At 43.4% G+C, this 72,089-nt stretch overlaps 2 protein-coding genes across 3 annotated transcripts in view; one reads left to right on the top strand and one right to left on the bottom strand.

Moving 5' to 3' along the window:
• The window catches only part of AGT (angiotensinogen), a 17,724-nt gene extending 14,446 nt beyond the window's left edge, over positions 1-3,278 (bottom strand). The window contains exon 1 of one of the 2 annotated variants that reach the window (XM_084623008.1): positions 3,188-3,278. The gene's annotated coding sequence lies outside the window, so the exon portion shown is untranslated. Of the gene's footprint in view, positions 1-1,794; positions 1,981-3,187 lie in introns of those variants that run through there. The other variant, XM_084623007.1, reaches the window with a different exon arrangement.
• A 15,353-nt stretch (positions 3,279-18,631) lies between these two features.
• Positions 18,632-67,589, top strand: CAPN9 (calpain 9). Its single transcript, XM_084625152.1, has 20 exons — positions 18,632-18,927; positions 31,558-31,627; positions 34,009-34,127; positions 36,259-36,392; positions 37,203-37,371; positions 38,564-38,647; positions 39,642-39,727; positions 41,698-41,775; positions 46,267-46,427; positions 47,168-47,325; positions 47,812-48,020; positions 49,052-49,088; positions 50,859-50,939; positions 52,173-52,230; positions 56,623-56,687; positions 59,331-59,399; positions 62,386-62,464; positions 62,819-62,935; positions 65,106-65,164; positions 66,297-67,589. Exons 1-20 carry the CDS (start codon positions 18,715-18,717, stop codon positions 66,321-66,323), a joined length of 2,073 nt encoding a protein of 690 aa, XP_084481278.1. The 5' UTR covers positions 18,632-18,714; the 3' UTR covers positions 66,324-67,589.
• The last annotated feature ends 4,500 nt before the right edge of the window (positions 67,590-72,089 follow it).

Below are 72,089 nucleotides of genomic sequence, written 5' to 3'. Positions count from 1 at the left end.
TTTCCTTCCTTCTTTCCTTCAGCATCAGCTTTTGGCTTAAATCAGTTGATGGTGCTCAAAGCAAACTTCCCATCCCAGAGTTTCAAACAAGACACAGCTAAATCTCTAGGGCATCAAATTTATGGGATTATTTAGTAAATTGTAGCAGACTGCTTGCAACTGAACTGAACAACTGCTTTCCTGCTTCTCTTTTCATAAAAGGCATAGCTACTTCTCCAGCTGTGCTGAATGTATTTCCAGACAGATCATCTCCTTAGCATTTCCCAGGTGATCAGTAGGCAATTGCAACAGAAAGGCCAAGAATTAAAGGGCACTGCCATTCCATCTCTAGACCTTACTTCTAATAGGACTTTGGCCCGTTAGAAACCAAGTTTTAAGAATCCTTTCCCATGGTGAAAACAATTTTGTCCCATCTACACCAGCAGTGAAACTGTCTTCTGCCTTGGGGCATGTGATTACCAGGCTAGCTGTACTGTGTCCCTTCTCCTCGTCTTTCCAGGTGCACCCCCGCACCCCCCACCCACACACACAGCAGGCTACTCCCGGACTGGAATTCTGCAATTCATCCACTGTCAGAACAGGGCCTGAGTTATAGGCCCTGGTACTAATCATGTCTAATTCTAGGTCCAGCTGTCCTTGGACTCTGAGATCAGTGGGAGCCTGTGCCAGCATGTGCTTACAGTGAGATAGAAAACACTTCTTCAAAACAAAGCCTGATTTATTTTGCCCCAAAAGTACACAGCTCTTAAAGAAGTACGCTTAAACCAACATAGAGTCCTGACGTATATGTCCTTACCTAAGTTGAACCTCTCTCTCTACCTGTAGCTTAGGTGGCTCTGACTTAGAAGAAGCAGCCTATGCTGCTTACAGCCTTCCTTTTGTCTCTCTGTCAGCCTGTGAGCCTTTTCACTGGCACTTCCTGGCCAGCCAGCCAGCCCCTCTCACTCATCCAAACCCCCTCCCTTTTCTAATCCCTTTCAGGGTTTCTTTGGTCTCCTTTTATCCAGGCTTAGCCTTGGGGAAGATACCCCAATTTACCCTGAATGGAGCCAGCTATTGTTACCTTAAATCCTTTGAGGCTGCATACTTGAGGGTATGTCTACACTGGAATAAAAGCCCCTGAGCAAAGCCACATCTGGCCCGAGTCAGCTGACTCAGGTTATGGGGCTCAGGGGCTGTAAAATTCTTGTGTACACGTTCGGGCTCAAGCTGGAGCTGGGGCTCTGGGACCCCGCAAGGGGGGGGGATCCCAGGGGCTGGGCTCCAGCCTCATCCTGGATGTCTACACAGCAGTTTTACAGCCCTGCGACCCAAACCCAAGGCAGCTGACCCAGGCCAGCCATGAGTGTTCACTTACTGAGTAGACATACCCTGAGGGGATGTCTTCTCTGAGGGGTTGTTTCACATATCCTGGGTTTCTTAACCACCCCCCTTTACAGCCTTCTTTGATTTAACTCTGCATTCAGGCAGGTAACTATACCAAATTGAACAGGGAGATGGTCACACTCAATATTCATTAAAAAACAGTACAGACATTCTCCGAGTTTGTCACAGATCCATTGCTGGCCACCCTTGTTACCAGTAAGACCATTTCCTAGTGCAGCCAAATCCATAGCATTATTTCCTCCAGATGAGCACTGGGGCTGTGCCTGTATCTGAAAGAGAAGATTTCACTCTCTGGGGATGCCAGTCCAGAAACTTTCACCAGCGCTAAAGAGTCATTTAAAAATTAACATTCAAAGCAAAACCATCTATTCAATCAACAGGTTTGCTAGTCTTTGTCCTTCGTCTCACCTTGCTCTCTTATGGTATCTTCCGCAAACCCGGCTCCTCTCAGCACCTGCTGTATCTGAAGCACTCTACCATGACTGCTGGCACATTTATGCCTTTTTGAAAGGGAAGACCCTTTCCAGTGCTGTTCCACAGAGCTACATTGCATCACCAAGTGGAGCGGTGAGTGGAGACTAGATCAGACCAGATGGGACCAGATGAAACATGAGCATGGCTGAACACTAGACCCATTGGTGGGTTTACAGATCAATACACAACCTTTAACCAAGCATAGCATGGTCTTCTGTTACACATTCACTGGCCTGGACTGTGACTTTCTGTTATGCATATGGGCCCATAGTAATGCCAGATAAAAAACCAGCTCATGTTCTTGTAACCTTTCACCCCTTTCCCTTCCCTGCTTACTACAGATACACTGCTACATTTAAGAGCAAATTTTTTCCTGGAAAAAGAAAAGGAGTACTTGTGGCACCTTAGAGACTAACCAATTTATTTGAGCATGAGCTTTCGTGAGCTACAGCTCACTTCATCGGATGCATACCGTGGAAACTGCAGAAGACATTATATACACACAGAGACCATGAAACAATACCTCCTCCCACCCCACTCTCCTGCTGGTAATAGCTTATCTAAAGTGATCATCAAGTTGGGCCATTTCCAGCACAAATCCAGGTTTTCTCACCCTCCGCCCCCCCCCACACAAACTCACTCTCCTGCTGGTAATAGCCCATCCAAAGTGACCACTCTCCCTACAATGTGCATGATAATCAAGGTGGGCCATTTCCAGCACAAATCCAGGTTTTCTCACCCCCACCCCCATACACACACAAACTCACTCTCCTGCTGGTAATAGCTTATCTAAAGTGATCATCAAGTTGGGCCATTTCCAGCACAAATCCAGGTTTTCTCACCCTCCGCCCCCCCCCCCCCCCACACACACACAAACTCACTCTCCTGCTGGTAATAGCCCATCCAAAGTGACCACTCTCCTCACTTTTAAACCATTTTTAAAGCTAGCCTGTAAAGGCATTCTTCTAATAATTAGGTGTGGGCCCTTTGTCAGGTTTTATCTGCAGTAGAGTAGGGTTGCCATGGTTTTGGAAACTAATACAGGCCTAGCGATAGAACTTGAGCTTTCAGAAGAAAAGAATCTCTTTCCGATCTTTCGTTTTAGGCTATCCAGCAATATAGACTCCAGAGATAGAGGTAGCAGAAGTTTACCTCAGGCAGACTTTTGACTGCCACCTGTGCAGCCATTAGGAACTCTAGGAAGTTGTTTGTTTGCTTTTTCCTCCCTAAGACACTGGTTGTACACGCAAAGACAAAGGGATAGGCATGTTTCCCAATTAATCCCACCTGGCTAAAGCCACTTGAAGGGTACACAGAAAGCACACACCTCTCAAACCTGCTCACAAGTCCGTGCAGAGGATCCCAGTCTGGTTTCCCATGCTTTGTGTCTGATTTCAAAATGATGATTTGCTTCCTATATTATTCCCACCATTGCCTAATCTGGGTTACACATTAGCTTTCCCCTCTTATCTGATTTCTGTTCAAAATGTTCTGGGATATGTTGCTATGTTTTTCCATGTTATTAATCCTCATTGCCTCCTTCAGTGAAGAAGAGCAAATAGTGGCTGAAGAGCTGATTTCATCAGCATCATAGCCATTATTTCCACTGTGTCCTACTTTCTCATCTCTTTGGCAATATTGAAATTAAATCAGTCCTTGCCAGGTATTCTTACTGCCCTGCCGTGCCAACATGGAATCGTTGCTGTCAGATGAACCAATTTCAGTGTGCAAACGTTATCAAATACTCTTCATAAATGTTAACCCTAACAGAGAGATATTGAACAGACAGCTAGCTAAAGAGTAAATATTAGATACAGAGAATGCAAAGACATTTTAGTTCAGGCACTTGTATCTGCTGATCAGACCGAGGTTTTAGGCTACTCCTTCGCTATGGACAGTCTGCGCTCTGAATAAGTGTCTGGAATGATGAGGAAAGTTCTAGGTAGGGCTGAGGGAAATTCAAGCACTTTCCCTTTACACAGAAATAAATGTAAATTATGTATTCGGTTTTGTTCAATTTGGCTTCCCACCCTCCCTAATTTTGCATTGAGACTTTTCTGAGTTAGAGACTAATGGATCCATGTATGATACTATGGATCCTACTGAGACTATGGATCCATGTATAGTTAACCCAGATGTAGTGACACTCTCTTTATAATGAAGCAGAGTGACTGTGTTAAATTTTTTTTCAGTGCGTAGCAATATGCAAATAACAAGTCTGAGTGTAGTGAACCTCTGCTTTGTTCTGTGAATAAGAAGCTTCGTTATAAGAGGTTCCACTGTACAGGTTTTAATTAATACATGCCTAAAGATAGACCTTTTGGCTTCAAAAGAAAATAATCTCTTTACTTTCTTTCATTTAAGATATCCAACAATACAGACTCCAGAGAGAGAGGTGATAGAATTCTACTGGATTTGGGGGTTTGTCTTCGTCGTCTTTCTCTTTCTCTCTCTCCCCTTTTCTTTTCTTTTTAAAGAATAGGATACACCTTGAATAGAGCTGTGCAAATGCTGCACTGAATTACTGACAAAAATTAATTTGCTTTCATATTTGTGAGCCTTTTTGTTTCCCAGGAATGCTTGTAACCATTCATGTCTCGTTTGCTTTGTTTGCAGAAAGGAAAGTGATGTCTAGGAGCGCATGTGCAGGGAGAATCAAGGGGAAAGGAGAAGCGTGTACGGGGGGAAAGGAAGGGGCAGAAGAAAAGAAAGCATGTGCAAGGATAGAGGAGGAAAAGTTGACATAGTTACAGTGAAGGATGTACAGGAGGATCAGGAGAGAGAAAGGATGGTCATGGGGAAAAGAAATGAAAGGGGACAGTGTCATTACCTTTTTTTCCAAAAAGGACAAAACACTTATTGTGTTAAAGACAGTTAAAAATACCTAGATGCTTTCCTACTTCCCTTTCCATGGAAGCAGCAGCTGTAGTTGTCACAAGGAGGCCAGGCAGTGGTATGGGAACCAGTCCATGAGACACTTAGGGTAATATTTTCAAAAACTCCTAAGTGACATAGGAGTCCACATCCTATTTTCAAAAGTGATTCAGGCACTTAGGTGTCAGTCTCATTGGGAAACACCTAAGTGCCTAAATCACTTTAAAAATTAGATGTGGTCTCCTACATCTCTTAGGTGCTTTTGAAAATTTCCCCCTTTCTCTCTTAAGAAGTCTGCACTATGAATAATTTTGAGAACCCTGCTCCCTGTTATATATGTTGTATTGGGGCCTGAATTTAATTTCTGCATACCCTACAAAACCTATGTTCTCTAGGCTCACTTTGCTGCACATGAGTGACCTATTTTAAAGTAAACAGAGTGAGGAGCGCAAGTTTTGTTTAAAAAATAGATTTATGTACAGAAGTAAAAAACCAATTTCCCCTTACCCTCTGAGAACTGTTGCAATACTGTCCCTGGTTTGAGCCTAATTTATTTATTTTTGTGATCTGTGATGGCAAAAGACTATACAAAGTGATTTTGTTAACTATTATAATGAAAACTTGATAAGAAATAGTTTGGTAAATGTTTTTTTCCTGTTTTTTCTGTATTTATAGACAATGATGACTTCTGCCCTCAATCTCTGAAAATGCTATTCCCTGAAGGCAGCTGGTGAGCATGGAGCTGTTCGAAGGGCTTGCCCAATTTTCGCATAAAAAAACATCGAATCACAGCATTCAAAGTACATATGATGAAACAGGGATGTTATGGAATACCTCAGCATTTGCTACAAGTTCTCACGGTGAAGAACAGTGGAAAAATTTGTGACTAATTGGAGACAATAAGCAAGAAGGAAAGTCTAATAGCTCCGAGGTTTAAAGTTGAAGGAGATTTTTCAGTCACTGTCACCTTGTGTTCAGTAATATAGGGCCCAATCCTCAGCTGGGTATCATTCAGTTCTTACTCAGGATGCCTACTGAAGCCAAGGAAAAGCCGAGTAAGGGCTTCCAGGAGTTTGTCTTGGATAACTGCCCAGAAGAGGGCCAGATCTTCACAAATCCTGTGACTCACCTATCATGGCTATCTCCAAAGAAACAGAAGTTCACTGCTTCCTACAAGAGCTAAAAAAGCACTATTTTAAGAGAATTTATTGTGTGTGAGAAAACCGAACTGGGTGTGAGAAAACAGGGGGCAGGGAAAGAGAAAACAAGAGAAGAGCAAAAACATTATTATCTGTTTTAGTTTGTATTAAGGTAGCACCTACAGGCCCGAGCAGCAAAAGGGCCCCACTGTGCGAGGGGATGTATAGTAGCATATCAAGAGACAGTCCCTGCCCTCAAGGGCTTACCATCTAAATCAGGGGTCGGCAACCTTTGAGAAGTGGTGTGCCAAATCTTCATTAATTTAAGGTTTTGCGTGCCAGTAATAAATTGTACATTTACAGGGGCCGGCAGACTGAACCCCAGGCCAGCAGACTGAACCCCAGACCAGCAGCACGGGCAGCAGACTGAACCCCAGACCGGCAGCAGGCTGAGCCGCTCAGCCCACTGCCAACCTGGGGTTCTGTCCATCCAGGCTGGCAGTGGGATGTGTGGGGCCAGCAGCTGGGACCCCAGCTGGCAGCAGAGTGCCACTAAAAATCAGCTCGCATGCTGTGCTGCAGGTTGTTGACCCCTGGTCTAAATAGACAAGACAGGCAAATGGTGGGAGAAAAGGAGAGAACCCACAAGCAGAAAATTGGGAACTGAGTAAGAGAGTAAGTGACTTGCCGCAGGTCACCCAGAAGTCTGTGGCAGAGCTGGGAATCTCCTGATTCCTAACTTCTTTTGAAAAACAAAAATAGAAACTAAGCAACAGAAAGCGAAAAAGAGGAGAGAGGGAAACTGGAGAACAGGAGAGCAAATGTACAGGAAAAAAGATGAGACAAGGTACCTGTATCAGAGCACACAGCATGGAAGGACGTTGACAAGGGGGCATCTAAGCCCCAGTCCATCACAAGTGAGAAGTCCAATGAAAAAAGGATACAAGCCCCTGGGATGTAGAGTGCTATCACTTTGTAGGGAAAATGCCTGAGCTGAAGCTGCTCATGCATTGAACAGCTTCATTGCTGATGTGCCAGGTATGTTAAGCAAAATTCATAGTTGTGGTCCAGCAGTGATTCTGCAGCGCAGATTCTGGATGGGGCTAGCCACAAAGAGGCTAATGCACAATTCCTGATTGAGGATAAATAGAGTAGAATGTAGAGGAGGAGACAACTGTTTGCCAGCATGGCTCTGCATAGACTTTGCCACTGCAGCTATTTCAGGCAATGATCCTTCAAAAGGCTTCATGGTTTTCTGGGGGGGTTTTGTGCTACTTAGTTTAAAAAGGTAGAGCACTAGTGATCTGGGACTCTCTGCATCATAAAAGCTTTGTCCCTTAGATAAGAACACTAGAACAGCCATACTGAGTCAGACCAATGGTCCATCTAGCCCAATGTCTGGTCTTCTGACAGTGGCTAGTGCTGGATGCTTCAGAGGGAATGAACAGAACAGGGTATTTTATTGAGTGATCCATCCCCTGTCATCCAGTCCCAGCTTCTAGCAGTCAGAGGTTTAAGGACATCCGGAGCATGGGATTGCATCCCTGACCATATTGGCTAATAGCCATGGATGAAGCTATCCTCCATGAACTTGTCTAATTCTTTTTTGAACCTTGTTATATTTTTGGCCTTTGCAACATCTCCTAGCAACGAGTTCCACAGGTTGACTGTGAAGTACTTTCCTTGTGTTTGTTTTAAACCTGCTGCCTATTCATTTAATTGGGTGACCCCTGGTTTGTGTATTATGTGAAGGGGTAAATCACGCTTCCTTCCTTACTTTCTCCACACCAGTCATGATTTTTCAGACCTCTAACATATCTCCCCTCAGTCATCTCTTTTCCAACCCGAACAGTCTGAGTCTTTTTAATCTCTCCTCCTATGGAAGCTGTTCCATACCCCCAATCATCTTTGTTTTCCTTATCTGTACTTTTCCCAATTTTAATGTCTCTTTTTTGACATGGTGGCATTTTTTGGTCCTCTTACTATTTTTTATTTAGTATTATTTATTTGTTTTTATTTTTATTATTGTTATTTGGGGTATACATTTAGTTTGAGCCTCTATTATGGTGTGTTTTAAGTTTCCGTGCAGCTTGCAGGAATTTCACTCTTCCTTTTTATTTCTATTTAACTACGCTCCTCATTTTTGTGTAGTTCCCATTTTAGAAGTTAAATGCTACTATGATGGGTTTCTTTGGTATTTTCTCTCCTACAAGAGAGGAATGTTAAATGTAATTATGTTACGATCGCTCTTACTGAGCAGTTCAGCTATTTCACTTCTCGGACCACATCTTGTGCGCCACTTAGGATTAAATCAAGAATTGCCGCTTCCTTTGTGGCTTCCAGGACTAGCTGCTCCAAGAAGCAGTCATTGATTATGTATAGAAAATTTATCTCTGCATCCCATCCTGAGGTGACATGTGTCCAGTCAGGATTGGGATAGTTGAAATTCCCCATTGTTGTTGAGTTTTTTGTTTTACTGCCTCTCTAATCTCCCTGAGCATTTCACAATCACCATCCTAGTCAGGTGGTTGGTAATATATTCCTACTGCTATATTCTTATGATTCAAGCATGGAATTTCTATCTATAGGGATGCTATTGTACTGTTTGATTCATTTAAGATTTTTGCTATGTTTGACTCTATGCTTTCTTTCACATCTAATGCCACTCTCCCACCTGCATGACTATCCTGTCATTCCTATATATTTTGTACCCTGGTATTACCGTAAGTATCTGATGTCCAATTGCTATGCCTGCTGCTCCTGAATAATCCCACTCTTTAATATAATTTAATGATATACCAAACTCTGGCAGTTATTCCCAGTTTATCCACCAATGAGTCATTCAAATTCCTCTAGAAGGAAACAGCCAAATAAGCCTCCCATAAGTCTATTAGGCTCCCCCAATCACCCAGTCATGAGCAAAGTAAACAGTTGCTTTGTAGATTACCATGCTGAGCAATTTGTTCAGATGTACCTTCGTGCTCTTGAACACAGTTATTCTTTGCTTAACTTAATTAACTCAGTCCTCCTCAAAATATCATCATGGCTACTGGTACACGGAGCGTAGAAAGCTTCCAAAGGAATATTGCCCTTGAGGAAGATCTGCACTGCATTGATATTCTATCTGTGGTGCTCATCTAATGATTTATTACCTACAAATGAGTTTATATTAACACTAGCTCACTTTGTTCCATCTTATAATTACGTTTGGTTTGATAAGACTTCTGTTTGCAGGTCCAGGGTACAGAGGTTTCTCTGCATTTGTATAAATTTCTCTCTTTTCCCACCCTCCACTCCCCATGGAAGATGCAATGTTTTTAACAGCATTTTTTAAATGATTCCTATATAAGGATAACTAATATTCCTCTGTGCGTGTGCACAGTTTTTCATCCTAAAGTATCTCTCAGTACTTTACAGATGATTGTTATCACTACAGTAACACACAGAGGCCTATCTTGACATTGTGCTAGATACAGTACACATACATCATAAGAGAGTCCCTGCCCCAAAGGTCTAACAATGTAAATAGACAAGACAGACAAAGGATAGGAGGGGAAACACAGACACAATGTGGAAGTGATTTGCCCAAGGTCACACAGCAAGTCTGTAGCAGTTCTGGAAATAGAGTCAAGATCTCCTGATTCCCAGCCCAATGCCTTATCTACTAGACCCTGGGGCTTCTCTGTCAGCGTTGCTCAAGGGAAGGAAAGGAAATACACCGCTTGAGTGGCAGTGCTTGAAGAGTGTTCTACCTGGGGAGAGCCCAGAGGAGAACACTATACAGTGAGACTTGCTGAATGTTGCTACACTGGCATTGCCTGGTGCAAGGGAGGCAGTGCAACCCCACCCCAATGCTTTCCATCTGAGGAAACCAGCAGTATAAGCTCAGTCAATTTATTTAATTATTGCATCACAGACAAGTGTGGGGGAAGAGGCTTGGCTATTGCTGTCAGGGACGTAATGTTGTATGCCTTGGGATTTAAATTCCTACAGTCCCAGGAAGCAAATATCCGAATCTCTTTAACTTTCCAAGGTGAAAAATTAAGTTCCATACAAATTTACTGTGTGAGAGAGATCTTTAATCTGGTCTGCTTTGCAGGGATGTTTAAAAAAAAAATCATTGCATTTTTATTTTTGTTTTTCGCTCTAAAACAAAATGTTCCCTCTCATCACTGGGCAGTATTCTGGGCACTGGCTGGCTGCTACCTTCCATCCCAGAAGTGGCTGCAATTTAGCAGTGCTATAGGTGTATAGTTTGTAAAATGCATTAGGGTCAAAAGTGCTAGATATATGTACAGTGTTTGTACTTAAGTTTCCCACATTTACCAATTTGAGAGAGGTTCCCCATTCTTAAAGTGGGGAATACTGGGAGAACTGGAAGTATTACTCAAACTGGCAGAAACATTTTAAGAGATAAGGATTTGGAGAAGGGAGCTGTGTAGGTGGTTTTCAGATCCATGGTAGTTTTAAAGTAGGGCTTGGGTTCACATTCAATAGCCCTGAAATCTTTTGAACAGTTCTTGTGAGATTTCAGTCTCAAATGGCAAAAACCTCATTAGGGCCCTGATCCGGTGCCCAATGAATCAGTGGGAAGATTCCTTTGGGCTTTGGCTCAGGCCCTTACTCAGCTGCTCGCACAAGATTTTGGTCACTCTGAACCAGAACTGACTGACTAGGTCTCTTCCAGTTTGAGATGCTCTCCAGAACCAAACTGGGTTTGGATCTACAGATGGGAATCTGAACTTCTCTGAAATGTCAAGCAATTTGATTCAAAATCCCAGTCTTGGCTTCACTCTGATAGATATGTAGAGAGAGTGAGCTATTACCATTAATAATGTGTACATATATTTCAAAATTAAGGAATAGAAGGAATATTGTGAAGCTGGACTTAGGTACATTTGGTAAACAGTAGGTGAGGGCTGTGCATAGACTATTTATGACATAGCATGCCATTTTTATTTTACTGGGACAATATATCTTAGTGGCCTGTCAGTTTTTCTGGTTCTTTATCAGGTCTTTTATGAACATACTGGTAGAGCTCTGTGTCTAGCTGCCTCCACTGTGATCTTATTCTGTAAGATGGTAGCTCTGCCTCAGAAGATTAGGGACCTTCTGTAGGCAGAAGACAACATGTCTGCCAATGACTTGCTAGCTACAATCCTGTCAGCATAGGCTCACAGTGAACGCTGCTCTGCATAGGAGTAGAAATGCCTGTGTGTAACTATTTTCTGGTCTAAGCTTTGAAGTAATTGAAAATTCACACCACAGAAAAGGGTGTTAACAAGTCCTCTTAGAACTACAGTGCCTAGTTTCTTAGCCGATTCTGCCCCCTTGTGAAGCTATACCTCTAGATCCCTATCATCTGTAATGCATAATATATGTGTGTTGTGTGTACTACACTATACAATGTTCGTAGGTGTGGCTATCAAATAGTCACTGGGGACAGTGTTATTCCTTTACCTTATTAAGCCTATAATTTTTTAAACAAAAGCAGACCAAGCTTTAGATATTTGCTATATCTACTATTGTTTTACAGGAAGTAAAACTATAACTTGTCAATTTTCTGTATTTCAGAGTTAAATAGCATAACAGTCGTTCTGAAAATCAGAATTTCATGGTCTTCCATTTTTTACTAGATACTTTAACAAATATTTATTGTGCTGCAGTTTGGGATCCATTTTCATTCTGTTTTGATTTTTTTTTTAATGTAAAGAATCAAAGACCTGAAATAAAATGTTATCTTAGTTCTTTCCTTGGTTCAGTAGTTAGGTTTCTAATAAAGTGAGTGACATCAGGATTGTTGTATAGTGGAAAATTTTATCCAAGGCATAAAGATAGGGAAGAATACATTTGGCCTAAAGTATTCTTAGTGGAAAAGGTATTAAGAAATTCCCAGAGTCCTCTCTGTTCCCTGTCAGGACTTTGAAGGACCCAATAATGAAAGTCCAAGAAAACTATTGTACTAAATTTCTGCATGAAATTTATTGTACTTATTGGGACTGATAACTGCTTTTAAGGAGAATAAACTCTGTTCAGGAGAATAAACTCTGTTCAAACTGACAATATACAGCTTTTTAAATTAAGGATTTTTGGTGACAATATAAATCACTAAAGCACAAAACAGATCTAGACTGTTCTCAGTGGTAGCTGATGACAGAACAAGGACTAATGGTCTCAAGTTGCAGTGGGGGAGGTTTAGGTTGGATATTAGGAAAAACTTTTTCACTAGGAGGGTGGTGAAACACTGGAATGCGTTACCTAGGGAGGTGATGGAATCTCCTTCCTTCGAAGTTTTTAAGGTCAGGCTTGACAAAGCCCTGGCTGGGATGATTTAGTTGGGGATTGGTCCTGCTTTGAGCAGGGGGTTGGACTAGATGACCTCCTGAGGTCCCTTCCAACCCTGATATTCTATGATTCTATGAAAAGCGGTTTGTATGTAAATATTACATATAAAACTACATTAGACAGATGTTGTTTATGTTGCAAATTCAAGCACTTGCAAGTTATGGAATGCCTGAGTTACAGTTGTGCAACCTTAATTCTGTCTCCTTATGCATCCTTCCTGTGCTGAGGCAAGGGTCCTGTCAAAAATAAGTATGTTCCCTTGTAAATAAAGACTGTTGTATAATGCTTACGCACAAGAGGATAGAAGTAATGTTCATGGTTAGTTATTTTGTCAGGCTACTAATGTTTTCCTGAGCAATGCAAACAAGAAGAAAATGGTGATTTTCAAGTGCTTGTATCTCAGCAAAACCTACATGAATTTCATAGAAACACACTCCCCCACACACACGCACCCCGGAATGATTTTCAAACGCCTGCTGCAAACAGTGAAGGTGGAAAAGTATCTCAAACAAGGTCTCAAGTCTCTTTTATAAGGGGAAGTGTGAAGCAAGGCAACCTAATATAGAGGACAGTACCAGCTCCCCCTGCAATGAAGTACTTAAACCACAGGCTTTGTCTTCAGTGACAAACAAGGTGTGTTTTTTACCACAGGATAACTAACGCGTGTTAGCTATCTCGATGTAAAATCCTAGTGGAGACAAAGCACTGTAGTTTTGCTGTGAGGTCAGCTAAGTGAGATTAACAGCAGGCAAGGGGCATTGTGTTGACCTCTCCTAGCTACATCGTGGTAAAAACAACACACTTGTCTTCACTAGGGTTTTGCAGCAAGAGAGCTAATGTGCATCAGTTATCCCACAGAACAAACCCAAAGTTTTGGCTATGAAGATGGACACAGAGAGTTGGAGTAAAGATTATTATTATTTATTATTTGTGTTACCATAGTGCTTAGGGGCCCTAGTCATGGACCAGGGACCCATTATGCGAGGTGCTGTGCAGACCAAGACCAATTGTGTACTGTACTCTGCAGATACTGACAAAACATTTTAGACTGAAACTTCTTTTATTTGATGATTGGACAGTGCCTGCCACCATGGGCCCCAACATGGCTACAACCATTTGTCACTACCCCAATATAACTGTTTAATAATAACAATGAGCATTAATTGGACTAGAATTTTTGGTATCTATTGTTTTTAATGCATTTTTTATTGGCTTGAGGGATTTTCACCCTTGATCTTCAAAATCTTTTTTCCCTCTGTTCTTCAGACAGAATAGTAAATCTGAAACATTCTGAGCACATTTGGCTAATGTATAGCAAGTGACATCTAGACAGACAGGGTGGTCCAGTGGATAGGGCACAGGAGAGCCAACCCAGCCATGGACTCATTGTGTGCACTTGATCACTTAACCTGTCTGAGCATCGGTGTTCACCCCTCTGTAAACGCTTACCCATCTATCCAGACTACTTTGTGATCAACAGAAAAAGTGTACTAAGTGTTATATTATGACTCCACACCAAACAAAACTTTCTCCACAAAAACTCCATGCTGGAAATGATTTCAGCTGGCTTGAACGGTCGTTAAACCACAAAACATGACCCTGATTCGTGAAAGGTTTGCTGCAGCTTGTGATCCTTTCAGTGAACTTGACCCAAGGTATGAGTGAGATTGGCTGGAGTTTCACACAGCGTTGGGCCCAGTTGAGCAACTTTGAGCCAAGAAGAAACTTTGTGATTTAATGACTGTGATTGGAGCATTTGAACTTAAACCTCAATGTGAAACTCAGAGGTAATCTACCAATATAAACTGAGACTAGTGTTTAAATATCATACCAGGAAGGAAAGAAACAGATATTGAGCTTCATCAGCATATGGGTGGTATTTAAAGCCTTGTAATTTATTTAAATGTTTAATTGTATCCTTACAGATCCAAGGGAAATGATAAAATACTCTAGACAAAACCCAGCAGTGACCCTCAAAACACTGTCTACTTGCAGTGTTAGTGGGATGAGGATAAATTCATATAACCTGAAACAATCTTTTAGAGTAGGATGAATCAAGTCGAGTTCAGCTTATGTGGAGGATAACCAATGAACAAGAGTCCTACAAAATCAGGCAGGTCAAAGGCTGTGGCTAAATCCAGCAAAATTAAAAATGACGACAGACCAAGAGATTTAACAACAGAAAGGTTATTAAAGACCATAATCAGGTCTGTTTCATTGGAGTGACCCGCTTTAAACCCAGAATGGTAAGAGTCAGTCAGGTCTGGATAGCAGAGAAATAATAGAAATATGACTAAGAAAAACACACTCAACAAGTTTACTGACCAAGGAGGAGATTGTGTGCTGTGCCTAGACAGAGCGCAGAACTCTCAGGCATAGGCACCGGGTCATATGGGCCTGCAGGCCCTGCGCCCCACCAATGTTTGATCCAGGGACACAAGGAGAATTTTGTTAAGGAGGTGGCCCAGGTTACCTGCCCCACCACCCCAAATTTGAGTGGTGTTGCAAGCTGGCACATGGGGCTCCTCCCCTCTGTCATGCCATGCCTACCTGTGGTGCCTCACCCCTCCCAGATCCACAAGTATAGGTGGATCTGGCTCCTACGCCCCCTGTGACGGCTTCAACCCTGAGCCCCACCAAAAATTTTACTCGTAGGCCATTGGGAGATGGGGGCTAAAATGGCTTTAAGCTCTACCTCCTGATTCTGGGCTGCTCCGGAGTCCAACACAAACCTCGGTATAATTTAGTAGCTTGTTTCCACTTCCTTATGGGCAGCATGACTGTCCAGAATCTCAGCAGTGGTCCATGCTGCAGCCCTGCCTCTGGCACACCCCTATGCCAGGGCTCGGGATGGCGTCCTCCGTTCCTGTATTTGGGGGAATTCTCCACTGGTCAGACCCAAGGCTTTCAAGGTCCTTTATGGTGCCGTGACCCTTTTACCAGCTATACTGAGGCTGAAGGAGGGGGTGAGAATCTCACCCAAAGGAAGGCAGAGAAAAGGCATAAGATTTACAGGTCTGAGCCAGGGTCTTTATGCATTGGGCTTACTTATAGCAGTCTTTTAAAAAAAACCCAACAAACCTCCAAGCAAATAGAGCTGGTAGTGTTTGCCAATATGACACGCAATGACAGAAATGAGCAGTGGAGGGAAACTTCACAAGGAGACATGTAGCAAACTTGATTTTATTAAAGGCACGAAATAGCCACTGAAATAAATTGCAGTGGGAGTTAGGGACCTAAATACCTTTTAAAATCTGGGCTTAGTTGTTCAGATACAATGGGGACACTGATGCTCAGTTACTGCCGCGATGGGTGTGTTATAAGACCATAGCTAGATGGATTAGAGAGATACAAAACGAGAACACTGAATTATCATCAGAGAGCGCAAGGGAAGAAGGCATAGAGAAGAGCACCTAGCGTGGTTTAGTAGTTCCCAGACTGTGGTGAGCAGAGCACTTGCTGATGGATTATGGAGAGCTGGCTGGGCACATAGTGCTGACGCTCCTCCTTGTGGCCACCTGTTAAATTGTTTTAACAGAAAAAAAAAATACAGTGCTATCCTGATATTACCCTTCATATGGGTGTTGTATGATCCCCAACGGGCCTGGAGGCGGGTCTGTGCAGTCGCCAGCCAGAGTGGGGACAGATTTGTGCCATCACCAGTGAAAGGTCAGCCATGTCCATGTGATCACCAAGGGGAGGGGAGCTGGATCCGTGTGATCACCAGCTTCTAGGAGACAATCTCTATTAGCCTGTGGCCCACACTATGAGAAAGCATAAGAACCTTGGCTGTAGGAAATATAAAACTGTTTGCAAGGTATCTTGTGAAGAGATGTTTAATGGTGCCTGGAGGAAAAGAAGAACAAGAATTCAGCCCTAGCATGAATTGCCAGCCTTTACATCCCTCATGTCGCCATGCTGTGCCCTTGAAGAGTACGTCTGGACATGTCACTCCTATTAAGATATTTACACCCCACAGAAATGAATTACAAAATCAAAGGTTTTTCAGTGGCCTGCAGGAAGTGAGTTTATCTCAATCCATCCACATCACAGCTGACCGCAGCTTAGCTCCCTTCCTGGCAGGCGAAGCGGAGACCAAGGACTGAATTGTCTTCTCACCCCTGGAGCGGTCAGTTCGGATCTTGAGGTTTTAAATGAGACACTGTGGAGGAGTGTGCACTGCTGCTACCCATGTTGTACCTGTTCTGTGGATGAACAGAAAGGACTTTGGTATTCCCAGCTATCCCAAGCACTACATTTACTTCCCTTTAAATGTCACCATCTGTCCATTCACATGGTCACATTTAGCTATGAACAGACTGACATCACACTGCCTCTTGCAACATGTGTTTGCTCTGAGAGTTCGAAGGGAGGACACAATGCTAAAAACCAGTGTTCTATTGCTCAAGAGAGGAATAATAAGACACAAGGCCTTTCGCTTCTAGCTCACCAGTTCAAATCCAGCCCAGCAGCATCCAAAAGCTGTGAGCAAGTTACGTGAAATGGGTTGTTACTCTGTCCAGATGTGAGTATCACAATAATCAACACTGTAATCTGCATCCTGGTTGTTAGTTTCACCAGAAATTGAATGGATTTAATTGTCCACTTAGCCATACAGGTGATGGTTCCTTCAGATCAGGAATCTTCAGCATTATCAATCTTGCGCCCATCATGAGCATGAAGATCACAAAATCATTTCATTATTTTCTTGCACTCCACTAACCTGATGTGTAAGCTTGGGCAATTCATTTCCCCTCTCTATGGCTCTGTTCCCCTGACCTCTTGTGTCTGTCCTGTCTGGTTAGACTGTAAGCTCTTTAGAACAAGGGTTCTCTCTTACAATGTGCTTATGCAGAGCTGAGCACAGTGGGGCCCTGAGCTCAGTTGGGGTATCTAGGCAGTCATAGCAATAATACAATTCTGGGAGGTAAATAAGGAAATACTCACTCTGAAAGTGAAGGGTTTCCTTCCCACATTGTTATGGAAAAGAACAGAACAGAAAGGAATGCATTCTGATTCACCTAACTGATTTCCATAAATCGTATCTTAGCAGCAAGATTGACTGAGCTGGCAGAGTACCAATTAAAATGGAAGAAAAGCTAGCAGTGTTTGCATGACAAGGCAGTGTTTTGTAATACATTAGCTATATTTTTTGTCAAGTAGTCTGCATCTTCAACCTTTACAGGCCTGGAAGAATGTCCATTCCAACTTTGGCTTTGAAATAGTATTTTTTACTTTTATTTCTTCACAGCACTCGTACTGTGCTAGGCACTTTGCAGATCAGATAGATGGACACACTCTCTAGCATGAAGATTTTACAATCTAATGGACATGCTGTGAAAGCTACAAACAAAAGTTCATGAAATAGAAGGATGGATAGACATGGGCCACAAAAATAGGTTTGCTTAGTTAGGTAGCTGTTATATACACATCTTGCTCCAAAACATGGTCTACAATGTATACAAATCTCCCTCCCCACAACCCACTAAAATCCCCTTTCAGGGAAAAGTGCCCCCTTCCCTCACCATTCAAACCCCACACACATACCTTCCTGCACCACCCAGCCATGCTGTGTCTGCACTCCACATAACATCCTGGGCAATTCATCCTGTGAGCATTCCACCCACACCCCTCATCATCCCTCCCTCCTTCAACATAACTTTCCCTCATTTTGATATCCTACTCAATGCTGAAGATTCCTGGACCTATGGGCAGTTCCCATCCTTGTCCTGTCCCATGGAGTACATAGCAGGAAGGAGACTCCCTTGTGCCACTTAGTCTGTGAAGAAGCTCTGGAGTTCCTTCTGGTTCTGCTGTTATATGAAGGAGGATTGGGGCATTGGCGGCCTCCTTGCAGAGGTTATCTCACGTGACCTTTGATCAGGGATAGGGAGTGGTGAAAGGAACCTAACTGGTGAGAGCCCATAATTAGGTAACTTTCTATCAGGAGTTGTGAGAGATTTTCATGCACAGTGGCGTTTCTCAAAGTTATTCAGCCAGCAAAGAAAATAGTTCCACACCCTGGCCATATCATTAGAGTAAGAAAGGGTTGGTTTGAGGGTGTTCACATGCTTGCTGTCTCTTCCTGGGTGCAGCAGGTTCACGTCACATGAACGAAATAGAGTTCTCTCTTAACTCCTGTTTGTGGTTCCTGAGATAGTATACCAGAGGGCGCATGCCAAGCAGCTGGAACTCCTAAAAAGGCCAAACAGGGTTTTTCTGTTTGCTCTCAGGGCGTTCCTTTCTATTGTTGTTTCAGGTGGACAGGGAGGTCTCCCTGTCATTCAAACAGGTGCAAAAGAGGAGGTGCTTGGGCACATTTTTCACTTCCCCGCAGCACACAGGCTCTTTTTATTCTTTCTTGTAGAGAGCATCTTGTTTCTTTTCTCTTCTGTTTGCTTGCTGGCATTTTTCTCTCCCCCCTTCCCTTGATCCTCCACCTCCCGTTTATCTCTGTGATCACTGGAGCTTTTGCTACTGCCCGTGGAGCAGAACAATGCCTTACACATACCGGGACGCGAGACTGCGGTCTCCCCCTCTACCTCAGAGTGCTCATGCCACACACTCCTCTGGCCAGACATATGAGGAGCTGAAGTGCCACTGCCAGCAGAAGGGGACCCTATTTGAGGACTGCGACTTCCCAGCCAATATCTCCTCTCTCTTCTACAGTGAGAAGCCCCCCATCCCCTTTGTATGGAAAAGGCCTGGGGTGAGTATGAGGTTGTTCTCACGTTTGCTATGCGTCATATCTCCAACTCTCCTGCCAAGAGTCAGATGACACTGGACTTCTTAATGATAAATCAAAACAAAAAGGAACATAAGAGGGGCAGAGCGCCATACGTGTATATGGAGCTTTATAGACACAAGGGGTGAAATCCTGGCCCTGTCGAAGGCAATGGGAGTTCTGCCTTTTCTCTCAGTGGGGCCATAGTCTCATAGATTTCACCCATAGTCTCTGCCCCAAAGAATTTCAGTATGAATCAGGATCTGCTCATGTGGAATAAGAGAGAATTTTGACATGGTCTGTGTGTGGAGAGAGATAGAAGTACACGTATAGATGGATAGATAAATACAGGTGTAAATCAGATCTCTTGTAGCTTTACATATAAGCAATATACATGTGCATGCTGTATGTCTTACTTATTTTTGGTCTGACCCTCCTCTGGTGGTTTTTACAGCAGTGTAACTCCATTGTATTCAATAGAATTATTCCTGGTTTGTGCCTGTGTAATCCAGAGTGAACTGAGTCCATGATTTTTAGTCAATTTGTAAGGGCCATATTTTCCATCCTCAGTAAGGGCTGTGGTAGTTCGTATCCACAGCAGATTGAATGTTGTTGAATTCAGCGGTGCTACTCACATGTTTAAAGTTAAGCACCTGCCTTAATCTTTGCAGAATCGGGCCTAATGTAAGACCAGCTGCATAAATGTGTAGCCAACGATTGAAGGGGCAGAAGAAAAATGATGGAAACCGTAATCAGATCATACCAGGCACAAACAATGTGTACAATGTGGTGGTTTTGAAACATTTTTTTTAAATGACATTTAAAAATTCCATATCAAACCATAACTCCTGTAACCCCTTCTCATCTCCTCTACCCTGTCAGAAAACCTGACTTATTCACTTTAGAATTTTGCATTTAGTTAGTTTTGTTCTTTGGTGCCCCTTTCTGTAGTCTGTATAGTAGCATGCTGAGTAGTAGTCCATATAGACTACCTCCAACAAGCCTGCTGCCTAGCATTATTCCTAGACAAACGCTATGTTAAGACAGAGCTAAGGTTGAGAGTACATATGAATCATTTAGAGTAAAAGACATTCCGGGTACATTATAATGATCCCAAAACCTACTGTTATAAACTAGGTTTCAGAGTAGCAGCCGTGTTAGTCTGTATCTGCAAAAAGAAAAGGTGCCTAAGGTGCCACAAGTCCTCCTTTTCTTTCTGTTATAAAACTAGGAAATCCACAGTTAAGGTTAAATTTAAAAGAAATTCAAACATATTAAGGTCTGGAAATGCAGATGGGCCACTCAGGCAACCTTAGCTGTGCCCTGTCTGCCATACACTTTTCAGTCAGTAAAAACTGGCTGAAATCTGGTGCACAGGTTACATTTGAAATATTTGTTAAGGATTAATGCTCATCTTTTCCTGCCATACTTCACAACTGAAAGTTTCTCCTTCAACAGGAACTTTAACTCAGCCCAGTAATGACACCTTGAAGGGGGAAGAGAATGGAAAAATAAAAACAAACTTGTCTTTAAAAATTGATTTTAATCCAAGCTGCGGCCACAGACCATAAAATGCCTTGATCCTAATCATACAGGTGTGGCATGGCGTCACTGCAGTGCAGAGTTAAGACTTCTGTCTTTCAGCTAGGAAGAAAAATGGAGGGAAATTATCACTGATAAAAAAAATAGTCAAGTGTAGCCTTTGCACAAGATTTTAGTGAGCTTTAATTAAAGAGCCTGTGTTACTCTGTTACTGAGATTTTAAGGGCAAAGCAAGGGTCTGCCAGCGGGTGCTATATTTCTCAAAAGATCCATTCTTAGTTAATTATAGTTCCTAAACTAATTAACAGATTTACTGGTAAAGTCTCAGAAAATTCATTTTGTATCCAAAGTGTATGTGCTGTAATTATGGGAAGGATGCTCTCTAGTTTTCATACAAAACAAAGAGGCTGAATCCCCGCTTTAAGGGAAAAATTCAAATTTAACTATGGAATTGCTACAGACACTTCTCACATCAGGTCCTACTCCCCAGGCTGCCTAACCCACATGGGACTGAGGTCGCCCAGGTGCTGTCTCTACTGCTGTCCCAGGGACAGGGTGGCTTCCTGCAGGTGCTAGGTGTGAGATGGCATAAAGTCCATTGACTACATCCAATTGTGGAACATATATTCTGAAGATAAGCTATAAATTTGAAGGTGTGGTCATAGTGAAATGATGTGGTTGTGTGATTCTTACATACTGTATCTGGTACCAACTGCAAATATTTGCAAAAGTCCTGTTTACCTTTCCCTCTGAAACACACAGTGACTATCAAGTAGTCAATAATGTTTTTTTTCTACCAGGGGTCCATTAGTATCATAATTGTTCCAAGTCATTATTTGGAGCAATGGAGAGTGGTCTGTCTTCAGCGTCTCTTCCAGATCCAGCTGTCACTAGTTTTTGCAAGCTGAATTTGGAAGAATTTCAAGCCAAATAAGTGACTTGACATGGGATGTGCCTTTAGGCTGTGATTTCTGCTGTGTGTGCGTGTGAGCAGTGTAGCAAGAAAAGCAGCTAACAGGAGGAGATAAGAAGGTATAAGTTACAGCAGCCCATACCCTACTTTGAGTTTCACCTTCTTCTGGCTCTTCAGCATGTAAATCAAGCCAGTTTAGTCTCCCTTTCATATCAGTAAGTGGGAATAACGGAGGCTAAGTGTCACGGAGTTTTGTGTATGCAGTGTAATTGTAGCTGTGTTGGTCCCAGGATATTAGAGAGACAAGGTGGGTGAGGTAATAATATATTTTATTGGACCAACGTAAAAGTTGGTCCAATAAAAGATATTCCCACACCCATCTTGTCTCTCTCTGTTTGTGTAAGGGAGACTGACTAATGCTGTCTCTCTCATCTGCCAAATTGACCTGGCATTTTTAAAACTTGAAGAAATAATCATCTGTGGAATTTAAAAAAACCTCAAATATTATTAGAAGTCAGATAATAAACCCTCTATATAGTAGTTTGTGTAAAGAATATTAAAATAAATGGAGTAACTGCATTGCCAGCTCTCAGATTTGCACCCAAAAATAGCTTTATCTCCTTTATTCAGTATAAGAAGGACTTTCTAATTTGTCAAAGGTGTGTGTGTGTGTGTACACAGTATAGGCCAGCTGGTGTACATTCGCATAACCTCACTGAAGTCAATAGAGCCCTGCTGATTTACAAAGGCTGAGGATATGGACCTATATGCCAAATCCCAACTGCTGTAAAATAATAAAAGCTATTTAGCAATACTGTCCTGCTTTCTCTTTCTTATTGGAAAAGAAAACCTTTAAAACTGTATCTTCCAACAGATACTTTTTTATTAATGTTGGAGAACATGTGACCCCTTCCTCATTATTTTCCTCTTGGCATGATCCACCTCTCTTTTCTCTATACCCTGATGTATTATTTAGATTGTTAGTGGCTAGCCCAGCATAAATATCACATGTTCTGTAATAGTCAGTGCCTAGGAATGTCACAGGCATTTAAATTACGGAATGAAAAAAACTAAAGAATTTTTTCCCCATCGCTTGCCAATGCAAATGAATTTGCGGTCTAGAAATGGACTTGAATCAAAACTCTCCTGATCTGAACAACCCCCACCAACCTCCAGAACTGGAGCTGAATGTTGCAGTCAGTTTGGGGGCAGAGGTGAAATGTAAGATCATGAAAGTGAGATTTCTTTACACCAGTTCAGACTCTCTCACACCGGCTTACACACACACTCTCAATATGGAAGGGAGACCAAGTTATTGTAATTTACCCTCTCTTGAGCCAGAAGAAACTATAAATTAAAGTAGTGTTTGGACTACTGTGAGTATCACCTTCTTTCATCTCTTTGGTATGTAAGTTACATCTACTTAGGGAATGTCTACATGGGGAAAAGTGACCTGAATAGTTATTGCAGAACAATCCATTCCACAACAGCTATTCCAGTCAGTTTCCCCAGGTATGTATCATATTCTGTAGTGTAATATAATGTCAATTCCCAGATTTTGGAGGAGTGTTGGTGTTGGAATGAAATCATATTATACATAGTAAGGCATTGCCATGCACCTGTATCTGCATTCCATTAGTAAGAAACATGAAGGTGTGTCTTGAAAGTGCATTCCATGTTTAGTTTGTAAATAGCCTTTTGTTCAATAATTATTGAATATGCAGTCAGGCACATAGCCAAATCAGCAAATTTGCCATGGAGAGCTGTAACATTCTCCTTCCTGTATCATGGAATACTATTGCACCCAACAGTGGAATTCCCCTCTGTGGAGGACAGGGGGGGTTGCGCAAACTCTGCTGATGGGAATCTCTGAAAGTCATTCCATCAGTGGATTGCCTGCCTGCCCTGGTCATTGTCCCTGTTTCACCCAATACCTCCCACTTTGGGGGTTGAGTTGGGCTCCTTATGACCTCCCATCTCCCCTTTGTAAATGCAGCTGCCACTACTTTGAACCACTGCAACTCGCCTCTCACCTAGCCCTTGCACCACCATTCATACTGGATTAAAATGACAGGGATCAGGGCCTTCCTTCAAGGTGACTCCTGGATACTGCGTAGTAACAACACACTCACAATTCTAACAATGTAATATGGTAGGGCTGTATATAAGCAGAACAAGAGCACCTGTAAAGTCACATTCCCAAAGTGTGGAGACTGCTATGCAAAATCACAAGGAGAAGTGATTTTAAAATTTAGTGCTCCTGAAAGGTGTAGGCTTGGTAGCCCTGGAAACTGAAATCTGTTAAAGCAGACAAGGGCCGCCCATGGTTCAGATTTCATGCCCATTCATTCCTTGGGACCTGATTCTCCTCTGGGTTACATTGTCATAAGGGACATTCAGGAACATTACCCCCGATTTACACTGTGGTAAGCAAAAGGAGAATTGAGGTCTACGTCTCTCACGAGAATGGCCACAAGGGTGCTAATTATGATACAGAGATAGTTCTCTAGGAGCTGCCCTGTGACCACTAGCTCATTTTACAGAGGCTACCAAACAATTATCAGACAGTAATATGGTTTGGTTACTATTAATCTAAGACAGATTCCCACTAGTGGCCTGGACTTGAAAGGCTCCTTATCTCATTACTACGACAAGTCATTTAGTCTGGTGGGAAGGGTATTTTATACAAGTAGGATATGAACTATCATTTGTAAAAATGAGCTGGGATACCTCAATACCATGCTATCATCCAGAGCTAGATGGTGTTGGTTACCAATGTCCTGGCCTCGGGAGGTTGTGCACAGAAAGAGTACGGTGGTAGATCTGTGCACCCGATACATAGGGAGTAAAGGTTATTGAGGGAGGTACACAAAGTTTTAGGGCGTTTGGGGACAGATTGAGTTAATCATCTCTCTCTTAAAATGTGAGTTTCTTAATCGCTTCAGACTTAAGCAGCATACTTAAGTTCCCTTTAAGCAGCAATTCTAATACAATGCCTATTATTAAAATAAAAATCCCCCTCACTTTTTCCTCCACGGTAATGTTGTTAGGACTATGAATGTTTTGTTTTTTTTTAAATCATTTAGTTACAGGTCGCATGTCAGGGTGTATTTAACAAGCAGGTGGGTCAGGTCATGACAAGTTCTGGTTTGACTTGCCAGTGTTTTCTGTAACTGTGACACATCAAACTCACTACTGCTTCTTGATGAAAGGCATGTGGCTTGAAGGAATGTGGGCAGGTCACTTGCCCTCTGCCACTTCCTTTGAATCCAGGAAACACTCTAAAGGTGCCATCCTCATCCCTACATGAGCATAAATTATGCTGATTTAATGTGTGACTTACAGCTCGGGCTAATGACTTTAATCGCCCGTGGACGTTTCTCATTTTTACCTGCTGTGCAGATGTTAATGTCTTTCTTCTCCTCCTCTGTAAGACTGTGCTCTTTTGGCATGTTTGTGTTTACTTCAATAGGAGCAGGATTGAGCCTTTTCGTTACAAAGATGCAGTATTATGCTCCATAAAGGCTGAAAAGTGTTGAATGCTTTCCAAGTGAGACTAAGCTCCCTCAGTTTTCAGTGATATCTAAAGGACCAGATCGCTGCTCTGCTCACTGCAGAAACAGGGCCTGGGGGGAAGGTGGCTTTAAACCACCTTTGTGCCTCACTGTATTCTTACCTGGGCACCCTGTGTAAATTAGAGCAGTCTCATGGTTGCTCTAGCTTGTACTCAGCCAGTATCAAGTCTCTTGGGGCTATTCCTCAGATGAAAATAGCTGCAGAACAGGGATAATCTGAACCCTTCCCCCAGCCATAACCCCAGCACACTCTATCACGGTGCTGCAAGGGGGATCTGGCACAGAGCCATTTTCTCTGGCTTTATGCCACTCAGCAAAACCCTTATTCTTGAGGCCAATTCTACCCTCCCTTTGCCACCAAACTAGCATAAAGAGACCAGGATGGAACAGAGAACTGGCTGCAATATGCTCAGCACATTGCAGGTGGGGCACTCAACATGGGTTGGGACATGCAGTCTGATCATTGAGAGGGTGGGTCGCTTTTTTAATCACTTGGCTGCTGCCTCCTGAATTGGGAACTTTGGTCAAAATGCACCTCCAGGGCTACCCCGTTTGCCAGGTCCACTACTAGGTCTTTAACAAGTCAGCATTCAAATGGATTCACAGGGATGCTGCTGTATGCAGCGGGGATTATCTGCAAAGGGGGTAACTCCAGAACTTGGCAATATTTCATGGCAGCAGGTCTGGGCGTAGCAAACTGGCTCATGTAGATAGCAAAGTGAAGGGCTTGCCACGTTATAGGGTTTTATGTGATGTTGACTACCCACTTTGACAAATACCCACTTTTTAAAATCATGAGTTGCTATAAAGCTTGTTCAATAGGCATGAGAAAACCAAACGGTGCTGCTGACCTTTATTTTCCTGTGGAGATTGTCCGTGTTTTATCCTGTGTGGAGTCAGGTACACTACATATGATCTTTACATATAGCTGCTGCTATAAATTGCTCTGAACATGCACCCTTATGTGTTGGTGTATTTTTAAACTTATTTAGATGTGTAGATATTTTTTAAAGCATCTCTCCCACTTCCTAGGTGCCTAGAACCAAAAATGTACACAGTATAATACATATACAACTTCAGCAATTTATCCCTATTCCCCACCCCAACATAACAAAATAATCACACACTGTAAATAATACCCCACCCTTGCTGAGCGTATTAATCCCCAGCCATCTGCCCCATGTACAAAAGCCTGGCAAAACAGATTCACTTTATAGTGTGCCCTGAAAGTCTAAAACTGCAGGCTGTTTAACTTACTAATTTTGGGATATTGCCAGATTTCATTGCCCGGACCTGGACCTGGACTTGGGCCTTGGTTAGCTATGAAGGAATCAGAATCTTTCAACACTACAGAATTATGACTATTAAATACACTAAAACAAATACAAACCAACTCATTTTCCTTCTAGGGAACTGCTGTGTTTGAAGGATTGCATTTGTTCCCCTGTTATTGTTTTTCTATTGAACTTCATCCTTCTGCAAAGGCATCAATAAAGCGGCTTCTTGCTCAACTGCTTAACTGAAATAGTGTGGCCCCACTTGTGACAGATATTGCAATTGTATGCAATATCTTTAGGGACCATACCGTATTCAGTTTATGGATCACTATTGGCCAGGGATCCTATGCAACTCCAGGGGGCAGGCTAATCACAGCTCCTCCAAGAACCAAAAACAGTTGAGGGGCGATTAAGGAACCATATAGGTTGTAAACACCTCCAGAGATATACTACTCCCAATGTGGGGGTGGAGGGGTTGCAGATACTGGTTGAAACTGGGTTTTCCAGAGACCACCAAATAAAAAAAGGGCTTTTGCTATAACGAGGCTGGGTTTCAACTGACTGAGGGCCTGCTTTCTGATCCAGCAAATGGACAGGACCTTCTGTCCAAGGGGACTCCTGGGTTGGAAGGACTTTGGCCTACCAGGGCCCCTAAGACTGATGGGTGGATCTCTGGTTAGCTTTTAGCATGTCTTGGTTCTTTTGTTGTTCATTATGTTTTCTCTGGAATCTTTTCAATTATTGTGCTTGCTTAGAAAGGGCAGTGCAGTAGCTTGTTACTGCTGGCAATACACTGTTCATAGCCCTCGGAAAGAAAGAAAAAAGCACAAGCACTGGCCATTAGGCAGATTGGGTGGCTGGGGACATCGCATGGCAAGGCAAGAGGCTGAGCAGTCTTAAAACCTCCAGTCACATGGCATGGGACAAGGGTCCCTGCCCAGAGATAGGTGACAGCTAGAGACCTGAGACCTAACTGGGCACTCCTAGTATGTGCCACAGAGGAGGGAGCCTTGAAACTGTTCTATCACTTATACAACCAGTTCAGCAACAGGATTTTAGGACAGATTGACTAACTGGATGCACAGGACTTAAACCATTTTGTTCAGTTGAATTCCATGAGACTTTATTGGCGTGACAAGCTATACAAATGTTGCCAAAACGTAAGATAAAGCAGACAACTTAGGTATGTGTCAAAGGCATGTACAACATCCCCAGGGTAGGGTTATGTACAGTGCTTAGGGTCTGATCCCCTGTGTCCATTTGCCTCAGGAAAGGTTTCATCAGGCAACAAGCAACCGAATTCTGGTACAACGTGAACCAGAATTCACTGAGCAAGGATCACTCTTGCTGGTGCAACCAGGGGGATATTTAATCAGAGGTGGCTGCCTCTTTTCCATTGGACTGTCCTTTGGGTGGAAGCAGCTTAAAATTCTTCCAGAGATCCACAGAAGCTGCTCCACTACCAACTACTGCTGTGACGTGCTGAATCAATGCACTTGGACCCTGTCTCCTCCTGAACCAGCACCAGCCACTTTTTGGACTGTGCTAGTCTCCTCCTTCCCCTGGTGGAAGGAAATTACGGACGGCTACTGTGTATCACCATATCATCACTTGGTGGATTTTCCATCTCAGGGACCCTGTGTCTGAGTGGAAGCTGGCACAGTCATAGGATGAATTTATCCCATAGTGTTCAGCCTGGAATAGAAACAGGACAGTTGGGTGATATTTATTGGCCACAGTAGGTGTAAATCATGCAGAAGCTGCGTTCCCCAGTGCTTCAGAATTATTTTCTTTCCCTAAGAACAGAGGAATTGCCATACTGCCTCAGACAAGGTCCATCTAGTCCAATATCCTGTGTCTGATGGTGACCAGTGCCATATGCTTCAGAGGAAAGTATAACACCCCTGCACTAGGCGCATCTCATCCCAATCTCTAGTAATTAGATATTGGCTTAAATCCTGAAACATGAGATTTAATATCCCTGCCACAATTTTGTATTGTCATTAATTATATTAACGCTAGACATTCTTGAGATCCATATAAATGTCCAATGATTTCATAAGTTCTTGGCATCAAAAACTTCAAGTTTAATGAATTCCAGGGGTGCTGGAACAATTTGTATAGTGAAGGTGCTGAAAGCCATTGAACCAAACTGTAAACCCTATATATGATGGAAACCACTTCAAGCCAGAGGGTGAGGGTGTATGTACCCTTAGTTCCAGCACCTAGGATGAGTTCCACAGTTTAATTACACATTATGTGAAAAAATATCCTTTTAATCAGTTTTGAATTTCCCACCTATTCATTTAATTGACTGTCCCCTTGTTCTTGTGTTATGTGGTAGGAGAACAGAGCTCCCAATCTACCTTGCCTAGCCCATTGATGATTATTGTATATTTTTATCATGTCCCCACTTATTCATCTCCTTTCTAAGGTAAACAGTCCCAATCTTATCAATCCCTCTTCACAAGAGACTATTTCCAGGCCTAGGATCATTCTCATTGCCCTTTTCTGAACCCCATTGATTTATATAACTGCATTCTAATATTCTCCATACTATTCGCACGCCACTCCTTATGCGACGTAACATCTTTGCTGCTTTTTTACCACAGCTGCATATTGAGCAGAGAGGTCTTAATTGAGCTAGCCATACTTATGCCCATGTCCCTTTCCTGAGTTGATCCAGTTAATTTAGAATGCTGTGAAGTGTTTTAGTGGTTTACATTATCCCCTCCAGTGTGCATTACTTTGCAGGGATTGACATTGAGTTTCATTTGCCATTGTGTTGAAATGCCTCAGAAGATGACATGGCGTCACTGAAAGGTGTTTATTCTTATGGTATTGAAACTGCTACTGCATAGAGATAGAGGGCTGAATTATGCTCTCACTTACACCCCCACAATCCAATTAACTTTTAGGAGCTTAGCATTGTACAGGTTTGGACCCCTAGCATAGGTGCTGGGGGGGCTACCGCACCCCTGGCTTGAAGTGGTTTCCATCATATTCAGGGTTTACAGTGGCTCTCGGCATCCCCACTATACAAATTGTTCCAGCACCCCTGACCCATTGTGATTTCTGTGGGATTGTGCAGGTATAACTTGACTACTGACTTAGGTACATCAAGGTAGTGTGCATCTGCAGCCCTCCTGATGACACGCAGTATTCCCTAGGTAGTCATGAGAGGCAGGGTGGCTTTCTAGAGAGAAACGGAGATAGGTCACAAAATGTATGAGAGAACATTTTGTCCATGTTATTTCTTTTCTTTCCCTAGGGCCTGATCCAAAGCCCAGTGAAGGCAATGAGAGGGTTTCCGTTGGCTTCAATGGGCTTTGGATCAGGCCTTCATTCTGTAACAATCAATTCTCCAGCTTATCTTTATTGCTCTGGAAGGCAAGCTAGATGTTTATACTATCATATTTTCTGTGTGTCCTTTATATTAAAAAAGTTTCTCTTTGTCACTGTAGTAGATCCCATTGTTATAGAATATTGAGGTGATTGCTTTCTGGTTGTCCTGAATGAATACTGGCTGGTTCCATTCACAGATGGGGACTAGCATCTGTCTTCATTCTTGAGGGAGACAAGAGAAGGTATTTGTAGCTACATGTATTCCAGCACAAAGGTGGAACTGCGGGGAGATCTCTTAGGTGTGCCAGGCAGTCTGTGAGGGTAGAAAAGGAGAGGGAGGCCTATCCATTGAAAGAAAGATGATCCAGGGGTAGGGCACTCGCCTGCCATTTTAAAGGAGTGGGTTCAGTCAGTGCTCACCACAGACTTCCTGTGCGATCTTGGGCAAACTTCTCTATGCCTCAGTTTTCCATCTGTAAAACAGGGATAAGAGTAGTTCCCTAGCTCACAGAGGTATTGCAAAGATAACTACATCAAAGACTGAGGCACTATAGTCAGAGAGCCATAGAAATACCTAAGATATTTCGATAAAAGGGGTACTTCAAGGACAAAGATCAATAAGGGCCCATCATTAAAGGCTAAGATTCTGTCATGAATATTTTTAATAAAAGTCATGGCCAGGTCATGGGCAATAAGGAAAAATTCACAGAATCCTGTGACCTCTCCCTGATTTTCACTAAAAATAACCACGACAAAATGGGTAGCCTGGGCAGCTGCGGTGGGTGGGAGCTCCAAGTTCCCCCTCCACTGGTGGTTCCAAGCAGCGGGGGGTCTCCCCTTCCTCCGTGGTGGCCAAGAGCTCTGGGGATCCTCCCTGCTGCCCGCCACAGCTGGGAGCTCTGTGGGTCCCTTTTGCCACCCATGGTGGGTGGGAGCAGCAGGGATCCCCCCGTGCTGCCGGAAGCCAGATCTCTCCTGCCACCCATGGTTCCCTCTTGCCGCCTGCGACAGGGGGGAGTGGCGGATTCCCCCTGCCACCCATGGTGGCCAGGAGCGGTGGCGACGGGGAGGTGTGGTGCTCCTCCCTGCCACCCGTGGTGGCTGGGAACTATGGGGGTACCCCACAGCTCCCTGCTGCCACAGGCGGCAGGGGACCTTGCAGCTCCTAGCCTGCACTGGCTGAAGTAATGGAGGTCTTTGGAAGTCACGGATTTTGTGACTTCCGTGACCTCTGTGACTAAATTGCAGCCTTACCCATCATACTCCAACGGCTCCATTCAACGAGCCACAAGTGCAGTAGAGAACCAGCGGCAAAAGTGATTGCTTTTTCTTGAAGTGACAACTTTAAGTTAGATTTCAAGGGGGGAAATCCCTGACAGATTCATTGTTTTACAAACCTAATTTTCTATCCAATGCAGAACATCATGTGAAATTTTTAATGGAACTTAAAATAATCCAAGAAATGCCAGTCAACATTGCTTTCCTTTCTACAAGTGTCTTATCGGCTCAGCCCCTCTCAACCTTTGGACGCTCAAGGGTGTGGAGTGTCACACTTGCTCCAGCTCCCACTTAAAACTGACATTACTTGGTAAGGCAAACAAAGGTTGGGATCAGCCTTTTTCTCTTTAAGGGAAGATGTTGTGGTTGCTAACCACTGCCTATGCTATAAATGCTCTGCAAGTGAACACAGGACTTCGCTCTCTCAGGGTTGTCAATCCAGTACCTTTCATCAGCACGACGTTAATTAGAAAACATGAGAACAAATGATCGTTTCATTGTGACACGCAATAATTAGCAACAAAGGCTCAACACAGTGTATCACAGTGTCTGTACTATTGTGTGGTAGCCAGTTCCTCAAGGCTTGCAGTAATGCATGTAGCATATTGGTGACAGGTTCATCCCCTAAATGATGCTATATTTTTCCAGGCATATTTTAAATGATTTTTTTCTCTTACTCTCTCAGGAAATTGTTAAAGACCCACAGTTTATAACTGGAGGAGCCACAAGAACTGACATTTGTCAAGGGGATCTTGGTGAGTGTTTTCCCTTTACAGAATTATTCCACACTTATCCAAGTGCTGTGGTGCAGAAGATTCTAGAAGGGGGTGGGGGAGGATGGTTAATATCGAATAGTAATTCCTAGCTCTTATGTAGCACTTCTGATCAGTGGATATCAAAGTCCTTCACAAAGGAGTTTAGTATCAATACCCCCATTCTACAGGTGGGGAAACTGAGCCACAGAGTAGGGAAGTGATTTTCCCAAGGTCACCTAGCAGCAGAGCTGTGTCTAGAGCCCAGTCAAGTGCTCTATCCAGTAGGCAAAACTGCCTCTCCAGTCTCTTGTTCCCTAAATTGGTGGAAGAAGTGAAACTCAGAAGTCACGTGTTCTCATTCTAACCCCATACCCATTTCTGGATGCCTCGATAAAGTATTGGTTGCTGTGGAGGCGCTCGCTCACTTTCTTCCCTCCAAATTAAAGAGAGAGAGCTGTGAAAAGCTAGGGAGAAGTTAGTGCTGCCAGCTGCCATCCCTCATGAAATTCACAGGCGAGTCCCAGGATTGCGTCCTGTAAGCGCATAATAGCATCTACAGCAATTTAGAGTGTCAAATACTTTTGGGGCAGTCTTAAAATCACGATGAAGCTATCCTCATGGCAGGGCACTGCACAGACACATACTGATGTTATGTGCCACCATATCAATGCAACACCACAGGCTGATGCCAATGTTGTGTTTGACATGATGATGCAATATTATGCACTGATGCAACTTGACTGGGCAGTAATGCCATGACATATCTACTTGGTCCTGCAAGATAAAATCTGGAAAGTGGTTACCCTCGGAGAAAGAGCAAATAAGAATACAAAAATTCATTTTAAAAAGATGAAGGTCATTAGTACAGGCACATGGTGTTATGTGACTAACTTCTAAATTGGTTTTAGCTTCTTGCTCACCCCACTCTAAACAATGGGGGTGCTTTGGATTGAATTGCACTACACTCAAAAAGTGTCACAGCTATAGAATGGTACAGAATTTCAGAGAATTCTATTTTTGGTATACAACACTATAAGATCATCCAAAAAACAAAGAAAGTTTGCAGTGGTGTTGTAGCTGTGTTGGTCAGAGACAAGGTGGGTGAATAAATCAAAGATATTACTTCACCCACCTTGTCTCTCCGAAGAAGGTTTATAATTTTCTATTGAATTCTATAGGTTTTAGAGTAATTTCTGTGCAGTCTTATTACATTTCCATAGAAACTTATTCATTTAATCCCAGTGGAATTCCACAGGACATTTCCATAAGGTGTACATTGCAAGTTGGATGGTTTCCTAATATTCTTCCAAAATGGCTTATAGGGATTTTTCAGACCTTTGTGCAGTTCCCGCCTCCTGTGAGACACTCATTACTCCTTCACTCTGTGCAAACAACACAGAGCTTGCAGCAGACCTGCTGGTTTGGAAAAAGTTCACATGACTCATTTTTGTTCTGTTTCATTTGTAAGCAGTTTCCCTTCCTGTGAGTCTCTAACACAAAGCCAAGTTCTTGCCCTCATCTTGAGGAAGAAAAACACACAAAAAAGGTCAAAGTCTGGTCCTGTTGAGGCCAATAGAAACTTTGTTCTTTATTTTAGTGAGATCAGGTCTTGGCTCAGATGCTATAAGACTTCCAAGGAAGCTGAGAATTGAATGGTTCCATGTGGCATCTTGCCTGGTTGGTGCCAGGTAGCCAGCCAGTCTTCTCCTGAAGTTTTAAGTTAAACAGGATATTGATGTGTTGCTGGGTGGTGGGCAACCAGCCATCATACTCCCAGCTTATAATAGGAAGTCATGTGAAATGTCACATGTAGAGTCAGCAAATGAAGCCCCATCACACCTTTTTTTCCCCCAATGGCAAAAAGTACTTCCCAGACTTTGTGAACTTTCACTATAATGAGCTAAAGTCTGCTTTACAGTAACATCAGTGGTAACCCAAATAACAACGGACTTCAGTGGAATTCATCTGGATTTACAATGAAATAGTAAATAAGAGCAAACCTAGCCCACTGCATGGAGGAAAACAGCTGACAGTAGTTGTGTTCATAGTCAGTTATGGCTGGTTTGTGTAGCATCTCACATTGCACAGGAAATAAGATACAAATAAATGAAATCAATGTGAGTTTACTCCACCCAATGAGAACTCTTAATACATAATTAAATGCAGAACCTGTAGTACATGTAGGGCAGGACTGTGATCTTTGTTACAGTGGCATAAATCCAGAATAATTCCATTGACTTCAGTTACACCAACATAACTGAAGTCAGAATCTTACCCATACAGTTTGAGACAAGGCTGCTGCAGTATCTTTGTCCTGTAGATTGTGTAGATGTTCACGATATATTATTGGTGATCTGTGTATTGGTCTTTTCAATTGGCAGGTGACTGCTGGCTATTGGCAGCTATAGCTTCTCTTACACTGAATGAAAAAACATTAGCCAGAGTTGTACCTCAAGATCAAAATTTTGGACCGGGTTATGCTGGAATATTTCACTTTCAGGTAAAACAGCATAAAATGCAAACACTTCTGGGGGCTGGGTAGCTAAATGCATTGGTCCATTTAGTGGCAGGGTTGTCTGTTTACTGTAGAATTGGATTTCATAGTGTTTAAGGCAAGAAGAGACCATTAAATCATCTAGTCCAGAGGTTCTCAATCTTTTTCTTTTAAAGGCCCCCCCCAACATGATATAAAAACCCCACAGCACACCTGTGTCGCAGCAATTGTTTTTCTGCCTATAAAAGCTAGGGCTGGCATTAGGGGGTAGCAAGCAGGGCAATTACCCGAGGCCCCACCCATAGGGGGCCCTGCAAAGCTACATTTCTTAGGCTTCAGCTTCAGCCCCAGCCCTGAGTGGTAGGGCTCAGAGCCCCTGGGCTTCAGCCCCATGCAATCGAGCTTTAGCTTTCTGCCCTGGCCCCCAGCGAGTCTAATGCTGGCCTGGTTGGTGGACCCCCTGAAACCTGCTCGCAGCCCCTAGGGGGGCCCAGATTCCTAGTTGAGAACCACTGATCTAGTCTGACCTCTGAATGATGTCTGAGTTATTCAAAGCAGTACTTGCTAAACTCACCTTAAGTGAGAGTCTTGAGAAGAAACCTAGAAAAAAATTTAATTTTTCACCGTCCCACGCTGTTTTTCTATTATAAAGGGAAGTACAGTGTTAGAAATCATGGCATCATCCCAGAAAGGTTTAAATACCCAGGGCCAAATTCTACACTCAATTACATGTGTCCAACCCCACTGCCAGGAAGTCAAAGGGGTTACATAGTCATAATCAAGAGGAAGACTTGCCCCTACAGTATATGTAGGTTTTTAAGATGGCTTGAGTCACATGACATTTTATATCTAGTTCAGATCAAGAAATATAATACAATTCCTAATGACTTTTAATATCAGTGTATCTGACTTAGTTCAGATTCCTGCTTCTTCTAAATCAGGGGTGGGCAAACTACAGCCCGCAAGACGGATTCGGCCTGTGAGCCATTTTAAGCCAGCCCACAAGCCGCACCACACGGCTCAGCCCCACTGTGGCTGGGGCACTGGGTCAGGGGCCGCACCATGTGGCTCGGCCCCGCTCCAGCCGGGGAACCTGCATCCCTTCCCGCACCCTTGCCCCAACCCTGATCCCCCTCCCGCCCTCTGAACCCCTCGGCCCCAGCCCAGAACACTCTCCTACACCCCAAACTCCTCATCCCCAGAGCCTGCACCCCCTCCCTCATCCCAACCCCAATTTTGTGAGCATTCATGGCCCGCCATACAATTTCTATTCTCTGATGTGGCCCTCGGGCCAAAAAGTTTGCCCACTCCTGCTCAAAATAGTCCAATATAATGTAATAGAGAGTGATAGTTATATACATTTTTAAAACAAACTTCTAGAATTTAATATATAACTATAGGTGCTCAGACACCATGGTGGTGGGCATGATGTAAGAACATGGATCGAATAGAATAGATCTCTGCTATAGAATTCCTTAGGTTGGTTTAAAAATTCTATATAAATTGTATATTCTGCTAAATGTTAGATTTTTAGAATAATTTATATAGAACCTTACTTAATTTCTGTAAAACTCTATTGGAGTTTATCATAAGGACTCAGAGAAATTGTGGGGGGATGTACAAAATTCCTGCCTGCTATGAATTCAGTCTGTTACTTACTATTTTGTCCCATAGCACTCAGTATCCTTCAGTTTGTAATGTATATGTTAATTGAAAGTCTGTCCCAAGACACAGCTCTCATATGAATTCAGTGTAGTTTAAATAATTTACTACAGTTTGACGCTACAGCATATATAAAGTGGCTCAGGATCAGAATATTGTTGCAGTTCCAGGTATGGCAGTTTGTGTCTATGGAGGTTTCACAGCAGCTGTGTCTTTGTGTCAGGTTTAGAAAATAGAAGCCCACCAGTTTCTTTATTGACTTGATTGAGAAGAGGCTTAGTGGGGGAAATGTGGTGCTTACTTTGGGTCAGATTTCACCTGCCTCACAAAAGCGGTGAGATTTTAGTCTTATAACAGCCCCCAAATGTTACTGAGACACTTTTGGAGCATGGGAATATGGTAGTTAGAGAGGCGTGCTCGCCTTATGAAATATTACAAGTTATCGAACAATTCTCTCATCCTCCATTCAACACAGTTTTGGCAGCACAATGAGTGGCTGGATATTGTTATTGATGATCGATTACCCACCTTTAAAGACCGCTTGGTTTTTCTACACTCGTCTGAACACAATGAATTCTGGAGCGCCTTACTGGAAAAAGCCTATGCCAAGTAAGTACTGTCTGCCTTTGGTGCATGCATTGCTCAGTTTGTCATACAATGAAAATCGTCAGCTTTTATTTGTTCATTGCAGTTTCCTCAGCCTTGACCTGGAGATACTATGTCCTAAATTAATCCCCGATGGATTGATCCAACTTCCAGTAATGTCAATGGAGAGACTCCAGTTGGCTTCAGTGAGAACTGGATCAAGACCTAAAACCTGCTCTCTGTTTTTCTGCTGAGAGTGCTAATAATGATGCCAACTGTTACGGCTAAAAACTGGAATAAGACTATCTACTGGTTTTGCATCCAGCAGGTCACTGAACAACTTACAGCAGGGGTTCTCAAACTGGGGGTTGGGACCCCTCAGGGGGTTGCAAGGTTATTACATGGGGGGTCACGAGCTGTCAGCCTCCACACCAAACCCCGCTTTGCCTCCAGCATTTACAGTGGTGTTAAATATATTAAAAAATGTTTTTAATTTATAAGGGGGGGGTCACACTCAGAAGCTTGCTATGTGAAAGGGGTCACCACTACAAAAGTTTGAGAACCAGACTTACAGTATGGTCACTGCCAGCCTGTGCTGGATTTGAACCAATAATGAATTGGAAATTAGAATGAGGAGGTGGGGGAGGGGGGAGAGTTTACATTGTAATTAACAAGACTGAGATTCTCCTGTCACTGAACCCAGTTTTTACTCCATTAATTTCAACTGAGTTACTGCTGGTTTACACCAGTGTAAATAGGTGAGAATCCAGCTCAGTGTAACCTAAAAACAAAAGGTTTTAAAAACATTTCTCACTATGGATGTGTAACTTTCAGACTGAATGGGAGTTATGAAGCCCTAAAAGGAGGCAGTACACTAGAAGCCATGGAAGATTTCACTGGAGGAGTTGGAGAAATGTACGAAGTCAAAAAGGCTCCAGAAAATTTCTATGAAATCTTGGGAAAAGCTCTTGAAAGAGGTTCATTGGTGGGCTGTTCTATTGATGTAAGTAAAAGACTAGAGAGGGTTTAGTTTTGTGGGGGGTATTTTTTAAGTAAAAAATTTAAAAAAATCCCACTGAAATTAATAGCGAATAATTTGCAATAGTAGCAAATAAGCACTGCAATCATTTATAACCAATAGCTGTAATCTAACATACATACAATACCAGTTTAGTCATTATGGCAGCTGTTTGGAAGAAGAGAGTCATTGGATTTCAGCTTTGTATGTGCAATTTATGTATGTATGTAATGTGTGTAATAACAGTGAATTTTACTTCCTGGCTCCATTCACCTGACCTGGGTCAGAGGTAAAGCTGTTCACAGCCCCTGTCACAGGGCAGGAGTCAGTGTCTACTGGCTTCAGTGATTGCTGTTCATCGAATCATAGAATACCACGGTTGGAAGGGACCTCAGGAGGTCATCTAGTCCAACCCCCTGCTCAAAGCAGGACCAATCCCCAATTTTTGCCCCAGATCCCAAATGGCCCCCTCAAGGATTGAACACACAACCCTGGGTTTAGCAGGCCAAAGCTCAAACCACTGAGCTATCCCTCCCCCCAATTTTACAATGTTACAATTTTTGTGCTATTATTATTTTTGTCTGCAATCCTGAAGTAAGCTCTATGTAGGCACAGGGGGGTTTGCAGAGTCAGTGCCTGAGTTTGTAAATTAATGTTGTTGTTCATGAAAGATACCAGATTTAGGACAATCCTGGAGTGTTGGCAACCCTAGTTACAACACTGGATTTATCCATAGAAGAGATACCACATGGGCAGCAGCTGTAAGCTTCCTTACACTACTCTGCCAGTGTGTCTTATCCCTGACCTAGAGGAACCTGCCATAGGGGTAAGAGAAGATAATTCACTCACCATCCCCACTAGATGCTTGGTCTTTTCCCCCTGGAATGCTGAGAGCATTCCTATTGATGACAATCTTAGTAGAAAGTCCCATATTTTTCTAATATGTGAAACAAATAAAATCATTTTTTCTGTTGCGAAAGTGTCTTCCCTAAAAGACTGAGCCAGTGTGCAGTATTGTAGGAAGAGGAAAAGCTATACTGTCATTCACAGTACCTTTTAGTACAGCCACTTACTTCTCAGTGTATCTAGCTGTGACGGGCCCGGATACTGACAGAGTGTCACCACGTACAATGTCCTCTCAAGGAAGGGTATGTCAAAGTGTATTTTCATATTTCAGACCAGCAGCGCAGCTGAGTCAGAAGCTCGAACCCCTTTCGGCCTCATAAAGGGTCATGCTTATTCAGTAACTGGCATTGACGAGGTACGTCCCAATTGTTGCTATGTTGACAGTATGTGGTGAAGAGTGAGCTGGCAAGAGGTGCAAACCTAGAGCTGGAAAGTGAAAGATCATAAATCCTGTTCTTCACATCTCCTGGATGCAGTTTGGCTGGCGAATTGGGGTGGCTGCAGTGTATGAGGAGGGGACTGGATTTTGGCAGGCCACACAGGGCATGCCCCTTCTCCCCCAGTCTAAGGTTTTGTGCCCAGCTTCTTGTGCCTAAAGGAACTTAGGGGGTGAGGCCTGGGAGCCAGAGGACTGTATGTATCTTCTGGTTCTTCCCTAGAACTGAGTGAAAGTTTTCAACTAAAACTTTTTTTGGGGGGGACAAAAAATGTTGATTCTGTGACACTAAATATCTTATGAATTTGTGCTGATTTCACCAAACCGATTCGGTTGGGAAAAAAAATTCTGTAAAAACCAAAACGTTTAGTGTTGACATTTTTGAAGCATGTGGATTTTTGATTCAAAACCACTTTTTATTTTGAAATGTCCTTTCATTTTTTAGAAATTAAAAATATTTTCAGATGCACGAAATTGAAACGGCATGGTTCATTTTGGGTCAAACAAAGTGATTTGTTCAACCTGAAATTATTTTTTTTTCAACTTTTGGGGGTTTACCAGAAATATTAGACAATTTAATTTTCAGTTTGGCCTGAATTTTTTTTTTTTTTTTTAATTTACAGCAAACTAAAAACTCCATTATTCACCCAGCACCACTCTTCTCCCCTGTGAAGTGAAACTCTAACACAGCCCAGTGGGAGGTTTCTCCTTCCTCTCCACCATCCCTTCTACCCTCTGCACATTTGCTCCAGCAGAGTTCCCCAGTGCCCAGAAGTGTTATCTAGCCTAGGCACTCTGGAGAATTGTCTCTTAGTTAATGACAGCAGCCAGCCAGGGATTACTACAATAGCAATAGTCCCATTATATTTTAAGGCCACTCAAGAATTTCTCTATTTTTGGTCTTCCTATTTAGGTGAGCTCCCGAGGCCGAAAGGTGCAACTCATACGGCCAAGAAATCCATGGGGACAAGTGGAGTGGAATGGCCGTTGGAGTGACAAGTTAGTTTTATGTATAATAACTATTTGTATTGAATAGAGGTCAGACTGCCGAGGAGGGAAGTCAAGTCTAATTAACAGCCTACACATGCAGAACAGTGCTGTTGTCGTCCTAACATCCTGACTTCAGTATTGTCAAGACTGCTCAGCTACCATTTAAAGAGGCACTGTCAAGATTGTTTAGTCCCAAAATGTAGGTACTGTTAAAAATAGAAACAAAATCCACTATTAATATAAATGTCATTATTTTTAAGATAATTCCAATGGAAAATGTATAATTTGTATTATTTAAACATTCCCCTGCAGTATTTGCAACACAAACATCCAAACACTGTGCTATTACAGGACAGCTGGAAAGTGCTGAGGTAGTGTGTAGGAATTGGACAGTATCTCTTTAAATATTTTGTGAGCCCTCTAATGGCACTTACTGTGTTCTATGTTTCTGAAGCCAGAGCTCCAAGGTATATATTGTAGGTAGGACTTGCATGTTGTGTAGTTATTAAAGACAGTTATTTGGACCACACTTGCCTGTGTGGTTCCTTCATATTACATTGGCTGTGTAAAGAGCAAAAGACCCAACAAATGCCAACTGGGAAAAATTGTGAAGCTCCCTAGCCTCTTTCATTATCCAAGCTGGATGAAATGCAAATAGTCATTTAAAAAGCAAACAGCATAAATGGTGAACAGTAGATTCTATTCTGGAAATTCCTACTAGTTTTAAGAGAAGGGACATTTGAATCAATGCTGGATTTTTCATGTCTGAATACATTTATACATGGCCTGTTTCTGAGATCACTTACATTGCTTTACCTCCATTATCTTCAACTGAGTTTTTCCTGATTTACGCTGGTATAAATGAGAGGAGACAGTTCCATAATACATCCTGACAGCCCCTTTAAAAACAGTGAAATAATTAGCAGATTTGAATCAGTGCTGGAAATTTATCAAATGTCCCTTCTCTTAAAACGATCAACAAATCAATCCCAGATATTTACATTTCCAAGTGTAGTTATGATCCTTAGTAAATTCCAAAAATGTGAGAATAGTTTAGCAGTATAATTAGAGATTATTAAATCTCAAAAGATTTAGTAGTTCAATTTAGAATAGGTATCCAGCCATTTGAGATTTTTAGCCAAAGTGCTGTATCTGCCAAAAGGGACTCTGATCCTGCATGTGGAACTGCTAATGCTGATCACAGCGTCCACACAGAGTCCTACTGAAGCCAGTGGGACTCCATGTGGGCCTGGGAGTCTACACTAACACGTTGACTTGCAGGCTCAGGGCTTAGGTTAGTGATCTCATTAGAGACTTCTGGTACTTCCTGCTTAGAATCAGGTTTGAAATATACACTGCTGTAAGAGCAGGCTTTCATTAAACATCTAGGCTTTTCTGCTTCCATCCCTGCTAGAACGAGGAATGGCAGCAGTGAATGGAAATGAAAAAATAGATTTTCAGTTGGGTCATCAGGTATTTCAGTTTCTCTCTCCACTCATCTGTACAATTAAAGAGCACCATCCTGCTCCCACTGACTTCATCTGGGAGCACCGGATGGTTCTATACTAGCAACAAACTTCATGGCAATAACGATACAGATGCACAGCAAGGTTTACAGTACAGTGGATGTACCGTCTAGAGATATACCACTCGCAGTACTTAAATTTACCTTGGTTTTTGTAGCATTCCCTATTCTCACTGTGGGGATCATTGCAAACACAGTGGTACTGGTCAGTACAGCAGTACTGTAACCTCAAGATTTAAGACCTGATCCTGCTTCTGTCTAAGTCAATGGAAGGTTTGCCATTGGTTTTAACAGCAGCAGAATCAGGCTCCTTAAAGGCACCTGTTGTGGCTACTGCTCAAATAAAATCAATCTGAAAGTGGTGTAATCTGCTAATATATCCAGCTGGTGTCTTTGAGCCAAGGGAAATGAAGTGCTTGATAGCCTTGTAAAGCCTGACTTTGTTTTCTTGTAGTTCTCCTGAATGGCAGTCAGTCAGCCCATCGGAGCAAAAACGCCTGTGTCAGACAGTGCTAGATGATGGAGAATTCTGGTATGGTACCCTTTTGAAAAATAAATATGCTGATGAGAATACAGTGAGCAGGCAGGCCAAGTGAGGCAGATGAGACTAGCTCTGAACTGGGAAATTAGTACTTTAATCCAAAGAGGACTGGTACAATACAACTCTCTCCATTTAAGCCACTCTCAATTTACATAGTCTTAATAGCAGAGTATCTATCTTTAAATATCTTTACGATGTTTAAAATGCCATACTTAGCAACTGTAATTAATATATTTAAAACACTGTGCATTCGAAAGTTCTCAAGATCAAAATGAATGACACTGTAATGGACTTGTTTCCTGAAAGGTTATTCAGACACAGGTTATTTGCACAATGTAGGGAATGCTTCAAAAACAAGTCTGTCAAGTTTTGTATTATCTAAATACTCCACTCCTGTACATCACATTTCAACTTACTAATACCATTTGAATTGGGTGATTCTCCCAATGCAGCATGTGCCACACCAGGTGAAAGAATGACTCATGAATTTCAATGTTGCATGTCAGAGGCTACACAAATGCTGTGCATCTTTAAGGACATGAAAGTAGTGAAATCAGCACAGAGCAGCCTAACAACTTCTGAAGAGTTTTCAGCTGTTTTTTTCTCATATTTTGCTGTCATTTAGAGCAGTGTGATCTTGTAGATAGAGCACTTGACTGAGACTCAGAGGACCCATGAATTATTCCCAGCTCTGCCACTGGCCTGCTGAATGACCTTGAGCAAGAAATGGCCCCTCTGTGCCTCAGTTTCCCCATCTGAAAAAGGATGCTGACCTCCTTTGTAAAGTGATTTGAGATCTAGTGGTGAAAAATGCTATATAAGAGTTAAGTACTATTTAGAATTCAAAACAGTCTTGACACATTGGAGAATTAGTCTGAATTTAACAAGATGAAATTTAGTAGAGATAAGTGCAAAGTTCTCTACTTCAGACAGAAAATGAAATGCACAGCTATAAAATGGGGAATAACTGGCTAGCAGGGTAGTACTGCTGAAAAGGATGTGGGGTTATAGTGGATCACAATATGAGAATGAGTCAACAATGTGATGCAGTGGGAAAAAAAGGCTAATATTCTCGGGTTTGTTAACAGGAGTGTTGTCTGTAAGGCATGTGAGGTGATTGTCCCACTCTGCTTGGCATTGATGGGGCCTCAGCTGGAGTACTGTGTCCAGTTCTGAGCACCACACTTTAAGATAGACATGGAAAATGTGGAGAGAGTCCAGAGAAGAGCAACAAAAATGATAAAAGATTTATAAAATCTGACCTATAAGCAAAGGTTAAAAAAACTGGGCCTGTTTTGAAAAGTCTAGAAAAGAAGACTGACGGGGGGACCTCATAACTGTCTTCAGATCTGTTAAGGGCTGTTACAGAAAGGACTGTGATCAATTGTTCTCAATATTCACTGAAGGTAGGCCAAGAAGTAACGGGCTTAATCTGCTGCAAGGGAAATTTAAGTTAAATATTAGGAAAAACTTTCTAACTATAAGGGGTAGCTAAGCTGTGAAATAGGCTTCTAAGGGAGGTCATGGAATCCTCATCACTGGACACCTGCCAGGGATAGTCTGGGTTTATTTGGTCCTGCCTCAGCACAGGGAGCTGGACTTGATGACTTCTCAAGTTCCCCTACAGTTCTGTTCAACATCTTGAATGTTCAGATTGTGAGTTCTCTGGGGCATGAACTATCTTTGTGTTATGTTTACAGCACCAAGCACAATGGAGTTGAGGGGGGTCCTTAGATTCTACTGCAGTAGACATCATAATAATAAATAATAATAGTTAAGTCTTAATTTCAGGGATCCCAACAGATATTTACTTTGTAAGCTATTACATACTGCACCTGAAAATTAAACAAACAGCTCACTAACAGTTTAAAAACCAGTGCTATACTATAGCTTCTGGATATGGCTAGCTTTCATGCATTTCTCAGGGCACACGGATTATGTGCTACATTTTAAATAATAGCACCTACATGTGGTGTTTTTTTCTGTCATGTTTTACCAGTTTATTCTCATGCATTCAGTTCAGAGTGGCATGAAGCAAACTACAGAAGGCTGCGTTAACTGTTTTAAACATAAATTTTAAGACATTTCAAATGGGAAATACGTTTTTGATAAGAATTTGTCTCTTTTACCCTCTTTTCCTGTTAACTAGGAACTAGCAAGACCTTAAGGGTAACATGTTCAGGGCTAGATTCTGATCTCAGTAACTTACAGTGAGTTACTCTGGATTTACACCAAGAGTAACTAAGGTCAGTCTTGATAAGGGAGGGTAGAGAGGAGAGGCAAATTCCACATTCATTATTGTGCTTCTGCCAGAGGGGAAAGATTAACCCTGGGGCTAGTTAGCAAATCAGCTTCTAAATCTCTCTGTCTCCCTCCCTCTCTTTCAAAGACGTAGGGCCAAATTCTGCTCTCAGTCACACCAGTGTAAATCCAGAGCAACCCCAATGACGTGCTGGTAAGTACTTCACATGTACATCTGTGTAACAAAGAGCAGAATTTGCAGCACTTGGCCCAAAAGACATAAATTGTGCTACACGGCCAGGATATTTGTGCTAGGTACACAGAAGCAAAAGGGGTTGTTATCCAGCCCTTATTCTCAGTGTACCAAGAAGAGAAGCAAGAAGCTGGAGTGCACCTGGCTTGCAGAGCTAGCAATACATTGAAGGGAGACACAACACAAAAAGGGAGATGCAGACAGTGAAATCAAACTCTGCCATTTGCTCCCCTATCAAAAGTGTGCGATGAAAACTTTCTAGGACAGTGTAAGTTAAAGTAACCCTAGGCACCTATTACTTATTCAGCAGAATATGAAATCTATTATAGCTGGTGGGACTGTGATGTTGCTACCCCTGTGTGCTATTGTGAGGATCGCATCCTGTCAACACCCACCCATACACATTGCCTGGAGCTCACTGGCTTTTTCCTGCTATTGTTCATTTGTGTCATTCAGTCACTAAGGCCCAGATCTTCAAAGGTTGATTTCAATAGATGGTAGGAGACTAAATATCTTTGAGGATCTGGGCCTAGCTCCCCAACTGGATACCTGGTGTAGCAAAGCAAGACTCCCTGGCACAGCGCCTCCTGCTGGTTGTCTGGGAATTAGCTCTTTTCCAGCATACAGCATGCCCTCTGCAGGCCGGTGTCCCTCCTGGACCCCAGTGCCCTTTACCTCAGGGTTCTGCCCCCAGCAGTACCCCACAGTCTAGGTCTCCCCTCCCTGGGGAACCCCCAACCCTCTATCCCCACCTTGCCTCAGTGGCTACTGTCAGTCATCATCTAGCCCCCGCTCACTGGGGCAAACTGCAATCTGTCATGGCCACTCATCATTGGCAAGGGGGTCAGACCAGCTGCCTCTACCTAACCACAGGCTGCTCCTCCCAGACCCCGTACCTGCATAGGCCTCTATCAAGGCTTGCAGCCTGGGGAGTTGCCAGGCTGGAGCTCCCCCTCCCTTTCCCCAGCACTGCTCTGTCTCAAATACCCTTCTCTCCCAGGCAGGCAGCCAGGTCCTTCTCTCTCAAGAGCTAGAGAGACTGACTCAGCTACTGGTTCACAGCCCTTTTATAGGGCCTGCTGTCTCCTAATTGGGCATGGCCCCAGCTATGGCTGTGTTCCCAATCAGCCTTCTCTTATTGGCTCTCAGCCCCAGCCCTCTCCAAGGACTGGCTTTTAACCTTTTCTGAGCCAGAGCAGACCGCCCTGCTATAACTGGTTTCTGCTACACTGTTTTCCTGCTCTATTTCCCATGCTATCCAGCAGCAGCTGCTGTACTGCACACCAGTCTCTGATTTGGTAAATACTTTCCCTACTGGTTCTTACTCCAGTTTGGTTCAGGTCTGAAAGCAGACCCGTTCACAGCAAGTGAAGTGCCAGTGGACCCTTCCTATGTCTTGCTGCACATTGGGCTGTCTGTACGCTTCTTGGTATGTGAGTAGGAATGGTTGTACGCAGCGTATCACACTTGGTTATAGTTCAATATTGGTAGAACTTTAACCCCTCTGTCCTGTTTTTGCACTAAAAAGGATCACTGGGCCCAGGAGCTGTGAGGCTAGAAGACTAGAGCCTCCCTTCTCACACCAGTTTTTACACTAGTATCACTCCATTGGGTTGATTCTGCTCTGTCCCTGATGCTGGTGTAAATCAGGAGTAACTCAGATGAAGTCAGTGGAGTCTCACTATTTTAAGATTGGTATAAGAGAGATCAGAATCAGGCCCATTGGGGTCAATGGAGTTACTTGTGATTACACTCGTGTAAAGGAGAGGAGAATCAGGTCTATGGAGAGAGCTCTTCAACTGGTGTAAATCAGCATAGCTCCAATGAAGTCAATGAAACTACACTGATTTACAGAAACTCATGATCCGGCCCTATGTTCTGATACTCTGCATTTTGAATTGGTCTCTGGGAGTAGTTTCTGCCTAGGCTGCTGCTTCTGTTCGGTCACTAATGTGATGCACTGACTGTTTTCCCTTCCTTTCATTTAGGATGAACTTTGAAGATTTCAAAACACATTTTGATAAAGTTGAGATCTGCAACCTCACCCCAGATGCTCTTGGGGACAATGCTACCAACAAGTGGGAGGTGACAGTCCATCAAGGGAGCTGGGTCAGAGGTTCCACTGCTGGAGGGTGCAGAAATTTTTTAGGTGAACAGAGATTCCTTTAGAAAAAATTCACACGCCCATGGAAGCATCCATTAGAGACACAGAATTCTTCACCCCTTTGTAACTTCCACAACCATGTGCTGAATAAAGCCGGCGGAGTCTCAACTAGCTGAAACCCAGCAAAATATCAAAACAGTCACAAGATTCCACTTGAGAGAAATAATTTTCTTTGCCTTTCAGTTTTGTGCACCTCTTTCTCCTATCATGTACATTTGTGCAAACTAGGAGTAACTCCACTGAGATCAGTTAAGTTACACCCTTGTCAAAGGACTGTAAGTGAGAGGAGAATCCAGCCCTTACCATCACATTCTGCTCATGCTGGTGTAGACTTGAAGCCACTCCACTGATTGAATGGAGTTATGCCAGATTTACACCAATATGAATGAGATCAGAAGTTGACCCTTTGTGCTTTTATATTTTCAACAAAACCCCAATTAATTGTCTTGTAACTTTCATCTCCAATTTAAACCATTGCCATTTAATGAGATATTGGGGCTAAATTCTGCTATTGTTTATACTAAAACCCAAGTCCCTCAGGATTTGGCTCTTTGTGTGCAGAATTGCATTGAAATCATCAAGGTACATAATGGAAAATGGAAAAATAAAACAAACATAAAACCCCCAAACCTCAAATTACTCTCTCTATTGTCCTTGTTTGGCTCAGTTTAAAATTTTTTTTTTTTTTTGGAGGGAAAAAACATCTGTGTTCTTTGCTTTGGCAGACACCTTTTGGACAAATCCACAGATCAAGCTGCATTTGACAGAGAAAGATGATGGGAAAGATGAATGCACATTTATAGCAGCTCTGATGCAAAAGAATCGACGTAAACTCAGGAAACTAGGTGCTGAAATGCTGACAATTGGCTATGCTATTTATGAGGTACTTGGTATTTTACGATGTAGTAGCCATGTTTGCTCTTTCTCTCTCTCCCCCCTTGTATCTCTCTGTGTGTCAGTCAAGATTTCTGCATCACACCCATTGCTGTTGTATCTAATCACCTACGTTCTTTAAATAATGATGAGAATGGTAGCTTTTCCTTTAAAATGTCCTTATATTGGTGCAGAAGGGCTTTGCTAAAATGGAGTTTCTCCATCCTAGAGCCCCTGCATAAAATGCCTTAAAGTCTGAGAGCTAGATTCCCCTGGTATCCAAGCTCCATTTAGCACAGGAGAATAAGGTGAGAGGAGTGCCCGTGGCTAATGGTGACTTCCTGATCCTGGAGCCAGTGAATCATGCATGTATCTGGCCCTATGATTCTAGATCAAGAAGGGAGGTGGGAATCTGACATATCTGAACCATGCACATCAGTTACTTTGCACACAATAATGAATAAAACTGAAATCCCTGCTTCAAATTCCATTGCAGAGCCCTAGCAAAGATGGACACTTGAACAAAGACTTTTTCAGATACAACCCTTCCAAGGCAAGGAGCAAAACCTACATTAACTTAAGGGAAGTCTCTGACCGAGTCAAGCTGCCACCTGGGGATTATGTTATTGTTCCTACTACTTTTGAGCCACACCAGGAAGCTGACTTCTGCCTGAGAATCTTCTCTGAGAAAAAAGCCATCACAGAGTAAGTAATCAGTGGAGGGTGGTCAGTCAAACAGGCCTCCTGCAACTTCCAAAACTCTCTCACACCAGCCATGTTAATTGGCTTTTTTAAGAACCATGAGAGATTCCTGAGGGCATTCTCCCCATCTTGCTCCAGACAAGAGGCCCCAGAGATGAAGAAGCATCCCTCCCGTCCACTTCCTGCATGCCCTTGCCTGCTATGTGAGGCTCCCAATGAACTAAATGGAGTTCATTGCCAGAGCAACTCTTGTAATTAACAAAAGTTAACCCGTGGTGCTGTGCATTAGATCTCAGCCAGGGGAATCTAGTAATCTAGGCTTTTCCCCTTTTCTTTTTGTTTGTTGTTGTTGGGTGTGTTGTTTTTGTTTGGTTGGGATTTTTTGTTTGTTTTTTGTTTTGTTTTTTTTGTGGGAGAGGATTGGCAAGTTTTTTGCTACAAAGTGGGGAAGAAAAAATTTGATGAGTTTTTGAACTCTGGTGAACGCTTCTATTTCAGGAGGGCCTAAATCAGAAACCCCTCTTTCAATGCATTTAAGATGTGGTAGAAAATTTCTACCATAGCTCCAGACTTAATTTCCCAATTTTTAGCCCACTCTGACTATTTTTGTGGGTATTAGGAGGTGGGGAAATCAGACCTTGTAATGAAAACTCAATTGCAACCTTAACTGTGAAGAGTTAGTAGCTGCTCCATAGTATATATTGTTCTGCAAATGTAATAATATTCCTGTTTGTTTCCTGTGTGAATGACCATATTTAATAAAGAATATGTTATTTTTAAAAAGCATTTGCACAACGTATAAAAATTGAAATCAGCCCCTGTAGAGATGGCTCAGACTAGGCCTAGGAACCACTTAAGCTCTGTTTTGAGCTTATGTGATGCAAAGACCTGACCCGCTGCATGGGGATGAATTTCACCAAAGTGAATAATTTGTTCAGTAAAAATACCGTATTTGCTTTTACTCCTGGAAAATTTAAACAGAAAGGATCCCCAACAAAGTCTTTTGTTATTGAGTACGTTTTTGTTTTCCTCAGGAATGTGGATGGAAACATTGACATTAATCTCCCAGAGGTAAATCTACAGAGCTAAAATAAGGACTGGATAAGTCAGCATCATCCACTATGCTCTATTTGTACTTTTTCATTTCAAGTGAATGTTATGAAAATATCAACCTTGTGTGTGTGAAATATACAGTTGTGTTGGGCTTAGTAAAACAACCCTAATAATACAATCATAATAATTAATAATTCTTCCAATTGTTTGCTGTTAGGCAGCTGAAACCAGAAAGAAATTAAGGACTGGCTCTTCAGCTGGTATAAATCAGCATAGCTACTGAAATCAATGGACCTGAGCCAATGTGCACCAGCTGAGGATCTGCCCATTAGCCATACTATGCAGTATTACACAGTTCGGGCCACAGAACCGATTCACACTCAAACATGCATACACATTCTCAGAACATTTTGGGGTCAGAAGCTTGATATTGCATTTTCATAAAAATGATTAGACAATTTTTGCTGCTGAGCATTAAGCTGATTTTTATGCTTAAAAAAAAATCTGACAGGCAGCCCTTGAACCACTTTGTAGTCACTTTGTTTGGGTATTGACTGAGCTAGATCTTGTTCACCTTATTCCTGCAAATAGTCCCACTGGTTTCAGTGGAAATGCTTGCGGAAGGAAAGTAAGCCAAGATTCAGCTTTGCATCTCTTTGGCAATATTTCACTCAGTTTTCCCTTGCTTCCAGAGACTGGGTAACAAATTGAGCTTCACATTTCCAGATTCTCAAGGTCACAGTCATTAGTGATATACATCCATTCATCTAGCCTAGCTATTAAAGTGCCTGCCATCTGGCATCTGAATGGTAGTAGATAAATGGTGGGCTGAGTGTCATGTCGGGGGTATATTGGTCAGAAAAATGAGTGTAAGTGTCAAATCAATGTAATTTCCACCATGTTGGCATTCAGTGGCTATACAGTAACTTATACTACTTATTTGATGGCAGTGTTGGGCACAGTGTGGGACCTTCCTCACTTAATTGATTTTCCTTCGGCGCATACCTTTCCAGTGCATTGGAATGCAAGTTGCATTCATTTTGCACAGCCACTGAGTGCCAAAGCAGAGCAAGTTACACTACTTTGCTGCCTACATCTATTTTACAATCAACTTACACCCAGCCTTGTATTTCACACAGCAGTTAATATCATCACTGAATTTGGCCCGGAGACGTCCATGACAGTTGCACCTGTTTATCCCAGGCTTCACTTGGTTGAACGTGGTTATAAAATGGAAAACTGATAGTTTTGAGACAGTGTAGCATTGGAGGCCACCATTGATCAGCTGTTCAGCTCCAGTGCTCTGCCTACACCTTAGGAGTACACAATAGCATGGGCTATCGGAAATGAAAGGTGAACATTTCTGAGACATTGAGTGCCAGGGAGGGTTAAGTTTTTCATACAAAAGATGATAAAATCTGAAAGGTGTATCTGTTTCAAAATGCATAGCTCTCCTAAATGCGCTGAAAGAATGGCTGGCTTGCTTAATTGTTACCCTGCAATTGCAGGGGCCTCAAGCATTGGTGCATCTCAGTTCCTCCTGTTCTCTGCCTGTGACACATCATAATTTAGTTTCCTATGGACTGTAATACTTAGGTCTCGTTTCAGTGGTTGGGTTTAGTGGGCGGGTGCTGGCTGTGTCACTGCCCTATGATATACAGGAGGCCAGACTAGATGGTCTGGTGCTCCCTTCTACCTTAAAGTGTGTTACTGTGACTGTTACTCATAATCTGTGTGCAAGAACGAATGTTAGCTCTCTGATACGTTTAATTATCCCTGTTCTTGTAGCCTCCTAAACCAACCACACCACAACAAGAAACAGAAGAAGAAAAACAGTTCCGGGCATTGTTTAAACAGGTTGCAGGAGAGGTGAGTGCGTACTCAGAATGCTTTTAGCTTTGTCTTATGGTCATGACTGGTTACTGGTCATGCTTCAGGGCTTTAGGTGGTCCCCTGAGGGGGTCAGTAAGGAAGTTTTCCCCAATACACACTTGTAATCTTCGGGGAGGAGGCCTCACCTTCCTCTGACACAGCGGAGATATGCCACAGGTAGAGACGTGATTCCAGCTGGGGTGGACTGGTGCTCTGAGGTGGTGCAATCAGGCTGGTGAGTCTTGTTCGTGTGACCACCAGATTTTGGGTCAGGAAGGAATTTTCTCCCAGGTCAGATTAGCAAGGAAACTGGGGGAGAGGGTTGCCTCCTCTGCTGCGTGGGCCATGTATCACTTGCCAGGTTCATCAAAGCCAGTCAATTCACTGGCATCACAGGGGCCGTGGGCAGTGGTCTTTCCTGTTCTCTGCTTGTGGCACACAATAGTTTTGTCTCCTGGGGACTAAAATGCTTTAGTTTAGCTGACATCATTGGGCTCAACATAGGGGTATTGGATGAAGTTCAATGGCCTGTGAAATGCAGGAGGTCTGATGATCCCGTCTACTTTAAACTTTATGAAACTATAAAAATCATGAATGTCTTGAAAAAACTGGGATGGGAACAACTCTATGTAGCTGAAAAATATAAGTCTGTTGTCACATAATTCCATGTGAAGTAAAAATTCAGGGTTCCATATGTAATAAGTTTACTTGCAGTATATATTCAGCCTCTAGATGTCTCTGTGTCCTTTATAAAGTTCCTGATGGCGTGGTCCCTGGTAAACAAAGGAGACAACACTAGAACACAAGCTGTGAGGGAGCCTGTTTGTGTCTGAAGCTGCAGTCATTTTGTTTAAATAAACACCTCCTGTTTGAGAAGAACTGTGATTCCATGTAGCATGTCAGTGAGCAGCTCAGTTGTATTTTGCCATCTCCTCCTTTTTTTTAAGTCCTTCTGTTGTTTGTATATGCATCTGATGAAGTGAGCTGTAGCTCACGAAAGCTTATGCTCTAATAAATTGGTTAGTCTCTAAGGTGCCACAAGTACTCCTTTTCTGTTGTTTGTGTGATTCACTATTTCTTGGATTTCAGCGGCAAGCTGTAAACCCAGTGACAGTAGTGCAGTAGAGTTTTGTGGTTGTCAGATGGATGCTATTTGCATTCTGTTAGGCTTTCAATATTTCTGAATCTAGACACACAAAAGTAACAGCTGCTTTAATTTCTCAACTCTAGGACATGGAGATAACTGCAGAAGAACTTGAATACGTTCTGAATGCTGTATTAAAAAAAAGTAAGTGTTAACAACTTTATTTGCACTTATATAGCGGCTTTCATCCAAGGACTTCAAAGGGCTTTATAAAAGTGGATATTATCCCCACTTTACAGGTGGGAAAACCGAGGCACTGCCTAGTAACTTGCATAATGTCACACAGCAAGTCAGTGGCAGAGTCGGGTTACAGAACCCAAGTTCCCTGACGTAACCCCTAGCCTACGCTGTGTCCCAACAAAATCCATTTCAGGTCAGTGATGCCAGTTCCCGGCTCTGGAGAAAGAGGATTGACTTATGGCTAAGGCAGTGGACTGAGACTCAGGAGACACTACCTATACCATAACCTAGGCAAAATCATTTAATCTCTCAGTTCCCCATCTGTAAAATGGGGATCATATTTCCTTTCATCCACCCTTCATCTGTCTTGTCTATTTAGATTGTAATCTCTTTGAGACAAGGACTGTCTCTTGTTATGTGTATGTTCAGTGCCTAGCACAATATGGCCTCCATGTTGGACAGGGTCTCTAGGCAGTACCATAAAACAAACAAATGATGATAATAGTAACGAAATAGTGACAAAACCAAAGAAGAAATTGTGAAAAGTAAAAAGTCTATTTTTTATCCTCCTGAAGAATATGAGATTCAATGAGTTACTGGGAGCAGAACTAATGTTCTCTGGTTTTCTGGGGTATCTAAATTTCATTTGGATTTCTGATTCTTAAAATAGTCAAGGAAAAGGAAACTCCAAGCCATTCTCCACAATACAAACAGCAGCTTGTGTTTACATTTGATGGGAGTATGCAGGAAGTCTGTGTGTGCTCATCTCAGCAAGTGCTCCATTCACTGAATAGCATCAATGCCCACTAAATATCTGCTCATGCACAAGGCACACTAGGTCCACAAAATGAGAACATAAACACAGCTGCTGTTATTTAATTCCTACCTGTAATTATCCTGTAGCTTCCAGTGTGACACAGTGTTCTTCACTTTCCATCCTCAGCTGTTCTGTAGCTCTGCAGGGTGTTCTTACACAGTTGTTTGGTTTCAACCCTGAAGTGGCTTCACTTCAGTAGGATGACCATATTTTCCTAAAGGGAAAACGGGACACCACACTGGGCCAGCCCAAGGCCCGCTCCCTGCCCCCCCGCAAGTCCCCTCGCCCAGCCCTCCCTGCCTCTTGCTCATGTGGAGCTGTCCCGAGGCACCCTGCTCTCCCCCACACACATGGGGCCAGCCCGAGCCCCCTCTGCCACCTGTCTGCTTGGGGCTGGCCTGAAGTCCCTCCCTACCCCTGCCCATTTGAGACCAGCCCGAGGCCCCCCAACTCCTGCATGTGGGGCTGACCCAAGACCCCCTGCCACCAACCCATGTGGGGATGGCCTGGCCCAAGCCACTCTCCCAAGACCTCCCTCCCACACAGGCTGGCATTGCCACTTGCTCCCTCCCCCCCATTCCTCTGCACCCTGATAGGGGTCGCACCCCACTAAGGGTCGCACCCGCTTTTTTGGCAAAACTGGGCATTTGTCCAGTTTACTTTTGCCAACTGTCAGAGGACAGGATACTGGGCTTGATGGACCTTTGGTCTGACCCAGTATGGCTGTTCTTATGTTCTAAGTGGCCTCTGTATAAGAAGGGATAAATTCTGCTCCCAGTTACACTGATGTGAATCCTGATGGACTCACTTGAAGTCAGTGGAATCACTCCAAATTTACACCACAGTAACCAAGAACAGTATTTGGCCATAGACAGTTAAGAAATATGCAGTGTGGATTACAGAGACCTATTTCACTTAAAGAAAAGGAGGACTTGTGGCACCTTAGAGACTAACCAATTTATTAGAGCATGAGCTTTCGTGAGCTACAGCTCACTTCCTCAGATGCATATCGTGGAAACTGCAGCAGGCTTTATATATACACAGAGAATATGAAACAATACCTATTCCCACCCCACTGTCCTGCTGGTAATAGCTTATCTAAAGTGATTTCCAGCACAAATCCAGGTTTTCTCACCCTCCACCCCCCCACACAAATTCACTCTCCTGCTGGTGATAGCCCATCCAAAGTGACAACTCTTTACACAATGTGCATGACAATCAAGCTGGGCTATTTCCTGCATAAATCCAGGTTCTCACATCCCCCCCCACCCCCATACACACACAAACTCACTCTCCTGCTGGTAATAGCTCATCCAAACTGACCACTCTTCAAGTTAAAATCCAAGTTAAACCAGAACATCTGGGGGGGGGGGCGGCTGTTTCCTCTTGTTTTTTCCTCCCCCCCCCCCCAGATGTTCTGGTTTAACTTGGATTTTAACTTGAAGAGTGGTCAGTTTGGATGAGCTATTACCAGCAGGAGAGTGAGTTTGTGTGTGTATGGGGGTGGGGGGGATGTGAGAACCTGGATTTATGCAGGAAATAGCCCAGCTTGATTGTCATGCACATTGTGTAAAGAGTTGTCACTTTGGATGGGCTATCACCAGCAGGAGAGTGAATTTGTGTGGGGGGGTGGAGGGTGAGAAAACCTGGATTTGTGCTGGAAATCACTTTAGATAAGCTATTACCAGCAGGACAGTGGGGTGGGAATAGGTATTGTTTCATATTCTCTGTGTATATATAAAGCCTGCTGCAGTTTCCACGATATGCATCTGAGGAAGTGAGCTGTAGCTCACGAAAGCTCATGCTCTAATAAATTGGTTAGTCTCTAAGGTGCCACAAGTCCTCCTTTTCTTTTTGCGAATACAGACTAACACGGCTGTTACTCTGAAACCTATTTCACTTAGTTTGTTAATCATCTCCTCAGGTTTGTTGAGCACTGTGGGATACTTTGATGAAGCATGCTTAGCAATGCATCACCCATTTCTCTGGTCTCCGGTTGCTCTGGTGCATCTGCTGCTGAGCACTTTGTTATCATCCTGTGAATCTGGGCTCAGCACTTTCAGGAACAGCCCATCCTCAACCTCCAGCTGTGCTCCTTTTGGGAACTATGTAGTCATGCAGGATATGGGGAGGTGGCAAGGGCTTGTTGCATTGAGGTTGGTGAACATCTTACCACACTCTGCAGTTATAGGTGTAGTTCAGCAGATTTCCCCTTCCACTTAACTCAGGATTGAGTCCATACAGCCCAGAGCCTCAAAATACTTAGGCACTCAACTCCCACTGAATTAATGGGAGTTATGAACCCAAATACTTTTGCAGATCTGGGCCTGTCGCTATCTGTGGCAGGCCAAAGATTAGAAACAGAAGAAAAAAAACCTCCCCCTGCCCAGGGCTTTGGTTTGACTCATCAAACAAGCAGCACAAAGGACCTCCAGTTACTTTAGAAATTGTAGACCCTCCTCAAAAGAGTTTGCCTCAGATTCAGCTGCCTACAGCATGCATTGCCCAGATCAGGATTCCAAATTAGTTGCTAGGGAAATGACATTTCCCAGCAATTCCACACCCCTGGATCCCAGAGCAAGGCCAGTTGGGAACTATCCCAGTCTGTTCTTACCACCAAAGGAGAGGAGAGGTCTGGAGCACCCTGCTTATAAGGCTCCTGTCTCAGGGCCTATGTGCTGAGTCAGCAGTGTGGTGTTCTACAGATCCCAGCTCACCTCCCCAAGACAACTTCCTCCCTTCACTGACCACATTTTCTGCTCCATACATATTTTAAAAAGTCACAATTGGGAGAGGGAAGTGCTGGCTTACAGGTCTCTCAAATCTTAAATGGCAGGTGCATCCTGTTGCACTATTATACTACTCCGATTCTGGTTGGTTGGTTGGTTCTCTCCCCCTCATCATGAAAACACTGGAAATCAAAATGTTTAATAGTTGTGTTAAAAGGTAAAATGTTCAGAAGTGCCTAAGTCCATAGGCGTTTCTGAAAATGTTACCTAAAGTAAATTCTAAGGGACTGATCCAACACCCAGTGAAGTCAATAATGGTGGGTCCCATTAGACTCCCAGTGACTGCATTGAGCTTTGGATCAGGCAATTATTTTTTAGTGGCTAATTCAAAAGTGTGTGTAACACCCCTTAAGACAACAATAAATGCATAAAATATATAGACATATGGTTTTGAAACTGTGATTCTATCAGCTCTACTCTGAATCATCAGATTGATGAGATGGTCAATCCCTGCTTGACTGTTAATAATGTCATTATATTTAAGATTTTTAAAGGATTTTTACAAAGCTAGTCCTGCAACTCTTACTCTTTTGAGTAGTCCTATTGAATGAGATTTTAACTGAAGTCGCTGGAGGTTCCTCATGTGAATAGAGGCAGCAGAGTTGGTAGTGGTCATAGGAGTATCTTTGGAACTATATCTTTCTTTATGAAGTGCATTGTTCCACCTTTTTCCATTGTTAATTTTTTAGACTTTAAGTTTATGCCCAATGACTTTATTTCTTATTTAACTTGATTGTTATGCTTTTTCAGCAAACACCATCGCATTCGAGAACGTAAGCCTCATGACATGTAGAAACATCATCTCTCTCATGGATGTATCCTTTCACATAAATGCTGATGTGAATTCTCTGGGACCACACTGGCACGGAATGTATGCAAGTGCCCTGAGAGAGCTTTTTCATCCCCGATGCTAGACATGAGTGCAATATTGTGAAATAGTGGAGGTACACTAAGCACAACAAACTGATGGTGTCAAAATTGTATTCCAGCTTTTATTATAGAAACTTAAAGTGGGACTTTTCAAAAGCATTCAGGTTATATCAGAGACTTCAGTGTAGTCCATGTCTGAGCTCTTCTGAAAATCTCACTCATTTTATTTATATAAAAGATGTTGTTATTTCAACTACTGGGCAGAAATCTGAAAAATCTGGAAATAACTGACAACCAGATCCTTGCATTCGAAAAAGTGGAAATCCAGTTCCTTCCCAAGAAACAGCTGTCTTAGAGCTGCCTGATCACTACTGAAGCTTCCTAGAATAGCTTCTTCCCTTTCATAGGTACTTTTGCTGAGCCTGCTCCCCTGATAGCTGGCCATTTAATATTGCAGACCAAGCAGCCACAGCCCTAACATAGCAGCTGGCTGCTGCTTGCTGTATCCATCTCCTATCCAGCTACTAAGTTCTCCTCTTTTGTTTTTGTTTCTCCAGCCCTTGTTATTTGTGGCACCTCCTCACAAATACTTGCAATAAAAGCCCAAACAAAACAAAACTGCCTCTGGTTTGAGTCACAGCTACCAACTCAAAACTCAGCCCCAGCTGGTTAAAAATGGTTAAGATTTGTGAGGCTCTCAAGCAAATCTGCCCAGTTTTTAATAAAACCGGAGACCATTTATTCTTTTGCTGAATAGTGGGAAGTGCCACTCTATAGAAGATGGCTGCTTCTAAAACTACTCTGGCCTAAGTTTTCAAACCTGAGTGTGTGAAGTTCAGCACCTAAATCCACGCTTAGGCATCCAAGTAAGTGGTCTGATTTTCAGAAGTGCTTGAGCACCTTTACAATCCTATTGTTTCAGAGTAGCAGCCGCGTGAGTCTGTATTCGCAAAAAGAAAAGGAGTACTTGTGGCACCTTAGAGACTAACCAATTTATTTAGCATAAGCTTTCGTGAGCTACAGCTCACTTCATCAGATGTATAAAGTGGAAAGTACAGTGAGCAGATTTTATATATACACACAGACCATGAAAAAATATACTTTGTAAGGAGAGTGATCACTTAAAATGAGCTATTACCAGCAGGAGAGTGGAGTGGGGGGAGAGAAAACCTTTTGAAGTGATAATCAAGTTGGGCCATTTCCAAAACCTGGATTTGTGCTGGAAATGGCCCAACTTGATTATCATACACATTGTAAGGAGAGTGATCACTTTAGATAAGATATTACCAGCAGGAGAGTGGGGTGGGGGGAGGTATTTGTTCATGCTTTGTGTGTATAAAAAGATCTTCTACACTTTCCACAGTATGCATCCGATGAAGTGAGCTGTAGCTCACGAAAGCTTATGCTCAAATAAATTGGTTAGTCTCTAAGGTGCCACAAGTACTCCTTTTCTTTTTGCGAATACAGACTAACACGGCTGTTACTCTGAAACAAGGGGAAATAGTTTCACTTAGTGTAATGACTTAGTGTAATGACCACTCCCAGTCTCTATTCAAGCCTAAGTTAATTGTATCCAATTTGCAAATTAATTCCAATTCAGCAGTCTCTTGTTGGAGTCTGTTTTCGAAGTTTTTTTGTTGAAGGATAGTCACTTTGAGATCAGAAATCGAGTGACCAGAGAGATTGAAGTGTTCTCCAACTGGTTTATGAATGTTATAATTCTTGACATCTGATTTGTGTCCATTTATTCTTTTACGTAGAGACTGTCCAGTTTGCCCAATGTACATGGCAGAGGGCATTGCTGGCACATGATGGCATATATCACATTGGTAGATGTGCAGGTGAACGAGCCTCTGATAGTGTGGCTGATGTGATTAGGCACTATGATGGTGTCCCCTGAATAGATATGTGGGCACACCGCATTTGCTCCAACCCCTCAGACAGAGACAAACACCTACAAGATCTCTATCAAGCATTCTTACAACTACAATACCCACCTGCTGAAGTGAAGAAACAGATTGACAGAGCCAGAAGAGTACCCAGAAGTCACCTACTACAGGACAGGCCCAACAAAGAAAATAACAGAACGCCACTAGCCGTCACCTTCAGCCCCCAACTAAAACCTCTCCAACGCATCATCAAGGATCTACAACCTATCCTGAAGGACGACCCATCACTCTCACAAATCTTGGGAGACAGGCCAGTCCTTGCCTACAGACAGCCCTCCAACCTGAAGCAAATACTCACCAGCAACCACACAACAGAACCACTAACCCAGGAACCTATCCTTGCAACAAAGCCCGTTGCCAACTGTGCCACATATCTATTTAATTCTCTGAATCGTTCCTATCCAATTGGAATCCAAAGCTGCTCTTGCTTTGGGACAGTGTTCTCGCTACGTTACTCAGCAGAGCTATCACCCAACTTTCTAGGTTTCCAACAGCAATCATTGCAATTGTTTGCTCTCAACAGCATCATAGGCTTCCTAGTGCAGCTATTGTTATCTGAGTAAAGGAATGACTGGTAGATATTGACATAACATGGGATTTCACTTAACCAGTATTTTTCCTTAATGTGGGTTATACTAGTCCAGTGGTAATGGGAAACTGGAATTTAATGAGTTCAAGATTTTCTGGGACAAACTAAAGAAGTGGCTGGTATGTGACTGTATTCGTTATTTTGAGTCTTTATCATTGGAGTTTTTTAGGAAAATGTCAGACAAACACGCTTCAGAGATGGTCTAGATATACTTGATTCTGCCACTGCACAGGATGAACTACTAGACGACTTCTTAAGGTCCCTTCCAGCCCTCTATTTCTATGATTTTCAGAGACAAAAATCTAATGGCATACATCTTCAAAAGCATAAAATATTGATTAAAAACACAAGCTCTTCAAAATGTTTTTTCTTCTGGGAAGTATGACCAATTTTTAGTTTTCCATTGTCCCAAACCAGAATGATTTACTGGAAATATCAGTAATTTTGGTAAGCTAAGAAACTATGTTTGGGATAATGAATTTCAGAAATGTGCTTTAATAGGAGGCTAATCAAAATAACATTTGAGGATTCTGTTCCTATTGTTTCACACAAGAAGAAAATGCTGACTTGTGATTAGTGGAAAATAGTCATGTGATGAGTTATTTTGTTCCATTGTTTATCTCCTCAGCAGTAAGCAATACTGAGGGTCTGGAACAATGTTAGCTGGTTAGGCTCCAATTCTGCAAACACTTACACACTTTACTTACCTTTACTACCATGAGTAATCCCTTTGAAATCAATGACACTATTATGGTAAGTAAAGTTAAGCATGTGAGTATATGTTTGCAGGATTGCATCTCAAGGCACAATAATTGTTTCCTCATGGGTCATTAATAATCTTTTCTGAATTTATGCTACATCCAAGATGTGATCATTGCAATTTTCTGCTTCCCGGATTTTTCATCCAAAATCTCAATTGTTTTTCTGGATCACTTCACTTTGTCAGTCCTTTAATACAAATGTTTGATATTTTTTTTAAACTGGTACACTTAAGAAATGCATGCCCCCAATGGAGAGATTTCCAGATATTTCTGATTAAAACGTTCAGAGTGACTATAACAATGGATATAACTAATTCAGAATTGAGTGACGATCAATATATCCTGTCCCACAAGGAAAATGTGGAACTTTACTTCAGCTTGATAAACAGTGCTGTTTGATTTTCACCTCAGCATGCTTCCTAATTCCCCTTTTCACCCAAGCGGCTAGCCAGAAATTCAGGGTCTAGTAAGTTGTTCCAGTTAGGAGTAGGAACAGGTGGTAGTCAGGTGTTTCTTTGATGCCGTTTTGTTTATTTACAAAGAACATGCAAAGCTCTGTGTCTCTGATGGCAGAAGGAAACAAATAGCAGGAAACAGCTTCTTTTGCTCATAGCACCAAGAGTGCTCTTTTCAGCCGGCACCCTGACCCAAAAACCACTCCTTAGCTTTCTTCCAGGGTCAGCCACTGCTTTCAGCTGTCTCTCTGAGTGTCTCTCATACATGTTCTCCCTTATTAAAGTGGGGGTGATCACAGGGGGTTGCAGATCTACGTGGGGAAATGTAAAGCTCAGGCGGGGTTAATGTGGGGCACAGAGCATCTACCAGAGCTCCTGCCTCATAAGCTCCCTAGGCTCCTGCTGCTTCCTCATACAGCACAGGGCTCGGCCACAGGTAGTGCCCATTTCCTGGCTCCTTCGCCTGCTGATCATGCAGATGGGGGCCTGTGTCCCTGAGGGAGCAGAGCCTCGGGCTGGGAACTACAGGAGACAGGGGAGCAGCAGATATAGCAGCTCAGATAGGGAGACCAGCTCTGGCACAGCCCAGAAGCCAGGATGGGGCTGGGAGAATCCACGGGGGCTTCAGACCCTACCCCTCCAGCTCCCCACCACCTTGCAGGAGCAGGCTCAGAGCCAGGCCAGCAGAGAGGGATGGGGTGTGGAGCAGCAAGAATGGGAGGCAGAGAACAGGCGCCCAAAGGAGACTCTCTAGCCCCAGAGAGACCCCCCCAACCCCACCGTCACTAGACCCCCATCCTCAAGAGAGACCCCAAACTTCACTTTTACTGCACCCTGAGAGACCCCCAACCACACTCACTGCACACCCATCCATAAGGCCCCCAACCCTACTGAATCACATTGTATCCCATCCTCTCAGAGACCCCCAACCTCAGGGTCATTGCACCCCCACTCCTGAGATCCCCCCAAGCCCATTGAATCTCACAGAACCCCGATCCCCACTGTCACTGCACCCCCATGCTCTGAGAAACCCAGACCCTACTGACTCTCTCCCCCTCGAGACACCCCCCAATCCTACTGACTTTCACTGCACCCCCACCTCCAAGAGATCCCCCAACTCCACTGTCACTGCAACCCCCTCAACCCCACTCTTAATGCCTCCCCAGTCCCTATTCCCAAAGAGACCCCCAACGCCATTGAATCTCACTGCACACCAGCCCCCTATCCCCAAATAGACCCCACTGAATTTCACAAAGCCCCCAGACCTTCCCCCCTCAAACTCTCAGGATATGTTTTGTTTTAGTAATTTGCATTACACAAATAGGTATACATACCTTACTGAGCTAAAAATTTTATGTGTTGTATATTATATGTATGCAAAAATTGTGAGCTGTCTGTATCAAGTACATGAAAATTAAATTAGGCTAAGGTTGTGACAGACCCCCCCACCCCCATTACTTCTTTCAGACCACTTTAAGCACTGCCTCTCTCACACATACAGGTACACACAGACAAAATACTCAGCAAAAAGTTTTGGACGGTTTCACATACTCCTTTTGTCTTAGGTGGGGGCTCACCCTTACAGTTATGTTAATTGAAGAGTGAGTTCACACCTACCAATCTCAATGAGGTTTTAACTCAACCCATAACAACTTTCACTCAGCTCATAACAAATATGATAGAGACAGCTTGATCCCAAATATACCCTCAGTTACACAACCAGATTGGATCCAGATCAAAGTCCTCTCAACTTCCATAAAAGTTTGCGCTACATCAAGAGTTTTAAAGATAAGCATCTAGAACATGAAACTCCATTGCTTTATGTGCTACAAATACGTGAGATTTGTTAACGTACTAAATGCTGAATGTCTATGTTTTCCCCCATGCAGCATGTCTACCTTAAGTTTGATTCTGATAAATCTGGCACCATGTCCTCCTATGAGCTCCGTAGTGCCCTAACAGCTGCAGGTAAAAGAAATATTTGATTTATGTTGGGAAAACAGAAATACTATGGGGCAGATCCTCAACCGGGGACTGAACTTTCACTCACACAGACAACAATTCGTAGAGTGAAAACTGCAAAATTTCAAAAATTCTTATTTCTGAATTCTACATCGATTTTAAATGAAAACCAGTTTGCAGTCAGCTCAGTTTCTGCTAGAGACAGGGAATCAGTTCATAGAGTACTTGCCCACTAACAAATTTCCAACGAATAACTAGATTATTTATTAAAGTCTCACAGATTTCTTTTCAGGTCAGTTAGGTTGTTGCTGCTGCTTCTTTATTTATTTATGTATTTGTTTGTTTGTTTGTTTTTTAAAGGATTTCAACTCAATAATTACCTGCTGCAACTGATTGTCCTCAGATATGCTGATGACCAGTTCCATATTGATTTTGATGACTTCCTAAACTGCTTAATTCGCCTAGAGAATGCAAACCGTGAGTATCCACTTTTGCTGAAATCATATGTGTAACACACTCACAAAGTTTGGGTTATATCCCTGGTAAAGGCTGGTCCACTAAAAGATAAGTCTACTGCCGCAACCAACTAGTGGAGTTACTTCTCAAGCTCAAGTACTGGAGGTCTGCCTTACGATCTTGAAGGCCCCAGTTTCAAATGCTGTCAAGTAAGGGATTGTTAGACATGCACATGTGTTGACATTGCACACTTTTAAACTATTTGTTTGGGTTTTTGACTGAAAAATATAACCCACAATACAGCTATGAATTCTGGCTCTTGGTTCATTTGCATGCAGGAGCTTTCTCTGTCCAGACTAATAGCAATTAATAGGGATGGGTAAATCAGCCTAAATTAAAGTGATCCTCTGACCCTTGCTCAAACCTTAGACCAAACCCAACCACTTTATGAGGATCAAAAACGGTTTAGTTAACTTTCTTAAACCATATTATTAAGTTTTTTGCTTCTTTTTCCTTTGTGGTTCCAGCCTGTGCTGGAAATTGAAGGGTCAAAACACAGAGAGGGAGTACGTATTTCTGCTGTGTTCCTGCTATATTCCCACCATCACTTTTTAGAATCAGGAAATGCAGATAGTCTGGATAAAATTCAGACGTTACTACTGGGGGAATTCTGCGCCACTGTGCATGCACAGAATTATGTCCCCTGCAGATTTCTTTGCTTCCTGCAGAAAAATGACTTTCTGATGGGGGAAGCAAAGGGAAACCACAAGAGTGGTCATATGACCCTCACCAGCAGTATGTTTTGTGTGCCCAGGGCAGCTGTCAGAGAGGTAAATCACTGTGGGGCAGGAAGCGGGACTGGGGAAGAGCCGGCTGGTGGTTCCTACCTTGCACCAAGCTCAGCTGCTAGTCCGGGCTATGCTGGGCTGGGGAGGATAGGACTTCCTCTTCCCCTGCACGGCATCCGGGGCTAGATCAGACCCACTTCCAGATTTCTTCCCTGGCTGCAGGAAGCTCTGCAAACTCCCCCCTGCCCTTCCTGCATCCATTGCGCCTCAGCTGCAGGGGGAGGGATCCCTGTATAGGGAACTGCTCCCCCATCCACCCAACCCCCGTGCATCCAGACCCTCTCATACCCAGACCCTCCCGCTGAGCCTCACCCCCTGCACTCAGAACCCCTTCGATGAGCCCCATTCCCCCTGCACCTGGACCACCCTGACAAGCCACCCACTCCCAGATCCCCACCCCACTGAGCCCCAACCAGTTGCACGTGGATACCCACCCCACTGAGCCCTACTCCCCCAGCATCTGGACCCCCCAAGCCCTCCCACACCCAGACCCCCCCTGCTGAGCCCCAACCACCTTCACCTGGACCCCCTGCAGAGTCCCATCACCGTTGCACCCTGAACCCCGTAATAAGCCGCTGTGCATCCAGATCCCCTCTGCACCCGGTTACACCACTGAGCCACCCACACCCAGATTGCTCCACACAGAACCCTCTCAACCCACACCTGGATTCCCCCCCACACTAAGCCCCTCCATATTTGGATCTTGCCTTGCTGAGCCTGTCTCCCATAATTGGTGCACCTGGCATGGAGGAGCAGGGCTCTGGGGTGTTTCTGGGGAGGGCCTGCTCCTTGCACTGTCAGGGTTGGGTGCAGCCTCACCGCTGAGTCTGTGTCCCGGGTGGGGGTGGTGAGGGAGAGCTGCACAGTGATCTCCCACCTCTGTGCCACCAGTGGGCTGTGGTCCCCAATACCATGCTGGAGCCTCCACATTTATTTGACAAATAAAATTTGCAGAATTTTAAAATATTGTGCACAGAATTTTAATTTTTTTGGTGCAGAATTTTTAATTTTTTGGCACTGAATGCCCTCAGGAGTAAGACATGTATCCAAACATCTGGGTGTGTCTCACATCCAAACCACCAGCTTTGGATTCATTTCTGAAGTCCATACTCAGGCAAAAGTCCCAGTGAAGTCAATGGCCATTTTGCCTTCACAAGGACTTCAGTTCTCAAACCCATTCTAAGGGTTCACCAGTCACTTGTGATCTAAGCCTTTATAGAGAGCCAGCTCCTTCCTCTCTATGGAACAGTCACAAATAGTGCTTCACAGTAGGACAGGTTGCTTATGTGTATGAATGTGAATGGGGAATCTTTATAACTGTGATGTCCTGATGTTTATTTCAGGGGTATTCCTGGCACTAAGTAAGAAAAACAGAGACTTCATTAACCTGAATATAAATGAGGTATGATCATAACTTCATTTTAAAACTGGAAATCTGCTCTAGAACTTTGTCACTTTTTAAAAATTGGGAATAATCCCAACCCTAGTGAATTCAGCGGGGGGTTTTGCCATTGACTTCAGGGGAGCCAGGATTTCACCATTACTACATAACTCTGTCTCCTCCAAGCTGATTTTTCACCTTCTCGCCCCATTTCATAGTCACTGCTCCCTTTCTCTCCTCTTTCTGGGGTCTCTCCTCCTTACTCTCTCTGGGCCCACTTCACTGCTGGGGCAAATGGGTGCAGCTGATTGGAGAAAAATGCCTCCTGGTTCTTTCTAAGTCATTGTGGATCTGTACCACCCTTTACTGTAGGCCGTGCCTGACAGGCAGCTGCTGCACTTTGTCCTCTTGTTACTGTGGTGATCCGTATCTTCTCATTGTTTCCTTGTGCTCCCCCGTCTCTCTGTTGTGCCCATCTGTTCCCTCTCATTCCACACTTCAATTATTAGGAGCTCTTTGGGGCAGGGTCCATCTGGCTGTTAGATGGTGATACATTTCCTAGCACAATGGGAATGGAAGCCTTTAGGTGCTACCACAGTATAATAATAAATAATTATAAATAAACTAATTCTTAGAGATCTACAATGCATTCCTTTTTTAACTAACGAGCTTAATGTTGAACATGTTCCGTGTGAGAGAGTCAGGGGGAGGTGGAGGTTCAACTTCTGTCCCTGCTACTGGGAATTATTAAATTTTCTTTTTTGGCATCCCAAGATTTCTTTCCTTGTAATAATTGGACTAAAATGTTACTCTTATTTACACTGTTGTAAATTCAGAGTGACTCCAGCAAAGTCCACTGAGTTACTTCAGATTTACAGGTGTAGGTGAGAGAAGAATTTGTCCGGTTGCCTTTCTCTTAGTCATGACTAAGTGCTTGAATCTCACCATTATCTTTGCTGACAAATATTTGTATTGACTACAACTAAACTAGGGAACTAGCTCATTGGCACAAAAATCAGAATTCCCCTGCATTGTACGGAACCAATTCAAAACAAGATGGTGCTGTTACAAGGGCCTTTCCTCCTGCACCCGGGGTTTGATGGTGGTAGCTGGGATTATCAGTCATAACCGTTGATCTTTATTTCTCTACTAGTTTATCACCCTGACAATGAACATTTGAAGATGTCCAACCTGGATTTCAGCAGGATCTCATGATTGTGACACTCAAACCTCCTACCAAAGAGCTGTTACCCCTTCCATGCAAATGTATACAGGCGCTGTGGTGCAAGGGGAGCACTTATTCTTCCCACCCTTTCTCTCCTCCACCCCCATTATATTAATGAATTAGATCTTTATGGGATGAAATTTGTTTTATTTCGTTTAAAGATTTATATTGATTGCTACAGTGTATATATGCCTTTGAATGAGGCACGTGCACATTTCAAGCAGCCTGAAACTGACAGTGTTGAGTGACCAAAGCCTTTTATGAAATATAATCACGTTCAGTCCCAACATACTTATTTGTTGCACCACGGAAACCCACTCATTAAGAATCCTCATGATTGCTTGTCTACAGGTTAGCAAAGTGCTTTTGAAGGTACAGTAGCCTGCAGAACTTCATCAAAATGGTATTGTCTTCCAAGTGGATTTTTCCCAACAAACGCTGGGCCAGCATTATAGAAGAGCATCCCAGAGTGTTGCAAATCAGGGAGCACTAGTTGAGTGATAGATTTATTATTCACAATCATCCTGGAACATTTATACAATGGGGGCTGTGATTCTGGCTTGCTCAGAATGATGTTTATCCATTAGCTGGCCCTGTCTACAGAGCTCACTGAGATGCAGATTATTTCCTCTGACTCTCCTCTGTTCCATCCCCTAATACCAGGTGGACCAAAGTGTATCCCACAAGGCAAATAAGTTTCACACCATTCTACAATGCAGCCAATGGCTGTGTTCATCTTCAGTATGAATGTGTGGCCCTCTGAGACCACAGGTGCCGCTCCAGTTTGACCTGAGCAGCTAGGAGCCGTGTTCCACCCAGGAAGATAAGTGGCTGCATTCTGCTCCATTTTAGGCAAACTAGGTCTAGTCAGTGGCAAGTGCCATTTCCTAGCCTTGCAAGTCTCTGCTCCAGCCCAAGCCGCAACTTCAAAGTGTTCTCTACACAGCTATTCTTACAGCGATAGCATGAGCTCCTCTAGCCCAAGTCTGTCAACCTGGGCGTGGAGGCTCGTTCCCACTCGCTCCAGATTGCTGTGTAGACGTACCGTGTCAGTCAGTTTCAGGGTGCTGTGCAGTAGTGTTCAGATAGCTTTGGTGTTCAGTGTTAATTAGAAAATAATAAAGTCAAAGGCCGAGCAAGTCTCCATCTGCCCTTTCAGGTTGGTTCCCTCTAGAATATCCATAACTTGTATTTGCTTTGTAATAAATAATCTCTGCTGGGTTTGTTTTGCAAATCATTTCTCGCAGCAAAAGAAATGTCTGTAGAGCAGCTTCTCATTTCTGAACGTCCAAGTTTTGTCACACTGACGTAGCTATGGGTTTATTTTTGGAACTGTGGATCCCACAAACTGTTCAGAAAGGGAAATCAAGCTTTAACAAGCACGAGGCTAAAACAATAAAATCACTAGGAGTGGTGATGGCTAAAACAGCCACTTCTCTGACTTTCAATAAATTATCCTGTGTCTGGGTAGAAGATTCCTCTGGGGACACTTACGGAATTCGGTAAACCAAGGTATGCAGCCCCCAGAGTGTGTTTATTGTTCAAATTGTAAGACTTTGTGCCTCTCTGGCAGCCCTGGGAGGAAGTCCTCTAACTTGGGAAAAAAATTTGAATTGGGATCTAGAATTCAATCTCAGTTTCAGCATTTTTCAGATCTGTGGTTTTAATTCTGCCCACTACAGAGACAGGACACTTGGATCTGGAATTCTAATATGGGGCTTCAGTTCAGGCCCAACTCTAGCCAACATCCATTTACCCCCACAGTTAAAATCAAACCTACAACTACATGGCTGGCTAGCAAACCTATATGTAGGATCAGGGCTTTGTTCGTATTTATTACTGTCTTGTATAACATTGTTACTGCCACAGTATTATCAAATGATGCAGAGTAGGGAGAAGTCGCACTGAGTGGTATCTTATCTTCACTATATTTGGCTTTTTGTCTTCCCGGAGCCAGGAGTGTCTTGGGGAAAACAGGCCTGATATGAGAGAGTGAGACATCTCAGGGAAGAACCAGGGGTGGCTTTAAAAACATCTGTCTCTGCAGTTAAAAAGAAAAAAATGGCAAAGTAAACAAAGACACAAAAAGCTTCCCCCCACCCACTTTGAGGAGATTCCTGCTGGTTGAATCACAAAGAAGCAAAAGAGCTAGCAACCAAAACCTTGCGAGTCAACCTAGCCTCCCACACCAAGCTTAATTTGTGCCAGGGCTGAGCTCCAGCAGCTCTAATTGTGGCCGTTCATAGCCCCGACCCCCCCCGGCTTGGCCCCATCACAGTCGTGTCTGAGCACCTCACAGTCTGTAACGTATTTAACCTCACAACACTGCTGTGCGGTAGGGAAGTGCCATTATCCCTATTTTACAGAGGAGCACAGAGAAAGACTAAGGCCCAGATCCTTAAAGATACTTAGGAGACTAGCTGTCTAGCTCACCAGTTAGGTGCCACGGCTATTTTCAAAGCTGCCACTCAGCTGCCACCTAACTTCATAGGTGTCCACATCCCCTAGACGCCTGCGTTTCTGCCAGGACCACCTCACAGCTAACAAGCTGCTCAGAGCCCTAGCTCAAGCCAAAGCAGGATTCTCAAACTAGGTGCCCCCCCCCATACACACACCTGTCTCATCAGCAGGGCCTGATTCCATAGGCGTGCTGAAAGTACACCTGCTATCTGCCAGCCTCTGTATCAGGAGGACTGGAGGCATGTCACTGATAGGTGGAGGGGCAGCAGAGCACCCCCACAAAAGACACACAGGAGTACAGGGCAATGTAGGGTGTGTGTGAGAGAGGTATTGAGCAGGAGTCAGGCAGTTTTGGCTGCTAGGGTGTGGGCTGCCTCAGCGACTGAGCTGGCTTAGGTGCCTCGCTCCTGGAGAGGGTTCACCGCAGAGGATCCTGAGCAGAGGGAGGTGCCTAATCTCAGTACGGGGAGCCTGGGTGCCTAACTCGGGGCTGAGACTGCCGCTGGCCATTGGGGCTCCTGGGCAAAGGCACTGCAAGGCTCAGCAGAGCAGCACCTAAGTACCTTGGAGGTTCTGGGCCCAACGTCACCCAAGAAGCCTGTGACGGAGCAGGGAATTCAATCCAGCTCTGCTAAGTCCCAGACTACTGCCCTAAGCATTGGACTATCATCCTCTCTGCATGAGAATGAGGTACATTCTCAGAAGGGAGAAGTGACCTCACACGTAAAGCTGCTGAGCACGGCAAATTTTGTAGTTCCCCACAGTTCTTATTGTCACCTGAGCTGTGAGTGAGAGAGAGGGAGATTGTGAGTCCAGCTCCTGACTGTGCTGGCTTTTCTGAAAGGCGGTGTAAGCACACAGCTCTGGCTCTGTCAAACTACTTTGCATAGCTCTGAAGGTCATTTGATTATCTCAGTTTCTAATATGTCATACACCCAACCTTTTAGCAACCACTGGCTCATTCTGGTGGCCCAGCCTGTCTGCGGAGGGAGGTGCTATTGGAGCTCATGACAGAGATATTTTTTATAATTGTTTGCTTAACAATATTCACATCGCTGCAGGGGTTAGTCAGATCACTAAGCCCTGGTCTACACTAGGAGTTGAGGTCGAATTTAGCAGCGGTAAATCGATTTAACCCTGCACCCGTCCACACGACGAAGCCCTTTTTTTCGACTTTAAGGGCTCTTAAAATCGATTTCCTTACTCCACCCCCGACAAGGGGATTAGTGCTGAAATTGGCCTTGCTGGGTCGAATTTGGGGTACTGGGATGCAATTAGATGGTATTGGCCTGTGGGAGCTATCCCAGAGTTTTCCATTGTGACCGCTCTGGACAGCACTCTCAACTCAGATGCACTGGCCAGGTAGACAGGAAAAGGCCCACAAACTTTTGAATTTCAATTTCCTGTTTGGCCGGCGTGGCAAGCTGCAGGTGAGTGCAGAGCTCATCAGGAGAGGTGACCATGATGGAGTCCCAGAATCGCAAAAGAGCTCCAGCATGGACCGAACGGGAGGTACGGGATCTGATTGCTGTATGAGGAGAGAAATCCGTGCTATCAGAACTCCGTTCCCGTTTTTGAAATGCCAAAACATTTGTCAAAATCTCCGAGGGCATGAAGGACAGAGGCCATCACAGGGACCCAAAGCAGTGCCACGTGAAACTTAAGCAGCTGAGGCAAGCCTACCAGAAAACCAGAGAGGCAAATGGCCGCTCCGGGTCAGAGCTCCAAACATGCCTCTTCTATGATGAGCTGCATGCCATTTTAGGGGGTTCAGCCACCACTACCCCAACCGTGTTGTCTGACTCCTTCAATGGAGATGGAGACAACACGGAATCAGGTTTTGGGGACGAGGAAGGTGATGATGATGAAGTTGTAGATCGCTCACAGCAAGCAAGTGGAGAAACCGGTTTTCCCGACAGCCAGGAACTGTTTCTCACCCCGAACCCACCCAAGGCTGCCTCCCGGACCCGTCAGGCGGAGAAGGGACCTCTGGTGAGTGTACCTTTTAAAATACTATACATGGTTTAAAAGCAAGCATGTTTAATGATTAATTTGCCCTGGCATTCGTGGCTCTCCTGGATGTACTCCCAAAGCCTATGCAAAAGGTTTCTGGGGAGGGCAGCCTTATTCCATCCACCATGGTAGGACACTTTACCACTCCAGGCCAGTAGCATGTACTCAGGAATCATTGTAGAACAAAGCAGTGCAGTGTATGTTTGCTGGCATTCAAACAACATCCGTTCTTTATCTCTCTGTGTTATCCTCAGGAGAGTGATATCATTCATGGTCACCTGGTTGAAATAGGGTGCTTTTCTTAAGGGGACATTCAGAGGTGCCCATTGCTGCTCGGCTGTGTGCCTGTGGCTGAACAGAAATGTTCCCCTGTTAGCCACAGGGAGGGGGGAGGGTTGAGGGGGTAGCCACGTGGTGGGGGGAGGCAAAATGCGACCTTGGAACGAAAAGCACATGTGCTATGTATGTAATGTTAACAACAAGGTTTACCGTGAAAGAGTGTACCCATTGTTCTATAAAATGTGTCTTTTTAAATACCACTGTCCCTTTTTTTTTCTCCACCAGCTGCATGCGTTTCAAGGATCACAGGATCTTCTCCTTCCCAGAGGCTAGTGAAGATTAGACAGCGAAAAAAACACACCCGTGATGAAATGTTCTCTGAGCTCATGCTGTCTTCCCACACTGACAGAGCACAGACAAATGCGTGGAGGCAGACAATGTCAGAGTGGAGGAAAGCACAAAATGACCGGGAGAAGCGGTGGTGGGCTGAGGAGAGTAATTGGCAGTCTGAAGAAAGGGATGATGCTTAAAGGTGGCGGCAGCATGATGAGAGGAGGCAGGATTCAATGCTGAGGCTGCTGGAGGATCAAACTCATACGTGCCAGCGTATGGTTGAGCTGCAGAAAAGGCAGCTGGAGCACAGACAGTCACTACAGCCCCTGTGTAACCAACCACCCTCCTCCCCAAGTTCCATAGCCTCCTCACCCAGATGCCCAAGAATGCGGTGGGGGGTCCTCTGGCCACCCAGCCACTCCACCCCAGAGGATTGCCCAAGCAACAGAAGGCTGGCATTCAATAAGTTTTAAAGTTTTAAACTTTTAAAGTGCTGTGTGGCCTTGTCCTTCCCTCCTCCACCACCCCTCCTGGGCTACCTTGGCAGTTATCCCCCTATTTGTGTGATGAATTAATAAAGAATGCATGAATGTGAAGCAACAATGACTTTATTGCCTCTGCAAGCGGTGATAGAAG

This window comes from Lepidochelys olivacea, assembly GCF_965140295.1.
Source record: "Lepidochelys olivacea isolate rLepOli2 genome assembly, chromosome: 3".
NCBI classification, from domain to species: Eukaryota; Metazoa; Chordata; order Testudines; family Cheloniidae; genus Lepidochelys; species Lepidochelys olivacea.
This window is presented reverse-complemented; position numbering and strand designations above follow the sequence as displayed.

Coding starts and splice junctions, on each gene's coding strand:
- CAPN9 (XM_084625152.1), top strand. CDS start 18,715: ATGCCTTACACATACCGGGACGCGAGACTGCGGTCTCCCCCTCTACCT. Junction 31,628..34,008: donor CATTTGTCAAGGGGATCTTG/GTGAGTGTTTTC, acceptor TTCAATTGGCAG/GTGACTGCTGGCTATTGGCA. Junction 59,400..62,385: donor ACAAACTAAAGAAGTGGCTG/GTATGTGACTGT, acceptor TCCCCCATGCAG/CATGTCTACCTTAAGTTTGA.